This window comes from Antechinus flavipes, chromosome 5, assembly GCF_016432865.1.
Source record: "Antechinus flavipes isolate AdamAnt ecotype Samford, QLD, Australia chromosome 5, AdamAnt_v2, whole genome shotgun sequence".
Classification (NCBI taxonomy): domain Eukaryota; kingdom Metazoa; phylum Chordata; class Mammalia; order Dasyuromorphia; family Dasyuridae; genus Antechinus; species Antechinus flavipes.
Window position 1 is genome coordinate 225457424 of NC_067402.1, and position 71635 is coordinate 225529058.

General features: G+C 44.5%; 2 protein-coding genes across 6 annotated transcripts in view; both read right to left on the reverse strand.

Annotated features, from left to right (window-relative positions):
- The window catches only part of ATG101 (autophagy related 101), an 11529-nt gene extending 2458 nt beyond the window's left edge, over positions 1-9071 (reverse strand). The window contains exons 1-2 of one of the 2 annotated variants that reach the window (XM_052000359.1): positions 8963-9071; positions 1198-1498 (exon numbers count right to left, since the gene is read on the reverse strand). In XM_052000359.1, the coding sequence (XP_051856319.1) occupies positions 1198-1498; positions 8963-9018 (357 nt within the window). In that variant the 5' untranslated portion in view covers positions 9019-9071. Of the gene's footprint in view, positions 1-1197; positions 1499-8535; positions 8894-8962 lie in introns of those variants that run through there. The other variant, XM_052000360.1, reaches the window with a different exon arrangement.
- Positions 9072-16145: 7074 nt separating this feature from the next.
- NR4A1 (nuclear receptor subfamily 4 group A member 1) lies at positions 16146-45044 on the reverse strand. Of its 4 annotated transcripts, none has more exons than XM_051963731.1 (8): positions 44822-45044; positions 40799-40922; positions 21296-22173; positions 20081-20210; positions 19365-19516; positions 19055-19257; positions 18551-18729; positions 16146-17065 (listed from the first exon to the last, which is right to left on the reverse strand). In XM_051963731.1, the coding sequence occupies exons 3-8, from the start codon at positions 22169-22171 to the stop codon at positions 16806-16808; spliced, it is 1800 nt and encodes a 599-aa protein (XP_051819691.1). In that variant the 5' UTR covers positions 22172-22173; positions 40799-40922; positions 44822-45044; the 3' UTR covers positions 16146-16805. The 4 variants fall into 4 exon arrangements, with proteins under 4 accessions (XP_051819691.1, XP_051819689.1, XP_051819690.1 ...); XM_051963729.1 differs by having other exon boundaries at positions 44798-45044; XM_051963730.1 differs by lacking the exons at positions 40799-40922; positions 44822-45044 and adding an exon at positions 38298-38523.
- Between the last annotated feature and the right edge of the window lie 26591 nt (positions 45045-71635).

The window sequence follows — 71635 nt, forward strand, 5'->3', positions numbered from 1 at the left end:
GTTTTCTCACCTTTCAGGTGACTATATATGATTCTATCCCAAGACCCCAAGATGCTGAATCCAAACGGGCAAATGGCCAAGGGAATCATTTTAGCCTGGCAGAGTGAGAAGGGAAGGGCTTAAAGAGTCAGAAGTCCTGGCTTCCAACTGTGGTGATAGGACCACAGGCCAGCAGCTTCCCATCTCTGACCTTAGGTTTTCTTGTGTGGAAAATGAAGATGACAATCCTCTGCAATGGATGAGGCTGTAGCAGGGAAGTGCTTTACAAACTGACAAGTGTTCTATTAACTCTGAGATGTCACTGGGATTGCTCAACTACCACCCAGGACACAGTGAGAATGCCTATTCTTGGCATGCCTAGAAATTGTTCTTCCCCTTATGAAGCCCACTCTTCTTGCACGCTGTGTAACAGGAGGAAAGGGGAAGTGAGTATTCAACTTGTCATGAAGAGATGATGACAACAGCTGTAGAGGAGGCAGGTGATTAGGGACAGAGTGGCTCTGATCTCTAACCCCACTGAGCCTCAAGGAGTAACAAGAAAGCTGAAGGGCCAAGCAGAAGTACCCTCAGGACTGAATCCTACATGCTGATGGACCAGGAAACTGAAGTAATCAGCAATAGTAATAGCCTCCAGCTCCCACTGTGGCTTCGTGACCCCTATGGGCCACAATTTTCCATCTTAAAAATGAGGATATTCATTCTGGACCCTCCTTTTCTAGAGATGAAGATGTTTTGCTTCGGTTTGGTTTGGTTTGGCTTGGCTTGGTGGGAAAGGGGAAGGAAGGGATGCAAAAGTGAGGCAATCAAGGCTAAGTAAATTGCCCAGGGTCATACAGCTAATAAGTGTCTGAGGCTAGATTTAAACTCATGCTCTACTGACTCCAGGGCTGGTGCTCATTCCCCTACATTACCTAGCTGCCCTTACATGTAAGTTTTAAAGAATAGATTTAGATTGGGAAAGAAATGGTTACAAACTCCACAGGAAGAGCAAAGAGCACTTGGTATAAGGAACTTGCAACCTGCCAACATTAGGACCATCAAAGGATAGAAATGGATCTTTTTTGAACAGAAAAATGAAGGTGCAGTCCAGCCATCGGAACCCAAATGGACATGGGATGTTGCAGTCAGCTGGGAGGATAGGGCTGAGAACTAATTAATCTAGAGAGGAAATATCTTTCTCTTTCGCTGCCTTCCTACCTTGAACTCCCCAACGACTTTTCGTAGGGCCCGGTCCAGCTCTTCAGAGGAGACCCGCACGTAGGTGAAGTCAATGAAGTCACAGTCGATGTCCTGGGTGCCTACGGTGCCAATGGAGTAGGTGCCCTCCTTCTTGTAGTGGAACTTGCCAGTGCTCCGATGCAGAAGCACGGTGTGCAACACGGCCAGCAGGGCCTCCTCCACCTGCCGCCCCTCCACGGACACCTCCAGGACCTCGGCCCGGCAGTTCATCCCCCGGCCGCTGGCTGCTCCCACCAACCTGGCAGGGGGCTGGCTGGCTCTGGGAGGGGATGGGAGAGGGAGAGAAATCACAGCCAAACACAATGAGGACTCCAAGTTGCTACCCACCTCTTCCCTGACTGCCCCAACTACCCCCAACCCATTCCCACTCATTCATTCACAACTACTGTGGCCCTCACTGGCTTCATCTCATCTGGCCACCAATCAATCCTTTGCATACACATTTAAATGGATCCACTCCAATCCAATATGTGTTTATTAAGCAAAGAAAGTTGTAATAGGCCTAGAGATCTAAGGCAAAAATGAGAAGCAGTCCCTGCTCCTGTTGTTCAATGATTGCTGACCCTTGGGACCCCATTTGGTTAAGATACTGGAGTAGTTTGCCATTTCCTTCTCCAACTTGGTTTACTAATGAAGAAACTGAGGTAAACAAGGTGAAGGTAAACAGGCAAGTGAGTTGCCTTGGGTCATACAGCTAATAAGTATCGGGGTGAGATTTGAATGCAGGAAAGAAGAGCCTTTCTGACTCCAGGCCCAGAACTCAATCCACTGCACCAGCCAGCTACCTTCCAAGAGCTTACAATCTACAAAGGGAGTGTCTACATAACATGAGGATAACTAGAAGGATGAAGACAGGCTACCCTATCAACAACACAGGAGCTGAGAAGGGAGGCGATCGGGCCCTCCTTCATGTGGGTATCCCCCCAAGCAGCACAAAGTCAAACCAAACCACATTCTTCCCTCTGGACCAGACTCATCCCCATCGGTCCAGAAATCCTCCTCAGAGGAGTCACTTAGTGTGTAGAAGCCTTCTTTTACTAACCTGAGGCCCTAATAGTTTGTCTTTTAATCTTGCCATAGGACCAGTCCCTCTTTTCTAATCACTCAAGCCCCTGATATTGCATCTCTCCACCACCCTCTGGGTCTCCTGATTTATGACTGATTTATATCCTTCAGAAGGAGAGGCAGTAGGCTACCTATTAACTCCTGTCATCAACTTCTTATCAGTCTGAGTTTTTGAATTAATCCAGTTCCAGATCCATGGTTTTGGAACTGCACAGCCAGAGTGAACCTTCAGAGATTCTAGGAAGCTGTTTTTCAAGCCCCACATGCCCAGCCCTGGGCAGCTTCTTCCCTGCTACTGATCCACCAGCTTGATCTGCCTCAACTCAGTGGCCAAAAATAAGGAAAACCTATCCTCCTCTAGTTTCTAAATTCCCAATAAAAGATAAATCTTCCAATTGCACATGTTTAACATATTATATTGGATTACTTGCCGTCCAGAGGAGGAAGTAGAGGGAGGGAAAAATTAGGAATACAAAATTTTACAAGGATGAATGTTGAATATTATCCATGCATATTTTTTAAAATAAAAAGCTTTAATTAAACAAAAAGAAATCTTCCTAATCTAGGCATTGCAGCAGGGAGAAAACAGTGGCTAAGAAGTCAGAAGACATGAATTCAAATCCAACATACCTCTGTAACTGTGGACAAATTCATGATCCTCGAAGGCTAAATTTGTTCAGGACTAAAATAAGGAGACAGGACAGGATTGTCTCTACCATTTTTTCCAACTCTAACTCCTATGAAATCTATAATCCATTTGAGCAGGGACCAGATCTTAAATATCTCCCCCCAATTCACTACAAAAGAACTGGAATTGAATGTTTGCTAAATGAATGGTGGTGAATATGTATGCACATGAAAACTTCTTAATCCAAGATTTGAAAGCTCTTCCTCAGATTTTTCTGGGCACTTCCTCACCTCCCACATTCACCTCATCTTCCCTTCTCCCCTTTTAGTAATCCAAGTAACAAAAGAGCAGGGGGATCATCCTCACACCCAGCCCTCATCAACACCCAGTAAGCCTTTTATTTCTCCCTGACTGACACTATTCCCTTCGGGCCACAGTGTATTTCCAAATCATCTCTTCTTTCAGGTCTCCTAACTCTGATGTTGGCTTCTCTGTAGAGAGCATGGCCTTAAGCCGTTTATAATGACCTACCTCTCCCCCCTACTCCGCTAGAGAAGCCTTCAAATTCCTCCATCTCTGAAGAAGAATAGCCTTCACCAAGGCAATCTCCTGGACTTTTGACCTTGATCCTATCTCCCTTGGCAGCCCCTACCTCAATCACTCTCCTATTACCTTTAATCTATCCTAATTACCTTCCTTGGTTCCTATAAACCTGCCTAAACATTTTCCATTTTAAAAAAACATTCACTGGACCCAACCTTGCCATCAAACTACCTGCCTACATTTCCTCTCCTGGACAGCCAAACTCCTAGAAAAAGCTGTCATTCACACTCACTATCTTCATTTCTTTTTCACTAACTCCATCCTGATCAAGTTTCTGACAGCAAGACTTCATTGAAATTATTCACTCCATGGAGATACTCCTCATCTTCATTGGAAATTGAGAGGCTGCCCATCAATTGGGAAATGGCTGAACAAGTTATGATATGGAATACTATTGTGCATAAGAAAGGATGAGCAGAGCACTCTCAGAAAAACCTGGAAAAACTTACACGAACTGATACAAAGTAACCACAATATTATAGAATAATCAGCTGTGAATGACTTTGCTATTCTCAGCAATATACAATGACCCAAGACAATTCTGAAGGACTTTGAATGAAAAATGCTATCCATCCCCAGAGAAACAACTCATAGTATCTAAATACAGGTTGAAGCATGTTTTTTTTATTTTATTTTTCTTCATCTTGTTGGGTTTGGAGAGCTTTTTTTTGTTGCTGGGCTTTTTTTTTTTGGGGGGGGGGTGTCTATATTTTCTTTCTTTCACATATATGGAAATGTTTTAATGAATACACACATATAATAACCTCACCTTCTCAATGTGGGGGGGTAGGGTAGAAAGAAAGGGAGAGAATCTGAATCTTAAAGTTTTAAAAATAAATGTTAAAAACCATTTTTACAATTGAAAAATAAAACACTAGATAAGTAATTTATGTTATCACCAAAAAAAAAAAAAAAAAAAAGGAAAAGATAATCCTTACCATTTTTCCCTCTCAGGAAAAACACACACACACACCCCCAAAAAAAAAATCTAAATAAGCCCTCATCATCTTCACCTTCTGGACCTCTCTGCTAGGACTTTGCCCACCTTTTCTCTTTTCTCTCTGGATACTCTCTCATGGTTTGAATCATCACTGTTATGCAACACTGACATATTTTTATCTTTTCCCCAAAACTTACCCTCTTCTGAATTTCCCTATTTTTATCAAGATCACAACCCATCTTTCCAGATACCCGATTGGAAATCTGGGCATCATCTTGAACTCATCCTTACTCTTCCCTTACTTCATTCATTGATTAATCCTTTCCATTTCCACAACATTTGTCCCTTTTTCTCTACTCCCCTAGCCCCTTAGCTTCTTTTAACCTGAACTACAGAAATAACCTAATTGCTCTCTTTGCTTCAAATTTCTTCCCATTTCAATCATCCTCCAAAGAGACAAAATGATTTTCCTAAAGCATGAATCTGACCATGGAACACTACTTCCCCACTCCCATTAATTCCAATGGTTCTCTCTCACTTTAAAGTTAAAACATAAACTCTTCCAAATGTCTCCATAAACTGACCCCAAACTCTCTTTCCGTCCTTCCTGCGCTCTATAGGAGCTGTTCAACTAGTCTGCTTCTCAACACATGGAGCTCCTTTTTTACCTTCCCTCCTCAGTTCAAATATTACCAGAGGCCATTCCTGATTAGATCTCGAGCAGGGTCTCCTCCCTCCGTATTCCCGTTCCTTCCCTTCCGGTTAACCCATATTTATTTTGTATATTCTAGTTTTTGTGACCTCCCCTGTAAACTCCCTGAGGGCAAGACTATTCCGAGATTGTATTGGAATCCCCACAACTAGCAAACAGGAAAGAGTAGGCACGAGACCACATTGGCTAATTAACTCCTCCAGGATGCTCAGCTCGGCTCTCGGTTTTTCTGCACTATCCCCTCTGGATTCTCCTCCCCATCTCACCTACTAACTTCGGTGTCCATCCAGGCTAGGAACCCTTTATCCCTCTTTCTCCACATACTCACTCTTATCAGTTCCCATAGATTTAATTCTACTTAGATGACTAATCAATAAGTACTTTGTTAAGCAACTACTTAACAGGCCCAGTCACAATTACAAATAACAAAACAATCCGACTCAGGAGGAGCTGATACCCAGCCTTCTCTCCAGAGCTCCAGTGCCAGCATCACACAAATGCTTAGTGGACATAAACGCTCATCTCACATTTGATGTGGCCACAAGAGAAATCTGGATTCCTTCTCTGTTCCTCTCTCACCCACATTTCTCTACTCCGTTTCTATCATGAGGATCTTCTGGTCATCCTTCACTCCTCTTCTTCCTCTCTCACCTCTCATTCCACCAGTCCCGCAGGTCCCATCTGACTTTTTCCAATACAAGATGATGCATTTCCCACCTTCCTGCCTTGGCAGAAGCTAGCTCAGGAGGCACCTACTCTTCCCTCTTTAGAATGTAAGCTCCCTGACTGCAAGGACAGTCTCCTGGTCTCCATATTCTGGCTACCTTCCCTAGTTCCCTAAACTCAGGATAGCAGAAAGAGACCTTACATTTCTGGAACTAGCCTAATGGGTGTGTCTCTCTCAATTTTATTCACAATATAAAAAGCTGAGACCTGAAAATATTAAGTGACCTGTTCAAAGTCAAACAGGTAATAGATGGGATTTGAATTCAGGCTTTGAGATAAGGGCTCCTTCCCAAGAATCAGACATTCCACAAAGGCTAAGGAAATTAATTGCCTTATTCCTTTTACCTCATCTAAGCTGTGCCCTACGCCCTCCTAAATCTTTTTTCTCAAAAACCTGCTCCACCAAAAAAAAAAAAAATCTTCCTCTCTAAAGCCCATCTATTTCGATTAGGAAATCCTGGATCCCTCCCTAGACTTCCAAAAGGATTAACCCCTCAGGGTGAGTCCCAAAGTCTGGTTAATTCAATATTTGATTTCCAGAGAAAGCACTACTGAAATTGTCCAGGGGAAAAGGAATAGGTAATCTCATCAAAGATCAGTGACAAGATAATGGTCTCTGCATCATCCACCTTTCCCCACTGGCCTAATCCTAGACCACTCAGTTGTAAATTTATCTAAATCTTGAACCTTTCCAGAATCTCCTTACATTTTCACGTTGATCTGGAGCAAGCTGACTACCCTATCAGATCATAGATCATCCAAATCCCTCTAGCTTTAGTAGAAGAATTTATGTTATTTCACAACAATCTCAATCTAAGACAAAATATAAATGATTTAGTCAACACCCAGGTTTCCCAGTAACTATTCTGACATTAGGTCTGGTGCTGATCATTAGCAAAAACAGGAAGTTCAAATCTTTCCCTTACATGCTAGGGAGTTTGTCAGACTCCTCTTTCTTAATCATTGCATTGATCCCTTCTTCCTCTGCTCAGCAATCCATCAGTAGGTTTGAGTGCATGGATCAAATTCAGACTTGGAGATAATCTCCAAGGACATTTTTCTCACCACTCCCAATGTTTAACCTGCATCTTCATTTCTTCCAAGGAAAAAAACTCTCTTCAGCTACCTCATCTTTCCTGTCACATAAAATTTCACATAGATTTTTTTTATCCCAACCTAAGAATACTTGTTTTTTTTCAATCCTTTTTCTCTTTAGCCCAGTCCCAGTTCTGATCCTTCTTCTTAAACAAAGCTCTCTATTTCTACAAGCAAACCTCCTCTAACCACATCCTTTTAAGCTAGAGCTCCAGCCATCAGGGTTACTCATCTCTGAATTCTATCTGTCCACTCCAATTAGGAACTCCTAAATCCTTCCTCTATATCCCTCTACCCTGTTCTCCAACACACACAGCCCAAACAAACAAAAAACAAAAAAATAGTACTCTCTATAGAAAAAGAGAAGGGATTTAAAAAGTTCCATGCCCAAAATTAGGCATGGGACCCCCTGAGCTCAGGCTAGGCTCTCCAGGATCTGAACAGCACTAAGGACACCTCAGTCATGGGGATAGGTATGGTAGCACATCCCTGATGAATCTCTTGAGCTCAGAAGCTCTGAGCTGCAGTGAGTTAAGTCAAACTGGGTGCCGGAATTAAGCCCAGGACCAATATGGTGAGCCCCCCAAAAGGAAGGGGTAGGAAACCAAACTAGCTATAGAGGGGCAGAACTAAATAGCCCAAAGTCAGAAGCACAGTGGGCCAAAGATTCCATGCTTTGCTCATCAGTGCAACTGCAACCAGGAGTGATTGGTGCCCTTCCACCCTAGTTGAGATATAAAAAAGAGGAAAAAAAAACGGGCAGGGGGTAACCGTTACTCTGGGAAAAGGCGTCCTCAAGGGCACCAATTACGTTGAGAGTCTACCAGGATCCTAGCAGAGTAAAGTCCTAGTTACTAGAGTTGGAATCGCCCTCTCTCAATTTGCTCACTGCAAAATCACCGAGTGAAGGGCCATCTAAAGAGGTCATACTCTGGGGCCCCACTCCGAATTCAAGCCCACTTCCACTTCTACAGCCCTCAGGCCTCCTCACCATGGACAACGTCAATTTGCACCTCCAGCTCCCCGGCTGACCCCAAGGCAAGAGCTCTGCAAACACGCAGCAATCGGGGCCGCTTCCCCCCGCGGAACCCTGACCGGGAATCGTGACTTCGTGTGCCACGAACACCTGCCAGGAAACAAAGGTCCCTGCCCCCGGGGATGCCAGAGGTCTGATAGCATAAAAAGATTCGGTTTGTTTGCTGCCGTCACTCATTAAACATTTATTAAAGCGCCTAGTGTGCGCCAGGCCCCGGACTAAGCCACGAAAATGCCAACGTCTGTTGCTAGCACAAACAGTGGAAACATCAACATTTGGATGCATATTTTGGGGAAATAAAACAATAGCATGACTCCAGAGGCCGAGCTGGGAGGGAGCACGTCCCGTCCGAGCCCTCGACTCCCTCCCGTTTCACAGATGAGTAAGCTGAGGCCCAAAAGGGCTTCTCCGGCCCGGGCAGACGGCTCGAGCCCTTGCACCGGGCCGGGGCGCTGCCCGCCCCCAGAGGTGAATTCGGGGGCCCTCCCTACCTGGTCCCAGACTCCGGGGCAGGGGCGGTTGGGGCGGCGGGTGGCCAGGGGCTGAAGACACCTCAGCTCAGTCGGTGCATCCTCAGCCCCGGGCGCTCTCCGAGAAGGCGCCGGCGGGACCGCCGCGGGGAGCGTCCGGCGGGAGGGTGTCGAGTCCGGACTCTCCCCGATCGTTGGCCCCGCACTCAGAGGGACGCCGGCGGGATGGTTGCGGGGGCTGCCCGCTCTTCTGCCCCCTCGCCCGGAGCCCGGACGCTCGCCCGCGTCCCGAGGCCCCCTTACCCCGGGCCCCGCCCAGCCCAGGCCAGCCCGGCCCGGGGGTCCCACCACGCGGGGGCCCCGCACCGGGGGAGCGGCGCAGGCGCACTGAGCCCGGGGGCCGGGGCAGCAGAACCCCCACCAGCCTAGGCCCAAGAACCGCACTCACCGCTTCGGACGAGACCATCCACTACCCTGGGGGGAGGAGCCTGAGGACTCTACCATCCGCCCCCAGAGTCAGAGGTCTGAGTTCGGCCTGTTCCATCGTGCGCTCTCTTCCCGGGGGAGCGATGGAAGAAGAGCCACATGTCTCAAGTTAGCCTAAACATTATAAAAGATTTCCTTCATAACTGATTATTACTATATTATTTATTATGTAAGCTTCTTCTTTGGGAGTGAAAGATGTTCCTTTCTTTGTCATTCATCTCTTTCAGAGATTGAATCCCTACAAAATCCACCCCCTCTTTTGTCCGGCTTCATTCCCTCCCCACCATCGAGATGCTGTTGTGCTTTGGAAAGACCAGTCCAACTTCCGGCATAGAGAGATGACGCTCGGAGGGACAGAAGGACAAGGAGAACTCTCCGTCGCCCTCTGGCTTGGAGGAGTCACTGGAGTCTTAATAAGGCAGCTTTGAAACGTGGCTTTAGATCCTAGCATAATTATATCCTCGGACTGAAGAAGGTCCGAAAGTGAGCCTGGCTCTTGTCTGAGGGAGGACCGAGAGTAACTCTAGGGATAAGCTGTTCCCCGTGGGGGAATAACCCGGGAATGATTGGGAAAGGATCTGCACTGTTCCCTTAGCCCCGCCTTTCGGCGTGCTGTGTGACATCGGTTTGGTTCCTAAACCTCTCTGAGCCCCATCGCTCGAACCCTCCCGAGATAAAGAAGACTAGGTCGCTGCTGGAACGGATAACGTGTTTATGAGAAGCCACGGCCGCAGCCCTACCTGATCGAGCTCTGCGACTTTGAGCAAAGTCATTTTTTTCCAGAGCCTCAGTTTCCCCACTTGTAAAAATAAACAAAATCCTCACCCTGCCTACTTTTATCAGGCTCCTCTCAGGAAATGGAGATAAAAGCATCTTGGGATTTTAGGCGATCCAGTTGAAAGGGACCTGAGTACTTAATAAATGATTCTTGATTGATCCATTATAGAATGAATCCTATATTGTCTTCCTCTCCCTTGCGTTTCCCCTCTCCCAAGCCCACACTGTATCCTGCCCCCAATTGATGTTTGCAGGCTCCGATCTTAAATTCTCCTTTAGGACGTGGGGTTCCTCTGCTTCGGTTTTGATCTTCCCAGTCCCCAACACGTAGTAGGGCTGTTCATGGATAACTGATGGGATGGGGGATGGATAATTCTAGATACTTATTCCAGAAGGAACGTTTTTTCTTCGCAGTCGTCACGTCTGTCAGATCCAGCTCCTCCGGGAAGTTTTCTCAGATTCCCGCACACGACCCCTCCCCAATCCCCCCTTATTTATCCAGCTTTCCCCGGCCCGTCGCTGTGTCCGGGCATTCGGGGTGGGGTGAAGGGAGAGGAACAGGGCCGCCGAGTAGGGCGGGGTGGGGAGGAGGGTCTGGGACAACGCGCTGAGGGCTTTGATTCTCCTCCAACTGAGAGGAGGAAGGAAGGAGATAGTGAGAGAGGAAGGAGCTGGAGCTAAGGGAAAAGAGCCAGGTTGCGGGTATCTGGAACCGGCTCGACCAGCCTCGGGAGGGCTGGAGAAAAGGCTGGGATGAACCCCGGGAGGTCTGGATGTGAGCAAGCCAAGTTCTCCCCCCCTCCCCACACACACAGCCTCCTTTCTGCCCCAACTCTTATCTGCTTTTTCTTTTTCTCCCTAATCTCTGCACCAGAGCCCCCCTTCTCCAGCCTGCTTTCCCTGAATTCTAGAGAAGAGTTTCCCCTTCCCTAGTAACGGGGTGGTCTTGTCCACCCAGTTCAAGTTCAATATGGAATGTCAGACAAACTTCAGGGGTCCTCAAACTTTTTAAATAGGGGCCAGTTCACTGTCCCTCAGACTGTTGGAGGGCCGGACTATAGTAAAAACAAAAGCTTTGTTTTGTGGGCCTTTAAATAAAGACACTTCACAGCCCTGGGGAAGGGGGATAATCGTCCTCAGCTGCCGCATCTGGCCCGCGGGCCGGAGTTTGAGGACCCCTGCTAGGTTTGCTGCTGATCCAAAGCCCTCCCCCCACAACCCCGCCTCCTCCCCTACCTCTGAGGGCCCTGTCCCAGGTGCTCAAAGCGTGGTGCAGGAGCTTCTATGAAGGAGAAAAGGGGAGGGAAGCAACACTCAGTACGTGGACAGGGAGATAAAAAGACAGAAAAGGAACAGGACGGATGGAGCCTTGAAATGGGGAGTGGTGGGGCTGAAAGGGGGTTACTTAGTCAAGGAAGTGTTGGAGGAGGGGAGGGGATAAGGAAGGAAGGGAGGGACTGGCCTGGGGAGAGGGGAAGGGGACGAGGAGGGCAGAGGAGCTCAGGGCATCTCAGGCAGGAGGGAAAAGAGAGCGAGGGAGGAAGGAGCGGGCGCCTTTGCCAGGATGGAGCCCAGAAGCTAATTGCAGGAAAGGGATGGGGAAGTGGGATTGGAGGAGCCTTGAAGAGCAGACTGAAAAGCTGCATTTCACGGCAGCAGACACGATGGAAGTGATCCCCATCCCTCCCCTCCCAGGCGGGCCTGATCCCCGAGTCCAATCCCTCGGAACCCTTGGGTCTGCCCTGGAATCCTCCCCCCGGCTGACCCCATCCATGGCGTCAGTGACCCCGATTCCGGCAGGGTCAGTGACTCAGTGCTCAGCAGCAAAAGCGTGGGGTGGGGAGCAGGAGTGATGTCAGGCCCCGGTGCTGCTGAGTTAGCCAGAACCCCGTTCCTGGGGTCACCGTACTCTGGGGAGCCCTGCTCCGTGCACTCGGTGCAGCGGGCACTGGCCCTGTGTGCGGGGGCGGCCTCCGGAGAGTCTTTTACTCGGGAACACTCCGCCCCCCCTCCTTCTGATGTCACTGAGCTGCCCGCCCGCCCCCCCCCAGCCCCCCCAACAGCAGAGGAAATGGTGAGGCAGGGAAGGGAGCAAGAGAGCGTGAGAAACTGACGCCCAGCCCGCAGCGCTTGGGGCCACCCCGGTAACTGGGCCAGGCCCAGGGGGCGGGCCGGGGGAGGGGGGTCGCGGGGCCGGGGGAGGGGCCGGGGCCAGAGAAGGGCCTGTGTCCAGGCTTCCGGACGTTCTCTACCTCTCCCCACTGGGCAGGGGTGTCTGACCTGCCTCTTTTGGGGGAGGAAGGAGCCCAGGAGGACCGGTAGGGTCTGGAGTACTCTCAACATTTTCCCGTTCTTCTTCATGAAACCCTTGACCAGAATCAGGGGGTGCGATCTGGTTTGTGGACTCACCAACCTTCCCCAGGCCCCGGGATCCCCCATGGGCACTTCTTCCTTCAGAAATAGAGTGGCAGTCAGCACCTCTACCTTCTTGACACAGTCCTGGACACTGTTTTCTGCTAACACAGCATGTCTCCCAGGGCCCTACCTACGCTGACCCCAGCCCAAATGCCATCTCCTCACCCCCAACGGCCCAGCTTAATTTATGGTCTTGGGAGGGCGGTGGGCCTGGCAGTGCCAGCAGCCGGCAGCTGACCTTGCAGCAGGGAACTTATCTCTTATTCCCTCCAAGCACACACACACACACAGTCTCTCTGTGTCCCTCCCTCCCTGTCTCTGTCTCTCTCTCTCTCTGTCTCTGTCTCTCTCTGTCTCTCTCTCTGTCTCTGTCTCTCTCTCTGTGTCTCTCCCTCCCTGTCTCTCTCTCTCTCCCTCTCTCTGTCTCTGTCTCTCTCTCTCCCTCTCTCTGTCTCTGTCTCTCTCTCTCTCTTTCTCTGTCTCTCTCTTCTCTCTCTCTCTCTGTCTCTCTCTCTGTCTCTCTTCTCTCTCTCTCTCTCTCTCTCTCTCTCTCTCCTCTCCTCTCCCTCTCTCTCTGTCTCTCTCTCTCTCTCTCTCTGTCTCTCTGTCTCTCTCTCTGTCTCTCTCTCCTCTCCTCTCCCTCTCTCTCTGTCTCTCTCTCTCTCCTCTCCTCTCCCTCTCTCTGTCTCTCTCTCTCTCTCTCTCTTTCTCTGTCTCTCTCTTTCTCTGTCTCTCTGTCTCTCTTCTCTCTCTCTCTCTCTCTCTCTTCTCTCTCTCTGTCTCTCTCTCTGTCTTTCTTCTCTCTCTCTCTCTCTTTCTCTGTCTCTCTCTTCTCTCTCTCTCTCTGTCTCTCTCTCTCTGTCTCTCTCTCTCTCCTCTCTCTCTGTCTCTCTCTCTCTCTCTCTCTCTCTCTCTCTCTCTCTCTCCTCTCCTCTCTCTCTCTCTCTCTCTCTCTCTCTCTCTTTTTCTGTCTCTCCCCCTCTCACACACACAGACACACACCAGGAAAACCAGATTTCAAATACAACCTCGGACATTACTAGCTGTGTAATCCTGGACAAATCACTTAATCTACCTTAGTTTCCTCAACTGTACAACAGAGAATAATACTAGAACCTCCTTTACAGAGTTGTTTAGAAGAATCAAATGAGATAATATTTGCAAAGTGTTTGGCACATAGTGGATGCTTAATAAATGCTTATTTCCTTCTCTTTCCCTCTCTGTGTCTAAAGGTCAAAATTTTTAATCTCCAATGTTTCTTCAAAGCTCTAAATTCTATGGCCCTCAGCATATGTACTAGAATACCCATTTTATAGATGAAAAACTGAGGCCCGGATTAATTTGCCCTAGAACATAAAGGAGGTAAGAGGTAGATCTGGGATTTGAACCCGGACCCTTTGATTGCAGACCCAGAAGCCCTTTCCTGTACATCCTTGTACCATAAAGTCTCTCATCCATCACCAACCATCTGGGAAGTACCTCCTACAGTTAGGTCCATAGACTGACAAGAGTCAAAAGGGAAAACTAGTCGATGAGCGCTTCCAGTATTTGCAGAGTATGGACAAGACGACTTCCCTTTAGCTCTGGGAGGGAGCGTCCTGGCAGCAGGCGGGCTCTGTCCCTTCTGCAGGCGTTTGTTAACCCCGAGCTCTGTAAGCACTGCGCTGAGCGTCAACCTGAGAAGGAAGCTGGGATTCCAAAAGGAAAGCGAGTCCTAAACAAGAAAACGCCTTAAAAAGGGAAGTTACAGAAGTGGTACATGGAGTGCTTGCTCATGTTCCCATCCCTCAGGTTGGGCCCAGCCTCCTCCGGGGGAGGAGGACTCCCCTGTGGCCACCCTCCTCGTCAGGACTCTTTCCTCCAGGCTCAGAAGTCTGAGAAGCCCGCCTGGGATCCCGGCCTCACAGGCGGCCCAAAGACCCCGTCCCAGCCTTGCCCACTCTGAGCCCCTCCTGTTATTGCCCCGGGGCCCATACCACACCCTGCTTGGCACCTCCTGGGCAGAGCGGCTCCGGGCACGCTGCCTGGCGTGGGTGGGAGCGGGGCCCCAGAGCTTTAGGGGGAACAAATGGGGGGGGTGAGTGGGGGTGGGTTTCCTGGGTCCCTGGGACCAGTGGAGACAAACAGCCACCATTGAAGGCTTGGAAAATCCCGCCTGGGATTCCGATCTCTCCCCACGTCACCAGTCCTTTGACTATTGTCCCTGTAGGAAACAGGCCGATGGGGACAGAACAGCTATTGTGTGGAGGGCCCCACCACTCAATGCCCTGTTGTTCCCCCTCCCAGGCCAGGATGGAGACTCCAAGGCCCGTTCTTCCAGTTGCTGAGTGGAAAAGAAAGGAAAAGGCCCTGGGGGATGTTGGGGCCTTGAAATGGGAAGAGGGAACAGAGGGCAGGGCTCGGAGAACCACTTGCTCCCAGAGATGGGAACAGCTAGGAATCCGTGCAGGCGGTCCAGCTCCCCGAGCTTTCTAGCCGTCTCCCGGCCTAACTTAGGCAGAGGCTTATGGAAATCTCCAAGTACTGAAGAGAAGGGCTCACACATCCACATTTTAGGACTCCTGCATAATGTATTATCCCCATCTCAGAGAGGGGACGTGCCTTTCAGAGCAGCTTCAGATGCAGAATTGGACCCGGGGTCTCCCAACTGCAAAATTAGCACGTTTCCCCGCTGTTTTCTCATTTTCCTGAGGATCTTCAGAGACATTGGGAAGGAGACCTCCCTCCTGATCCCCAATCTGTCTGACCTAAGGCAGGGAGAGGAGCGTTTTGTAGTTTTAAGAGTGGAAGACGAGTTCCAGGTGCGAATGGTCCTCAACGACCCCGTCACTTACTATCTCTGAGTGGGCAAGTCACTTCCCTCAACTACAACTTCATTTCCTTCTCTGTAGAATGAGATGTCTTTCCGGCTCTACCAAGCAATGGCCAGCAGGGAAACGGGCAGCAAAAACTCTGAAGCTGCCTGTGGAAGAGAAACTCATCGTAACCTTGTCCGGCCCAAGACAGGACAGGACGCTTGGGGGAGAGTTCCTCTAAAACAGGACCCTTGGACCTTGGCAGTGAAAGCACCGGCATTTCTCTGGCCCCATGGCTCACTGACTGACGCAGTTAAGGAGCCACTACTCCATCTCTTCTATTCTAAACAGGGTTTTTTCCACCACCCAGACCTTTCTCTACCAGAGAATCTGAAGGAAAATGGACAGTTATCTTTTTCCATCAAAGTCCACTGTAGTTTTTTCCTCTGTCTTAACCTGGGAGGTGTGGAGCCCAACTTCTTAAATTGTGGTTTGTAACCTTGTAACTCAATGTGGGGGTGGAAAAATCATGATTTTAATCAGTGAATGTTTGATTTGTATACCTGTCTTCTGATAGGCCCAGAATTACATAATTTCTAGAGCAAAAAAGTGGAACAAGTTGAAGAAGCCTTAGTCTAGAATATGAATGGGTTGGTATTGTGTTCCTGATCAATTCTTACTTGCAGTGTCATTTTGGGTACATCACCACCTCTTAGGACCCGTTTTCTTTCCTGAAAAAATGGAAGGACTGAACTAGATGACCTAGAAGGGCCAAGATTCTTCTCCAAACCCACTCTCAGGGCTCACTCTCTTGGAACTGTTCTCACCAGAGGGCCAGGGACTCAGAATAGCCTTTCCTTGTCTTCTCTCCCTTCCCAGTGCACTGCTTTGTGTCTTATAGAATAAGAAGATAACCTTTCCTTCTCTTCCCTGCCTTCCCAGTTCATTGCTTTGCATTTTGCAGTACCAACAGCCCTAGATAGATTTCTCTCACTCAGGATGTCGAGTTCAGCCCCTGGCCCACATCACAGAGTTCACATGAGGACCAAAGAACTTGTATAAAGTACTTTGTAGACCATACTCAGATATTAACTATGTTGTTATTGCAACTACCTAATTTTTTTTGAGGTGGGGAAGGGCATGCATGCAAAGTCTCAATTTCAGCTACAAGTCTATTTTTTTTATTCAATATATTAAATATATTAATCAGAAAAGTCACATACTATAAATCCAGAAAAATACACAAATATAAACGTCAGAATCTGTCCTATGTCTTTTTTTTCCTAGAGTGACAGACAATTTATGTACAGGGAGGGGGGAAGACAGGGAGAGTAGAGGGGGTACTGGAGGGCATACTCAGAGTCTGGATTTAAACTGTTATGTTCCCTCCATCTCATCCCTCTGCAAATGCTGCTCCATCCAATCAATTCCTCCCATCCCTCCTTGTCCAGGCCTCTCTCTCCCTTATGTACAACAGCAGCTTTTTGCCTATTTACAACGTGCTCATTAAAAAGATTTATTATACAAAAAAATTAAAGCAAGAGGCTATGGCCAGTTTTTTTTCTTTTTCTTTTTTGGGAAGAGGGGGAGGGAGGGAGGAAAGCTGGAGGGAAAAGCCTTCCCCCCAACTCAACATCTCCCGTTAAGGCTTAGAGACACTTCTCCCCCCTCCCCTGGAGTGACCTGTAGTACACCCCAGCCCAAGGCAAAGGGGGGTAAAAGGGGTTGGAAAGGAATATTTTGAGGAGAGTGTTGGAGCTATAGCCTGAAGGCACGTGGGGTGCGTGGGGGAAGAGGGGGAAAGGGGAAGTGTAAGTTTCAGAAGGGCAGAGTATCCATGAAGATCTTGTCCACAATGGCAGGGGGTGGCACCAGGTCCTCCAGTTTGAGGTAGAAGATTCGCTGCAGACCTTGGGTACACAGGGTCCGGAGTTCAGGCAGCTTTCCCAGGAGGCGAGACAGGCAGCTGGGGGACTGGGGCTCCCCAGATATGGATGATGACACGTGTTCCTTCAGACAGCCTGCGATTTGGTTCTGCAGCTCTTCCACCTTTCGAGGCTCCTGCAGCCCGTGGCGGTCTGTAGGGCAGAGAGAAGGGCGACTGAGCTACCCAGCCAGGCCATGATGGATATTCTATTTTACCCAAGTTGGGATCTAGGACTCCTAGGTCCCAGGAGGTGTTTCTGTACCTCCTTTGAACAGGGCTTCTTAAACCTTTCCTAGTTGCAACTCCTTTTTGGTTGAGAAATTTTTATGTGACCTCAGGTATATACAATAGATATACAAATCACACAGCTACTGATAACAAACCATAATTTCACAACCCCCATATTGTTACGAGATCCCATATAAAGCCACAAGCCACACTTTAAGAAACTGAGCTTTAGAATTTATACTGTTGACCAATATGAAGTGTGTTTTGTATGACTTCATACATATTATCAATATCAAATTGCTTGCCTTTCAAAGAAAGAGAAAATTTGGGTTTCAAATACTTTTTAAAGAATGTTAAATTTTTTTTATATGTAACTGAGAAATATTTAATAAAATAAATATCAGTTGTGTGATCTTGCACAAGTCAATTAACCTTGTATGCCTCAGTTTCCTCATTTATAAAATGAGTTAGAAAAGGAAATGGCAAACCATTTCAGTATCTTTGCCAAGAAAACCCCAAGATGAGTTAAGAAGAGTTAGATATGACTGAAAATGACTAAAAAAAAAAAAAAAAAAAAGACTGCCTTGTTGAGTCTCCGAGTATGTACCCTCCACAGGGCAAACTGGCTTCCTTCTTGGGAACTCCCTCCAACCCATAACCAACATCTCATCACAACCTCCTTCCCCTCAAACTTAATCTGCTCTCAGCTTCTGTGTCCTACTCAATGGTCTCAACACATGCCCAGCTCCATTGTAACCTGCAACACCTCCTAGGGCAGCCAGAACAAGATTAAAATTAAAATATAATTGGAAACCAACAAAAATTTTAAAAATAGAACATAGCTGCTCTTAACCTGTAGTTTTCTAAGCAGCTATATGAGGGGCAGTCAGATGGTGCAGTGGATAGAGCACCACACCTGAGTTCAAATCCAGCCTCAAACACTTAACAACTACCTGTGTCATCCTAGGGAAGTCACTTAACCCCAATCGCCTTGTTAAAAAACAAAACAAAACAAACAAACAAAAAACCTAAAACCAAGTGGCTGTGTGATTGTCTGGGATCCGTGTCCACTTTTATTTGAGTTTCACACTGCTGCTTTACCTCTTCCAAGAACTTCTCCCTTACTACCCGAGGCCCTTGAATTCATGCAGCAGCCATCCTACCCTCACTTTGCCTTGTATTGTGATTTGTCAGTTCAGGCTGACTGGTCCTGCCCCTCCCCAAACCTGATCCCAAGCTCCCTAAGGCAGGGAAGGGACCGGCCCCTGGCTGGGAGCTTGGTTACAAAGTCAGGGGCCCAGTTACAGTGTCCAGTGCATTAGCGACACCGAGGGCCTGGCTCTAGGGAGAGTAAAAGCAGTTATCTCCCACCTTCAGGCAGATGGTGCTCTCTCTGTACCCCACTTACCAGTGATGATGACAAGGGCGGCAAGGCAGGAGAAGGCCGGGACGTCAATGACCATGCTGTGCAGGGACCGAGAGAAGGCCAAGATACTGTCGATCCAGTCCCCAAAGCCCCGGACGCACTGCAGCCGATGAAGCACCAGCCCTGTGCAAAAGATCAGCTTCCCTTCTCCGGGCTTGGACCTGCATGTGGCCGTTGGGTCAAGGGGGAAGGAGAATGTGAGGACGCTGTGGTGGGCAATGAGGATCCCCTTCCCTCCATACAGATCCACAAAAGGGAATGGGGCAAATGAATAGGGGCAAACTCCTTCTATATCTGGGGGCTAGGCTCGAAGGGGAAAAGGGGGATTAGGACACAGGAGAGAGGGAGGAGGAGGAAGTAGCCCTGACCGAAAAGGGGAAAAGTGGAAGCCAGCCAATGCAAACACAGACAGTGCTTCCTGATGAGAGCTACAGCTTAGGGCTTTGGGCTCTGGGGGACCGAGGGGAGTACTGGAGGCAGGACTACCTATAGGCCAGGCGGAGGATGAAGAGTTCCAAGAAGGCAGACTCCAACAGCAGGTCCTGGTCAGCCGGGGGAAGGTCCAAAAAGCCAGGGATTTTCTCTGCCCACTTTCGAATCACATCCATGGAGCCAGACAGCAGATCATAAAACTGTTGCACATCTCCAGGGTCCTCCTTCCCAAACTGGGGCAGTGCTAACTCCTGGAACTGAAGGGGAATCGGTGTCTTTAGAGAAAGGACGAGCTCTCCTCCCCCCGAGGGCATCACGCTTGGAGAAGAGGGGCCGGGGCGGCTGCCAGGACCCACTGACTCACCTTGGAGTAGTCCAATTTGGCAGTGCTGGGCACAGAGTCGATGTGTGCTCGAACAAGGGAGGTGAGGAGGTTCACGGGAGAAGAGTCCGGAGTCTGCTTGGGTTTGGAGGGGAGGCGACCCCGGCGTCCTTTCAAACTGTCTGTTCGGACCACTAGAGAGAGCAGGTCAGAGATAAGCAAACAGGGCTTGAGTGGGGGAGTAATGGGGAGCTGCAAGCCTTCTCACCCAGTCCGGATCCAACCTGGGGTGAAGGCCATGACCCCAAGAAGAGTTTTATTAGGTCCCCAAGCTGAGAACAAATTCCCTTGGAAAGAGACATCAGTGACCTTATGCCAAGGATCCTGGACACTCTTTCAGAGTCGGATGAAACCTATGGTCCTTCTGAGTCATACTTTTAAATGCATAAAACAGGATTTCAAAAAAACCCAAATATATTGGGAAACAATTATCAAAAAAATTTTTTTTGATCCTTGCAAAGACCTCCTATGTGAGAAGAAAACATGCAAAGGCTTCTGCCTGGAGAAGCCCACCTCAGTCTCCCAGTCCCCAGCAATCGCTCCCCCTCTTTCTTTCTTCTACCTGGCCCCACCCCACTGCCTGTCCACCTTGACTGTGACCCTCTACTTCCTTCAGATCCTTCCTCTTTCTCCCTGTTGGTCCCCATGCTGCAGTCAGGCCCAGCCCAGCCCTCCTCAGCCCGGGGCCCACCACCCACCTTCCTTCACCATGCCCACAGCCAGACACTTCTGGAAACGGCAGAACTGGCACCGGTTTCGCCGCCTCTTGTCCACGGGACAGTCCTTGTTGGCCAGGCACACGTACTTGGCGTTTTTCTGCACCGTTCGCTGCGGGAGGGAGTGGGGCAGAGGAGGAACAAGCTGTCAAGCCTCAGAGTTGGAGGAGGGAAGAGACTGGATGGGAGGGGGGTGCCTTCCAAGATCCTGCCGCTGCCTGGACAAAAGCGGCTTCTGTTCACAGCTATTTTTCTAACATTTGGGGCGGCTGGGGAAGTGGGGAGGAGTAGGAGAGTTGGGTCTTGGGGGGAATGGGGAGGTTTCAGATTTCACCAAGAAGCCAGCCCAAGGACACAAAGAAGGGGGAAGGAGGGCTCCCCAGATCCTGCACCTGTACTTTTCAATCTGTCTGTTTCTGCCAGTCCTTCCCCCTGAGGAATACATGAGGACTGGGGAGGGGCAGGAGCAAGGGAAGCAGGAGAGGGAATGGGGCACAAACCCAGCACTGGGACAAGAAAACAGTCTGTTCCAGAGTCCTATTCCCCACCACCCTCCCAGACCTCTTCCCAGCTCCTTTCATCCCCTGCCAGGAACATGACTGCCCGGGGCTTCTGCTCTCCCCCATCCCCATGGGGATGTTTAGGGTGGGGGGTGCTGCAGGGTAGAGAATTCAGAAGCAGACATTCTGGAGTCTTGTATCCCTTCCCCACTCAGGAACTCGGGAGGAGCTCCGTCTCAGTCCCCTGCACGGAGGACTCCTGGGGGACTGCATAACCCTTCCAGGGTCCCAGAATCTAACCCTACTTCTTCACCCAAAGGAATTCTAGGCTCAGAGGATTTGAGAATAAGGCAGGAACTTTCAAGAACATCTAGCCCAAGCCCCTCCTCTTACAGATGAGGAAACAGAAAACAGAGAGGCCAAGGGATCTCCCCATTATTATACTGGTATAAATCCCCACAAGCACAGCTGGGATTTAAGCCAAACGTGGCGCCCCAGACATCACAATCCTTTTCCAGAAGGAGAAAACAAAAGGTGTGAGGGAGCAGGGCTGGCACTGCCCTTCAGAGAAGACCCAAAGTGTTCCCAATCTTAGTCTCCTCCCGCCGTCTGCCATGGCCGTGGCCAAGGAGGAGAGTCAGGGCTAAGAAGGAGGCACGAGAGGACAGAGGGAACCCAGCAGCAAACTGACAGTTACCTTGAAGAAGCCTTTGCAGCCCTCACAGGTCCGAACACCGTAGTGCTGACACGAGGCGTTGTCCCCACAGACAGCACATCGGCCTTCCGTCCCCCCAGGGACTCCGGCCCGAGCCTTGGCTGGTGACAAGGGCCCGTCCAAGTGGGGAGAGCCAGGGGCCAGGGCAGAAAAGACAGCCTGTCCGTAGCCTTCGCCCTCCCCGAGCCGGTGAGCAGGCTGGGGCGGGAGCAGCTTCAGGGGGCCGGGGGACAGGGTCGGGCTTGGGGCGGCAGGGGGACTGAAGGAAAAGAAGGCGGGAGGCTGGGGGCGACCCTTGGGCAGTTGCTCTGTCCATGCACGAAGACTGTCATAAGTCTGACTCGGGGAGAAGGGGCCAAAGGAGCTCCCATCCCAGGGAGAGAGCTGCGGGGGCTGGAAACCAGGGGTGGATGGGGATGGGGCAGAGCAGGGACTGCCATAGTAGTCTGAACCACTGGAGGAGAGGGTCTCATCCAGCTGGTTGCTGAAAGAGCCGGGGTAGCAGCCGTAGATTTGAAAGTCCTCAAACTTGAATGAAGAGGAGGCTGGGGAGGTGGCTGACGATGATGATGTGGAAGAAGAGGAGGAGGATGTGGAAGAGGAGGAGGAAGAGGAGGAGGAGGCAGGTTGGGTAGTCCCTGGTAGCTGGTAGAGGAAAGTGTCAAACTCGCCCGTGTAGCTATCCATGAAGGTGCTGAAGCTGGGCAGGGCAGTGGGAGCTGTGGGAGGCACTTCCGGGCCAGCCAGGTCCATGGTGATCTTGGTGAAGCCAGATTGGATCAAGGGGTCAACGGCAAAATGGTCACGAGGTCCTGGACTCTGAGTTGATGTCCCATACTGGGCTGGAAGACAGGGCATCTCTGTAGCAGGGAAAGGAGAAAGGAGAAGAGATCCTCATTTCCTACATGCCCAACTCCTCAGGTCCAGCTTCCAGAGGAGAAAGGCTGAAATATTTACTGCCCACAACTCCTGAATCCCTGGGGTCTTATAGGCTGGCTTCTAGAATTGGAGAGATGAGCTCTGTATAAATATCCCCATGTAGCCAGGGCAAGAATGAGTGTATTGGGGGATGGGGGGGTGGGGGGTGTAGGTTGGAAACATCCAGCCCATACCCTAGTCTGGTTGAAAAGTGACAGAGCCCTAAAGAACAGTCCCATATAAAACCCTTTTCTGTTGAAGGAAAAGGGATGCAATAAAGGAGGGAATCATTTTAGGGGCTGAAGGCCTTCACTCAACAATGATTCCTTCCCTTTTCCCTGAAAGACCTCTCCCCAACTTATATAGGTATAGAGCGACTCTCTATATAGAGAGTGCACAAAACCCTTCACATTCGCTCCAGGGCCCAGAGCAACAACTAAACCCCCTCAATGTTGGGCTCCCCCAAGAGACAGGTCATCCTCAAGTCCCAGGCCCAGGTCCAGCCCCAGGAGAGAGCAAGCTGATCAGGTAACACCCCAGCTCAAAGACCTTTAAAGGTCGAAGGCCTGCTGGAGGAGAGCTCACTCAGACAGGAAAGCCGAGGAGAGGAAGACAGCAGTCTATGGGATCCCAAGAAGAGACAGTTCTTGGGAGGGATTCCAAGGCTGCCTCCAAAGACATTTTTCCTTGTTATTTTTTTTTCAGTGTCATTTCCAAAGCCAGTAGGGTGCTCAGGTACCCTGGGGAGGGGAGAGGGGGAGGGAAAGAGGAGGGAAGACAAGGAAGAAGACTCTGGGCCTGGGCCAATAAGCTCATCATGTTTCACTCTAAATCAGTGTCTGGCCCAGGAATCCCACAGGAGAGGGGATGGGCAAAATGCCATTTTATCTTTCCTTCACCAGAAACTCAGAAAGCCCCTAAGGGACAGCAGGAAGAGCTCCAGAAGTTTTAAAGCCTACAAACGATGGATGATTGGGATTGGGGAGTAACAGGGGCCTGACCCAGAGGGGGAGGAACAAAATAGGAGGAAAGCTGAGGTTCAAAATCTCCTGCTATCTCCTACTAACCTACCAACCTCCTCTGTGACCTTGATTGTTATGTACTACCCATCCCTCTGGGCTCCATTTTCCTCATGTGTAAAATTCGGTGGGGGCTGTTTAAATGTTCTTCTCTAGGGAGATGAGGAAGTGGGGTACAACTTGCAGGAAAGAACATGACCTGAGCAATTCAGGGACACAGGGCTCCCTAGCCTCAGGCAGAGAAATATCTTCAGATGTCCTTGTGCCAGGAGGGGCGGGGATGCCAACCCCCCCAACAGCCAGCACTTGCCAAGGGAACAAGGAACCCTCCTGCTCCGCCCTGTCCATTATCTTGGTGGGCACACAGCACAAAGGGTAGGATTAATGGGGTGGGAGCAGGAGGAGTTGGGAGTGGCCCTGCCCCTGCCTGAAGTCATTCACACAATCCAAGGACAACAAGCCCCTTATAAATCTCTGCCAGGTCCTTTCTGGATGCTACTGAAGTTTTAAGTAGCATGGGGGGAAAGGGGGAAGGAAGGAAGGTGATTCAAGCAAAGGAGAGGGGTTGCATCCCCACCCAAGTAAAGCTAGGATTTCATCCTCCCCTCCCAAAATGAAGTTGGAGGGCTGCATTTCCCCCTATTGCAAAGTGAGGCTGGGAGGGATAGGATTTTATTCTCCCTTCTCCCCCACCCCAAAAGTAAGCTTGAAGGGAATCTATAAGGAAAGGTGGGAGAGAAGATAGGGGGAGTTATATGTGAGAGAGGGAGCAGAGACCACTCAGTTCCACATCCTGATCAATAATCAACCCTTCTAACCAGTGCCTCCAAAATGCCCCCCACCCATCATTATTAGTTTTCTAATTGCCTCTGGCTCCTGAGATCTGGAGAGAATCATTTACAATGAGATACTAGAGTTGACAGCTGATGCCCACCCCACCCCCAAACGCTGTACTCACGGTTCCCCCCAGACAGGATACACACACCAAAAATTGGTGGGGGGAGGGGGAGGGAGAGGAGAGGAGGGGCAAGGGTGGAGGAAGGGGAAGGCTAGAGAATCCGGCTTAAGGCAGGTGTTGGCAACAGTGTAGGCTGCACCTGTTCCTGAAAACCAGCCCCGAGCTGCACCCCACCTGTGAGATCCAGCCTCCTGAAGGAGGGGAGGGGAGAGGAAAATGAGGGCTACCTAGGAGGAGGAGCATCCGCCGGCAATCGGTTCGGCCACCGAGTCTGGGTTTGGTAAATCCAAACGCTGAATCCCACTCTCCAGAGCAGATGTTTGCGTGTGGGGTGTACACTTGGGGGGGGGGGGGTGCTAAACCCTGTCCAGCTCTCCCAGCCGCGCTCCTCCCGAGCTTTCAGAGACAGTTCACACAGACTTTAAATGCCAGTTTTGCCTCCCTCCTTCCTCTCCCCCTCAGTCCAATAACCCCGTTGATCGTTGCGCCCGGACGCAAAAAAAACGAAGGGAGTCTGCAGTTCAGCCGTTGGCCTCAGTTCCCCGCTCTCCTCCTCCTCCCCACGTCCCTCCCGCATCACCCCGGTGCTCTCCGACTGTGTCTGACACTGGTTTCCTCCCTCACTACTGAGGTCTCGGCTACGTGCACAAGAAAACAGTCTCCTGCCTGTTTGCAAAATTAAGACGGCAGGTTCACGAAGGCGACAAGGGTCACTGGAGGGGAAATGGCGAGGGGCACTGTATGAGGGGAAGCCCTGGACGCCCAGCAGCCGGAGTCCGATCATGCCGCGTGAAACTCATTAGGGTCGGGGGCCCCCACGGACGGTGCTGCCCCGCACACTGCTTGCCAGAGGGCTGCCCTCCAGTCCCCAATGCCCCAAACTCGGGGACGTGAAGCGGTTTCAACTGAATAAACAAAATGCTTCTCGAGTCCCAAGGGCTGAGGACCTCGAGGGTCAAAAGCAGTTTCCAGTAGGGGAATGTTTCATCACCCCGAGGTAGCTTCCAAGGCAATAAATCCATCCCCGGCTGTCCCACCTCAGCACAAGACACACCTCGCCGGACCCAAGTCCCGATCCTGCCTCAAGCAGCGGGCTCCGTTCCCTCTCGCCCCCCTCGGGAAAGCCCAGACAGACGCCATCCTCGGCCCCAGCACGCGACCAGGCACCCTCTCCGGCCATCGCCACACACCCCACCCTGGCACCCCACGCACCCATACACACCCCCATCCTCACAGCGCTGCAGACCTCTGGGGCCAGTTACCTACCCAGGGGACTTCCGTCCTGCAGCTACTCCTTCTCCAGCCCAAAGCTGCCGGCCGCGGCCAGGGCAAAAGCCCGGATTTGCAACCTGGGTCGCGCGGCCCCGATGCTTCCCCCCAGAACTCTGCAGCCTCCGCCACTGGGGCTCTCCTAGCGAGCCAGACCCTCCTCTTAAGGACTCCGTGACGCACGGAGAGGGGCGGGGGCGCCACTGACGCACGCGGCCCGGGAGCTCTCCTGGCCATACAAGGGCGCGGGGGGCGGCGCGGTTCCGGCGAGAGGGAAGGCCGGGGGAGCGCTGGGAGGGGGAGCCCGAATGGGCGGGGCGCGCGGGCCTGGAATGTCTGCGCGCGTGACGCACTCGGGGTTCCATTGACGCAAGGAGCGGGGATTGTTTGATCTATAAATAGCCTCCGCTCGCCCGCCGAGCCGGCTAAAAATAGCCTCGGCTCGGCTACCCCCTCTCCTCTGCACCGCTCGAGAAGGGTCCGGAGGGGAGGGGAGGGGCGGGCCAGGGCAAAGGGGCTCCCCTAAGCCCAGGCTCCCTCTTCTCTGAGATGCTCCGTTCCTAGGGGTTACCCCGGTGGTGCCCCTTCTCTCTTTGAACTTGGCCGGCCAGGTCTGAAGATGGAAGGAAAGTGGAGGCGGGTCCGGGGAGACCGTTGCGGTCGGATACCCTCCCCCCCTCCCCCGCGAGGGGCAGCCCGCTGCTTTGGAAAGCATGGACCCCGTCTGACTAGGGGGCCCCAAGTCTTCCGGCTCAGCTCCAACCCCTGCGGCTGCAATCGGGGAGAGAAGGGACCCGGGGGGGGGGGGCTGAGGGGTAGTGCAGGGGCAGCGCGGCGCGGTCCGTTAGGGGCAGCCCTGGACAGAAGAGGCCGCCCATGGGAAGGAACTTCAGGGGTGGGACGGACCCGCCCTCCAAAAGGCTCCTCGGGTATCCCCGGGCACCACCACTCCCTCCCCCGCCAACTTTCTGCCGGACTTAACCATGCTTACCCTCGGGCCAAATAAGATGTGTTAGTTTGGAATGGAGGCCGAGATTACCTATATCTAGCCCGTCCCTCTCACTAAACAGAAGAGGAAAGAGACTAGCCCACCGTCACCCACGACTGGCCTCCAGGGAGTGCCCTTGGCAGCTGCACCGAGCTCCCCCCAATCATCTCACCCCCATGCCTGCAAGGAGAAACCCCTCACCCAGCCAGGCACTTCTGGGCATAGTTGTGTTCCCCATCACGACCGCCACCATTTCACCCACAGCCTCCTTTAACCGGGTTAAAACAGTCCCGTGGCCAGAAGAATGGGATATGAGGGAGAATAAAAATAGTCGACATTTCATACAGCCTTTAAGGTTTGCAAAATGTTTTACACACATACAGGGACTGTATATATTCTCATTTGAGCCTCCCCATTTTGCAAAGGGAAAACTGAGGCTTGGAGATATCAAAGTGATTTGCTCAAAGTGGGGGAAGTGAAGAGATTAAAACTTTGAATTCAGGCCTCTAGAGCCTCCAAATTCAGCCTTCTTTCCATTACACTATATGGAACAACTTAACACTGATACCAAACTGCTTAAGAGTTAGGGCCTCTTGGGGATGCCTTGTCTAACCTTAGAATGGGGCTCACAGGTTAGAGCTAGAAGGGAGTGAAGGCTAGCATTTAGAATGCCAGTTAAGTTTCAAAAAATACTCTGCAGGCTGTTCTCTCATTTGTTCCCCCAAGGCTTGGGGTTCAAGTGTGTGGGAGTGAGAAAAGAAAGGAGGGAGGTTATGAAGTAACACAAGACCATGCTAGACAGCCAGGACTCCAGAATGACCAGGCCCCAAACTGTACTCTGCCCAGCATGGAGAATCCAGTGCCAGAGGAAACAATTAGGGAAATAGAACAGGAAGGAACCCTCCCATTAAATCCATTTATTTAGAAAGAGAAAAAAAAAAAAAACTGGCCAAGGCAAGAAGTCAGAGTGATGTCTGTCTCTCTGTCTTTCTCTCTCTCTCTCTCTCTCTCTCTCTCTCTCTCTCTCTCTCTCTCTCTCTCTCTCTCTCTCTCTCTCACACACACACACACACGCACACACACACACACACTGATCACTCATGATAACTTTTCAAACCACTTTCAAGTTCTTTCCTTTCCTTTACATTGCCACCCCTCCTTTCTATCATAATAGAAGCTCGGATTCCTGAATCCTTATGAATCCACAACTCCCAGGCCAGGGGTCTCTCCTCAGCTATATCTCTACCTGGATGATACCAATACTTAACCCTCAACATGTACAAAAAAAAAAAAAAAACAACCCTTTCCCCAAAAAATAACTACAAGCAAGAAACTCAGAAGTCCTCTTGGAGAAAACAAAGAACAATGACAACCTATCATCAAATTCTGTCTCTTTTGCTACCACTCCAGTCCAGGCAGACCTATACATTTACGGCCACCATTAATCCATTCTGTATGCTGTTGCCAAACTAAAAGATGTCCTTAAAACACAATTTTCACTATTTCATTAATGAGGAATCTATTCCTATCTTCACTCCATCGGAATTTTACAGGTGGGAGCTCATAGATAATTGTGTATTATTACCCCACTTAGTCTCAGGAGAGAGAAAAGGACTGGTCCAAAGTCACTCAACTGGCAAATGGCAAGAATCCAAGTCATTGGATTTGTGTCAAAAGTTCTTTCCATAATTCGATGCCATAATGGATTTTTCCCCTCTTAATGCCTGAGATAGGTCCCACTGAATGCTTGGAAATCATGTGGAATGAAACTGAACATGCCCTTTGCTCCTCTCACTTCAGGGCCCAATATAAATTATATAAAACCCTGGAAACTGAGCTCCTACACAAGGCAGGGGATGGAGGGAGCTCCTAAAACAGTTCACAAATACATATCTCCACAGATGGGTAAGAATCCAATCCTAGCCTGAATTCTCCCCACTTTGCCCTAGACACTCCTGAGGCTCTCCATTCTAAAACAGGACTTTAGAAAATAGAAACTCATTTTAATATTAAAACAAAATGCAAAGAAAACAGGAAGGTCAGCTTTTGACATCTCTCCATCCCAATCATCACAAGATAGATTTCTAGCCAAATAAAAATAACTTGTCAATGCTGCAGCTTCTGCTTATACACTTTGGGCTCCCCTTTAACAGAGGAAACAGAAAGTTGGTGGCAGGGCTGTATGTGTTTCCTGGGCAAGCATATTTCCATTTTCCAATTTCCAATAAACACTTACCAAGCACTTCTTATGCACAAGACTAGGGCCAGCATAGAATAGTGGAGAGAAGACTGGCTTTGGAGTTACAATCCTAGGGATCAAGTCCAACCTGTGTGACCCCAGGCAAACCACTCAATCTTTCTGTACTGGTCCCAGGCAACATTACTAGGTGGCTGAAGTGAATGGAATGCAGGGCATTTAATCGGGAAGATCCATCTTCCTGAGTCCAAATCTGGTTTCAGAGACTTACTAGCTGTGTGATCCTAGGCAAATCATTTAACCCTGTTTGTCTCAATTTCTTCTTCTGTAAAATGAGCTGGAGAAGGAAATGGTAAACTACTCCAGTGTCTTTGCCAACAAAATTCTAGCTGGGGTCAGGCATAACTGAAATAACTGAGCAAGAAGCAGCGTAGCTCTGTTCTGTTCATCTGCTCTGGTAGGGTGGAAGTTTCCTTCTGGGATCTCCCTTCATCAATGAAAGCATAAATCTGTACCTCCCTCCCTCCACCATTGCACAATGTAATATGCTGTTTGCTGGGCATATAATACAAAATAAAATTCCACTGAATAAACTTCCATTGAAGAACTTATACTCTACTAGAAAAATAAACTACGTACACGAAAGGTATAGAGAGGATAATTTGGCAGATCAGGAGAGGCTTCCCGGAAGAGAAAATGGCATCTGAACTGAGCATTGAAGAAAATGAAGATTCTGAGAGACAGCTATGGAGAACCAGTGTATTTCAGGAATCAGAGAGTGATTTTTTCTTTTTTTCTTTTTATTTATTTATTAAAGCTTTTTATTTACAAAACATATGCATGGGAAATTTTTCCACACTGATCTTTGCAAAGCCTCTGTTCCAAATTATCCCATTCTTCCCCCCACCCTCTCCTCTAGTTAGCAGGTAGTCCAATACATGTTAAATGTTACAATATATGTTAAATCCAATATATATATATATATACATATATATATATATATACATACACATATTTATACAATTATCTTGCTGCACAAGAAAAATCTGATCGAGAAGGGAAAAAAGCTGGGAAATAAAGTGCAAGCAAACAACAAAAGAAAGAGTGAGAATGCTATGTTGTGATCCACATTCAGCTCACCTCTCTCTGGATGTAGATGGCTCTCTTCATCACTGAACAATTGGAATTGGTTTGAATCATCTCATTGATGAAGAGAGCCACATCCATCATAATTGATCATCCTATAGTCTTGTTTCTGCTGTATTTAATGATCAAAGAGTGATTTGTAAGAAAGCATGGAAGCATGAAGAGTATCAGACTAGGGAAGAATAGCTAGAGAGACAGTGTTCTGGAATCTGGAATATAGTAAGGTATGGAGAAGAACCTCAAAAAATAGGTGGCTAAGTGTTGTATTGAATAATGGTCTGGACTTTGAAGGCAAAAAGACTAGATTTCAAAATACATTTCCAATACTAGCTGTGTCAGAAAAAGTCATTTAACCACCTTTATTTCTTTATCTGTAAAATGAGTTAATAATAATATTAACCCATTTTACAATGGGTAAATAGATTGTTGTGAAGATCAAATGAGATAATACATGGAAAGCACTTTTCAAACCATAAAGTGATATATAAAGGTTAGCTATTAACAGGCCAAGAGGTTTGTATGTTATCTTATTATAAGTTGTAAATAATCACATAAGTTTTTTGAATAAGAAGTGGCACAAACCTGTGCTTTGGGAGATGATTTTGGCAACTCTATGGTAGATGGATTGGGAAAAGAAGAGACTAGAAACAAAAAAAAAACCCATGAGGAGGATTTTTTTTAATCATTTACTCCCTCTCCACACCTTTTCTGCTCCCCCTTTATGGACTGTCTTTCCTCACTAGAATGTAAGCTCCTTGAGGGATTTCTTCCTACTTTTGTCTCTGTATTCTCAGAGCTTAAATGATACATATCTCAATAAATGTTTAAGTAACTAACTACAGTAGTCCCATCAAGAAGGGATGAGGGCCTAAATTAATCCAATTGTTATATGATAGAGAAAAGGGGATGGATTCAAAAGATGCTGTACAGATGGATTCCAGAAAACTTAACAACTAATTAGGAAATATGGGGTGTAAGAAAAAAGGGAGGTACATTGTCAGTAATGATTTTGAGGCTGTTAATCTGGCTGCCCAGAAAGATGATGGTACTTTCAATAGAAATAAGGAAATTGTGTAGAAAACACAGCTTTCAAAATGTTTATAAGATATCTAGGCAAAGAGGCATTTAACTCACTTAACTCAAGGACCAACAACTTGTTACCCCTTCTACATCACAACTATACCTATCACAGGCTCAATAGATTGTGGGTCAGCATAAGAAATTAAATGGGAATTGGGGATGCTTTGCAGATGCCACAGATGCTATGCCAAGGACAGTAGACAATACAGAAAAGTTTAAAAATTCAGAAATGCATAAAATATATGTATATTATTGCACAATATCAATAACCTATAAATGAAAAAGAAAAAATTCAGACCAAAGAAGGAAGAGCCAAAAAATTTAACATGGATTTTCCAAAATGAGGGGATGCCGTGCCCCTAACCTCTTAAATGTGGAAGGAGTAAGTGTATACTGGAAATAGTGCCCTGAATCCAAGCAGAGAGGCCCAACTATACCTTCAACCTTTTGGAATTCTCTCAAATTCAAAAACTGTCTATAGATTTATTCATTCAGTTCTACCACATGGTGAAAGGCTGGAGAAATGGAATCCTTCAAAGGGCCTCATGACTACCCTGTCACCCCTGGCTAGCTGGTACTAGAGCCAAGCCATGCATCCCCAAGCATCCAGACTCAAGAATCACAGGATTTCTAGCTTAAGGATTTTTGAATTATAATTTTTTAAATATAGCCTAATCTTCTCATTTTGCAGTTGGTCCAAGAGGCAGAATTATGGATTCTCATAGTTGGAAAGGACCTTGGAAGCCAACCTGTACCTTAACTTCCCGAATCCCTTTTACCCATATTCCAGAAAACTATTCTTCTAACCTTTGCATATACAAAGTCTATATAGTCTATATAGCAAACCCACTATTACCAGATGTAGTCCATTTCATTGTGAAGAATTATAATGTCTAGAAATATTCCCTTACACAAAGCCTAAATCACAACTTCCAAGCCAAACAAAAAAGGCCAATCCCCTTTCCACATGGCAGCCCTTCAAATAGTTGAAGAAACTAATCATATTTCCTCCCAAGTTTCTTCTTTTTTTGGATTAAACATCCTTGATTCTTTAAACCAATCTTCACATGGCACACTGTTGGGATACATCCATTCTCCTAGTCACTCTATGGATTCACTGTAACTTATTAATACCCTTCCTTAATTAATATGCACTCAATAAAATTCAGCCAAAACAAAACACATTACTCCAAATATGGTTTGATCAAAATAAAACATTTTAAAAGTAGTGGTCTCCTCAGTGCTGGACAGCAAATCCCTGGTAATGGACTCAAAAGCTCCATTGGCTGTTCTGGTTGCCATATCACACTATGTACTTATCTTGAGTTTGTAGTTCATTAAAAATCTCCATCACTTTTATCTATCTCTCCCCATTCTTGTATTTATGAAATTGATTTTTTAAAATGGCACTTAGGACTTTACATTTCTACCTACTGAATTTCATTGTTTCACATGAAATTATATTATAAAGGCAGCCCTCTAAGATAATATAGGTGGGTATGGTGGATAGGGTGCACGTAGGGTTAAGTGATTTGCCCAAAGTGTCACAGTTAGTAAAAATGTCTGAGACCAAATTTGAACTCAGGTCTAAGATTTAGATAAATGAACTTGACAGTATTTAAAAAAAAAAAAAAGATGGGGAATAAAAAGGGGAAGGTTTGTTTGGCTTGACTTGTTCTTGATGAAGCCATGCTCAGCAGTATACATATACCCTAGGAGATAAAGTCTATTATTATCCCCATTTTATGATTGAGGAAACAAATCAAGTGACTTGCCCAGAATCACACTGCTAAGAAATAGAATGCATTTGGGTTTTCAGCCCATCTCTAGAATACTGATACCATATACAAAAGGCCAGTGGGGGTCTGCTCTAGGTGACAGCTTCAGGGGGACTGGCATTTACACATAAATTTTTTCTTCCAAACTCAAGGTTTCCTGATTCCAAATCAAGCATTATCTAGCTATAATAATAATCTATATGTATTATGTATAATATATAACAACTATCATTTTTGCAGTCCTTTAAGGTTTGCAAATGCATTGCAAATATTAACTCATTTTAGATTGCATACATGTGGAGAAGAGATAAGGGAGAGGGAGGGGAAAAATTTTTTGGAACGCTAAAGTTTAGAAAAACAAATGCTGAAAACTATCTTTACATGTAATTGAAAAAACAAAATACTATTATGCTACAAAAATATTAACTCCTTTAATCCTCACAATAATTCTATATACACACACTCTCTACCCCCCAGATATACTCTCCATTTCTCAATGCCTTACTTCCTTACCATCATCCACATCCAACCCCATGCCCAATCAATTGTCAGGTGTTGTTTCTGTCTTGTTCTCTGAATTCTGTCCCCTTCTCATGACTGGCACAGTCACTTTTGGTTCCTACAGTATCTTCTCACCTGGAAATAGCCTCCTTAATCCACCTCCTTGCCTCATCTCTCCCTCTTTCAATTGATCCTCTATTTGCCAAAGCAACAAAGTAATTTCCCCCTTACAATTCCTCTACTTGCCAAAGTAACAAAGTAAGCACTGATCACATCTCTCTCATTCATATTCTTTCTCTCTCTCTTTCTGCAATTGGGATTAAGTGCCCACGGTCACACAGCTAGCAAGTGTTAAAGGAATGAGGCCAAATTTGATTTCACCCTCCTGATTCCAGGACTACTGCTCCATGCACTGTACCATCCAGCTGCCTCAGTCATTTCCTTCTCCTACTCAAACTTCAGTAGCTCCTTATTATGATTAGGGGAAAAAACAGAACTTCTTCTGTTTGGCTTTTTACAGCCTCAAACTTACCTGTCTAGCCTTATTATATATTACTTCACACACTTTCCTCTTACTATTTCTCACATGTTCTACTCCATTTTCCAATTCTGTGCCTGTACACCTGGCTGTCTCTCCTGTCTCATCTCCACTTCTCAGAATCTTTAATTTCCTTTAAAGATCAGTTCAATTTCTACCTTTTCTACAAAACCTTACAATCTCACCTCCCTGGATGCTACAGTCCTTCCTTAAAATCTATTTCACATAAACCTACATATTTACACTTTATCTTCCCTGACAGAATGTAAACTCCTTGAAGGGAAGGAGTGTTTTTCTTCTTGTCTTTGACTCTCCAGCACTTAACACTCTACCTCACTAAATAATAAATATGTGTTAACTGAGTAAATGATTGCAAGCCATCTAACACAACTCCAAAGGACCCAAGACAAAAAATGCTTTCTACTTCCAGAGAAAGAACTGATGAACTCTGAATGAAGATTCAAGCAGATTTCTTTTTTGCTTTATTTTTTGTCTTTTTTTTTTGCAACGTAGCCAATATAAAATGATTGTTCATGTATAATCAAATTGCTTGCCTTCTCAAGGAAAGGCAGGAATAAGAGAATTTGAAACTCAAAATTCTTTTTAAAATGATTTTTTAATATATATTGGATTTCTTTTCATCTAAGGGATGGGGTAGGGGGAATGGAGGGAGAAAAAAAAATTTGGAACACAAGATTTTACAAGGGTGAAAACTTGTAAATTATCTATGCAGGTATTTTGAAAATAAAAAGCTTTATTAAAAAAAGAAAGAAATATTACAATATCCATTATGGAAACATAGCCAAAATATTTATCCTAGAATGCTGTATAAAGTACATAGAATTATAATAAAATGAGATATTTGACAACAAATAAAATAAAATGATTGTTGAAAAATGTGTTTTACTTGTCAATGGAAAATATTTAATGAAATAAATAAAAATATATTTGAGAGGAGAGAGAGAGAGAGAGAGAAATCTGGCAGAGGCTTATCAATCAGAACCACCATTTCTCCCAAGATTCTCTGGGATGGGGGTCACACTCTACTGATGTTGGGTCTCAATTCCAAATTCATCATTTTTCTTCTATATTTTCCAGTCACTCTTCTTGAATAGAGAAAATCAAAGCTAGACGAGGTGAATGTTTTCCTTTCTTTCTGTCATGTTATTATTCTATCCACCAACAATCCAAATCCTTCTTTTTGACAACGGTTTTACAGATAAAACCTCCTTCTTTATAGTCTTCACCTTAATGCTCCTGACATTATTCTCTCCTACTGCCAAATGTGCCTGGTGTGTGTGTGTTCATCTTTCCCCTTTCTTCCTGGCACCCATCTTTTAAAAATATGAGTTGGTTGAACAGTTCCTTATGTATCTAAATCAATTTTCTTACACAATCTGCTCTTTTTCAAAAAAAAAAAAATTATTGCACTTCATTGAGAGTTTCCTATGCTTCACAGGATAACTTCCGGTAAAATTTTAGGCTGTAAAAAATTCATAGCAACACTCCTTTATGATAACAAAAAACTAGAGGGAAAAAGCAGATGCCCATCAACCAGAGAAAGGCTGAAAAAATATGGCATATGGATATAGAGGAATATTATAAGAAATGACGCAAATGAGGAATTCAGAGAAGTGTAGGCTGATTTGTAGGAACCAATATAGAGAAAAACAGGCAGAATTAAGACAACAAATAGACACAATGACTATAACAATGAAAATGAAAATAGCACTAAGAGAAAACCAAACTGTGAGTAAAAGAAAAACCACAGAAGGTCCCAGAGAACAGATAAGTAAACCTATTTTTCTCCTCATAATAGAGATAGGGAACTAAAAGGTCAGAATGTTGTATAAACTTTCAGATGGAGTCACTTTCTCAGATGATTTTACTTAATTATTACTCTTTGTCAATCTCTGGATTGTTTTGTGTTTTGAGATTTCCTGTCAATTCATTTCAATTAACATTTAATAAGCACCCACTGCATAAAAAGCACTGTAGTAGAGAGTGGAAGGGTTATAAAGTTCAGATAGTTCATCACTACCCTTAGGGGATTTATAGATGAAGAAAGGAATATGATATTCAAATAACTATACCACCAAATAACCCATGGTAAATTCACAAGAAAAAAAAAATCAAGAAACAACTCCAAGGCTAAACCCTACTATTCAAGATCTCCCATAATATGGTCCCTTATTATTGCTTCAGTCTCAGACAAATTGGTTTTGACCTTGAAACATATGACCGTGCAACAATATCCTTTTCACTATGGTCTTATTAAGATAATTATTTAGATACTTTACTTTTATTTGTTAAAATTTCTGATTCAAAATTTAAATAAATAAATACTGGGTAAGCATCAGCTGTGCACTGAATACTGGGCTAAGCAGAGAGAGATGCAACATTTGAGTACAACATAGTTCCTTCCTTCATGGAGCCTATAGTCTAACAGAAGTAAATGTGCCCAACACAAATAATTGTAATGAATAATTCCCTTGGCTTCCTCGTCTTTGAAATGAGATTAGGCCCCTAGTTACCATTTTTATAGGGGTGCTATAAGAAGCAAAGGCACTAACAAGTTTAAAAAAAAAAAAAAAAAAAAAACCTGTACTGAAGAGAGGTACTATTAATTCTGGCTGCTGGGTCAAGCTGACACTAGGGAACAAAGACAGCAGGGGTCAGGATCTCAGGCTGGAAACAGAGACAGGTGTGTCCTCAGCTCTCTCCTAGGCCACTGAATCTGTCTAGCCTCATATTCTTTTTTTTCTTTTTCTGCCTTTCAATTTTTAAATTTGTGCTTCTTTTTCAAATTACTGTCATTTCTCACTGAATCTCTGGCCTCACAGAAATCTCTCTGATCACAAATTCGTATATTTAAGCAAAGAAATCTGAAAATGTATATCTTGTTTCCTACCTCTAGATTGCCTCATCCATGCCAAGAGACAGGAGTTATTCTTTACAATCAATCTTCTGAAGTCACAATTGGTCATTGCAATATTGCAATTGGTCAGCATATTAAAGTCTTTCACAGTTGTTTTCCTTTACTGTGGCATTCATTAGTCAATGGGTATCTACTTTTTACCACAAAAAGATTCTACATAAATATTTCTACATATAGGAGGTCATGTTTTACATGACTGCCCTGTAGAATCTATACTGGATTGTTTACCATCTCAAGGAAGGGGCAAGGGAGGAAGGGATAGAATTTGGAACTCAAAACTTAAAAAAAAAAAAATGTATATATGGGGCCTTTGCCTCTGTCTACAACTTTCTTGGGATATATCAAATGACATATATGCAAAATATTTTGCAAACCTAGAAGCACTATAATAAATGCTAGCTATCATTATCATGGTCATCATAATCATCATCGTTATATCTGGCCCCACTTTCTACCAGAACTAGAAATTAATAACTTTATCTCTTTCTTTCCTTTCCTTAGAGCTGAAAATAAGAAATGGCTGGTGCCTATAAATATTTCCAGTTTTAGACAAGACTTCAGTAAGAACTTCCAGAGTTGAAAGTAAAGAAACATATAGCTAAAGGGATTCTCCTTCCTTAGGTACCTTAAAGGTTAAGAATTCTGTCTATCCACACTGACCCCACCTTTTTCTCCATCTGTCTGGCCAGAAATTTGGCTTGGCTCCTGGAACAATTCTTGCCCTATCCCTCATGCCAGGGTCTCACGCCACCTTGCAGACCCTCTGCCAAATTCCTAGGTCTCTCCCTCTGCCCCCTCACCAAGGCCACCACCCAGAGGAGGTGGGCAAGATTTCAATTCCCAAAATAAAAACCTTCTGATAGCAAGACACAGCCGGAAAGACTGAGGCATTTTCCTATTGTTAAAGTATTTTTAGACCCAGGCTCTGGATTTGTTTAGAGACTCACGTTCAGAAGAGGGAAAAAAGGGGGGAGGGAGGAAGAGAAGGAGAGGGAGCGAGAGAGAGAAGCATACGTAAAGAACTCTACTTAATTCCATGTCAGAGCTGAACCCCTGGCCCTGCTCCCAGGCCCACTGCTACTCCAGGGAATGTTTTTGTGGTGAGGAGATTGGCATTTTTTCAGCTTTTGCTCCAAGGGCACAAGCAACTAAGGGGAAAGGCAGATGCAGGAACCAGTTAGAAGACCATGGTTGTATGTACTAAAGGGTACATGAGAGGGCTGAAAACTCTAACTGACCCCCAAAAGCCCAGGGGACTTTGAGACTGAAAGTGATTTGTTAAATAAAACATTGGCTAACAGCAAGTCTGAGGTTTTCCAAAGGTCCTAAACTGCCCTTTACCAAACCCAAGAACAGGGGAAACTGTTTCACTGATTGAAACTCTCTAGGAGAGAACCCAGAGCCTAAGTCAGCATTTTCCAGCTCTAAATGTGGGACGTTCATGCAGAGGGCTAACCTGCATCCCTTTTACTATGGTCCTAATATACTCCTTCTCGTTTGGTCCTCAGTGGAAACTAACAAGGACTGCATCCCAGCACTCAGTCTCTCCCTTTCTGCCCATCCTCTCTTACTTGTACGCTCACGGCTACTGCAGGGATCAGATGGGAAGAAATGACAAATCCTGTGTTTACATCTCTCTAACCCCACAACTCACCAGCCTCCTCCTAGTGGTCTGCTTCTGGCTTAGAGATCCTCAGAATCAACAAGCAGGAAAGATCTGTGAGACGAAAGGGGGGAGGTGGAAAGTGCCTCTCTGGTGTCTGGGAGAGGCAGGTGGAAAACTAGAGGAAAGGGAGTGGCTGGGCGTCCTCCAGCCCAAGGCAGGTGAATGGGGGTGCCTGGGATGTGAAGAGGTCAGGATCCTGAGGCTATTTCTAAGCCAGAGTGTCCTAGTCTGTTTATATAGCAGAAACCTGAGCTGAGTTCTCCGGGAAAGGAGGCGGAGAGGACAGGAGAGAGAGCCAACGTGGGGTCGCTCTTGGTTAAGAGTCTGAATTTGGCTCAGGTCAGCAAGAGCCCAAAATACTCAGCTGACAGGGTAGCCGGGTGGCCCCTGCATGAGCAGGCGCTTGGGCCAGGGCCCAGTCCCTAACAGACAGGTGCCCACGTCACAAGACCAGAAGCTTTGGGGACTCACGGGGCCTGGGGTTGGCAGGCTCAGCGGGGTGGCCCTGGCACTCCCTTAGGCACTGGAGGTGGGGGAGGAAAGGAGGAAGGGAAAGAGTATTCCACGCCACCACAGCTCAGACCAGAGGATAAACACACAGATCTGGAGAAATTGCTTTTTTATCCCCAAAAAGCAGACTAGCTGGAGAAGTTTGGTACAGGGACTAGGGAGGAGAGAGAACTAGGGATGTAGGGATAATAAAGTGGGAACCAGACCCACCGTTCTCATCTTCCCATGTTCTCTTGGGCACACTTCCAGGCCAGGCCCCCCAGGCTGCAAACACCTGCCCCGATCTGATGATCATAATCCCCCTTCCCCTAACTCTTGCCAAAGTATGAAGTACATTCAAGTGGGCTAATAGAGCAGAAGCTGCTGCCTGAGGCCAAGGGGACAGCCTTCCCAGAGTCACCTTCCCCAAACTGGGAAGCTCTACATGGCAAGAATCTTTTCCCCATCTCCCTGAAACTGAAAACAGCCTAACCTCCTCCCCCTTCCCCAAGTCTTCCTCTCTACTATGTATAGCTTCCTGAATGAAACCAATCAGCCATCCAGGAATATGCAACAGCAATGAGCTGGGGAGAAGGGACCCCTGAATTCCCGCTCCCCCAGATCTGGGGCCAGAGATGTCCTAGAGGCAAAAGACAAGCAGCTTTGGATGGTAAAAAGGGAGCGAGGGGGCTGGGTGGCACAACCCCAGTGAGGATGAATCCTAACTGTATGGCTATTCCCTAATTTGACTCTTCTGAATTAATGAGACTTGGATAGTCTTGCCTGCCAACTTTGGCCCTGACAGATCCACTCTCTAGTCCAAACCCCAAACTGGGGGCCTTAGAGTATTATAAGCCTAGGGAAACCCAGCAGCCAAGTATCTCCTTCCCTAGAAACCCCAACCCTGGACTGGGAGTCAAGAAGACAAATTACTAATGTTTACCTGGAGGTTTCAATGATCCATACTTTTGCAACATCGTTGACTGAGCCCAAGAAAAGCCCTCCTTTCTTCCCTCCAGTCTATCACTCACATCCATTTTACAGACAAGGAAACTGAGGCCCAGGGAAATGACTCACCTTGCCTTAAGGTTATACAGATTGTAAAGTGGCCCCTACTCAAATTGGAATCCAGGTTCTCTGATCCTCCAGGGCTTTCCCCACTCTACCCTCCTCTCCTAGCACTAAAATTCTATGCTTCTATGACGGATGGAAACTTGGACCAGTCATGGAATCATAGAAGTTCAGTGCCACTAACCAGATGTATGGCTTTGGGTTAAGCAATTCACCTTTCTGAAACTCAGTTTCCTCATCTGTAAAATGAAAGACTTGGACTAAATAAGGCCTCGAGTCCCTTCCAAAGCTAATATCACAGCATTGGAAATCATATGATTTTTCCCAATGGTTCCAGAATAGTGTAGACCGGAATGGGGAGTGTCTTTTGGGGCCCCCAAAACAGCTTGAATAGTTCCCTCCCTTCCAGAAACAAGGCTGCACTTCCCATCTCCACAGGCTTAAAGCTCCTGCTCGTTCTCCCCCCAGCCCCTGTGCCAAGTATTCTGCACTGCCCTGCCCCTCACCCCAGGCACGTGCCACCACAGGGTAACAGCTGTTGCTATCCCTTCTCACTCTGCCCTACCCCAGCGCCGGGAACGACTAATTCCCCACTCTCTTCTGACTCCTTCCTCCGGCTTCCCCTGCGCCACCCCCACGCTCCCTCTCCCACTGCCATTGTCTTTTTTCCTACTGAGGTGATCATAATTTCCTGATAGGGCTTTCTTCTTCCATTCTCCAAGTCACACCCACACCTCGGCGTGGCCCACAAAGGCACTGGTGGTTGCTTCTGCACAGCCTACTGCTGCCTCCCTCCAACTTCGGACCTTGAACGAGGGTCCCCTGATGCCTCTACTGGGGACAGGTTCCTCTCACAAGCAAAACCACCTAAAGATTGGAGAGACAAGGGAGGAGAGAGAAAGATGGCAGAACCACCCATGGGAACTTACCCCACAGCCAGGCAGATTAGGTTGGATTCAGGACATTCTTGAGGCATTCCAGGCCTGGTGAGGAGGGATTGAGAAGCCGGGAGACATGGAGTGGGGGGCCCTGGCCTGGGGCCACCATGGCCGCCTGTGGAGAGAGAACAAGAGTGAGAGGGAGACAGGGCTCCAGCTGGTTGCAATCACCAGAGGCCCAGCCAGGAAACAGGCATGAGTGGGAGCTTGGCAAACAGCAGGAACAGACGTAGAAGCCCAGGAGTAGGGGGGCAGTGGGCGGGCAGGGAGAAAGGAGGGAAGGCTTGAGGTCAGCTCACGGGGACCTCCCTGGGCCATGTGTTAGCACCCACATAGATCATGCTCCTGCAACCCTAAACTCTGCAAAGGACCTTGTGGCAGACCCAGTGACAACAAAACAAAGTAAATTCAAGGTGTTCATCCCCAACGCAGGCCCTTGTGACTACTTCAAGAACTCTCCTGGGGTGCTCAGGGCCGGGAGCCAGAACCCTCCCTCTGCACAGCAGCTTGAATGACCAGAGCTGGTGTGGAGATGGGGATGCAGAGGGCAAAGGGTGGGGGGGGGGGGTGAAGATTGGGCCAGGGATCCGGAGCTTAACCTCCAGAGGTTTGGGAGAACAGGCGTGGGAGCTGGGCTGAGGACAAGCTCAAAAGGCCTCTTTCCTCCTGAAAACCAAGCATGGCTCCAGAAATCTGCCCCTCCCTGATCTACCCCCAGCAGACTGCAAGGAAACTTTACCACCTCAAAGAATATGCCAAGAATAGAGGCTCAGATTACAGAGAGGCTCCCCATCAAAGCAGAAGGGGCAGAGAGGACTCCAGAATCCCTGACTTCCATACCCAGCCCCTGGAAGGAGACTGATCCTCAGAAGGTAGCATCCTACTATTAATCAGGCAAGAATCCTGCAAGCTACCAAAATGTGGCCAGGGCTGGAGATGAGGGAGGTGTGGCAGGAATCAGAAGGAAAAGCCTTGGAAACAACAGCAACATTGCTCGATTCAACCCAAAATGTCCTAAACTATCTCCATTTTATAACCAATATTCCTTCTTCCAAGTCAGTGCAATTTTTCCTAGACCTAAGCTTGTGGGTGGGGGCTGGACAGCAGCCAAAAGTCTGGTTCTGGCCAGTTATCTCAACTAACTGCCTTCCTTTCCCAGTCCTAAGATCTGGGCTGAAGAAAGGGAAACAGATACTCAGATATTTCCATGACAAGGGGGAAGGGGGAACAAAGTGGGACCTGTGAAGTTGATGGGCATTGAGGCACATGCCAAGGGGCCTAGGGATGGGATGAGAAGCAGCTCTGCTCTATTAGCTACCTCAGAGGTAAAGGATCCCAGCCCTCTCAGCTGAAAAAACAATGCACCCAGTGCTCCAAGGACAAGAGAAGCATCTTTAATCACCTTTAAGGTGCAGTGCCCTCACCTTCTCAACTCCCAGGAGTTTTTGGACAGCTGCCAGGCTGAAAGCCTGGATTTTTTTTAATGGATGAATTTTCACCATATCTACAGATCATTAAAGAAATGTTTGATGATCCAAGGAAGTGGAAATTACAAAAGACCAAGTATGAGGCCAGACTCAATCCAATGTAATTTTTGATTGTATTATTAAACTAACAGAAGAGGGAGATGCAGTAGATACAGTCTACCTAGATTAAAAAAAAAAAAAACTAATAAACTGTTTCATATGCTTCTTATATAGAAGATGAAGTTCTATGGTGGAGATTAAAGCAAATGGACACTTTGGACAATCAGACTGGATAGTCGTTCTTAGGTGCTAAAGGTCAAAAGCGAGAGAAGGTCTCCAGTGATTGATGCCTCTTAACAATTTTATCAATGATTTGGATAAAGGAACAAATTTCCAGATGACAAAACTGGGAAGACCAGATAACATAGCTGATCCTGATCTAGAATCAAGATCCAAAATGTTGTTGCCAGGCTATAATTAGGCTAAACTGAAAGTGAAGGGCACTAGAAATAAATGTAAAGTTTTTCACTTAGTATCAAAAATATCAGCTTCACAAGTAAAAGATGAGGGAGGCATAGATGTATAGTAATAGTCTAAACAAAGATCAGGGCACTCCAAGCTCAAGATGAGAAAATAGTGTGAAGGACAGTCAAAAACGCTAAAATAATCTCGGGTTCATTAAGACGGGCATGGGAGGCAATGATACCATTTTACTCTGCCTAGGTCAAACCTCTTTTGAGTTCTGGATACTGGAAAGTATCCAAAAGAAGACAACCATGATAGTGAAAGGCCTTGAGTCCATGGCATAGGAGGATACGTGGAAGGAAGTGCCATGATTAATCTGGAGAAGAAAAGACTGGAAAAGAAGGAATGAAAGAGGGAGCCAGGGATTGGGTCTTCAAGTATGTGAACACCATCTTTGCCTGATTTCATAGCCCAAGGCCAATGGCAATAGACAAAAGTTACAATTTGTAAAGAAACTAATTTAGACTCAATATTGGGACAAACTTCTTAAATAGAACTGTCCAAAAGTGGAAGGACCTGTTTTAATAAGAGCTGGGTCTTGGAAGTCTTCTTTTCATATATAGGCTGCACCAGACAGCCCTTTCTACCTGTCAACTTCTAGCTGTCATGCATCTACATCATCATCATCATTATCATCACCATCACCATCATCATCATTATGTTCCAGACTCGATTCCCAACCTAGGACCCTGGGCTTCCAGTTGGCAAGCACTCATACCCACCAGAATACTTCCCATCCTTGTAGCAAAATGGTATATTCTTCCCACCCCAACTTTCTAACTCTAGCTCTGAGAATAGTAATCAAATCTACACTACTATCCTCAAAAGGATGCGTCAATCACTTGCCTCTAGGACACCCATGAACGTCCCTGTGACTCTTCCATCAAAAACTCTTTTCCAGCAACACAATGATATGTGTATTATCTTCCCCTATGAGAACATGAGATCTTTGCTGACAAAGACTGTTTCTTTTTGTATTTGCACACTTAACCAAGGGCCACATGCACCGCAAACCCACAGTGATGAGTAGTTTTTCACTCATTTGGACAGGCAGCGTGGAGGAACTATCTGGAAGCCCTGTCCGGAACCAAGCCCGGCCTCTGCCTTACAGGCTGGGGGACCCTGGACGATTCAGCCTTTCTGAGGAAAATCTTTGAAGTCTAAAGATAGCAGAGAAGGTTGGCAGCCTGTAGGCCCACGGGGGTGGGGGTGGAAATGCCCTTTTCTCCCAAGTTTTGGGAGACAGAGTGGAGGCCACCTACTGTGGATACCTTCTTTGCCAACAGAGCCCTATCCAGGTTACCAAAACTGTCCGTGCTCCTGTCTTCCGGCTCCCCTCTCCTGCAGACCCCAAAATACAATCAGATTTCAAGAAGCTTTTTCCTGTGAGTGTGAGAAGGATCATCTTCATTTTAGATGGGAGGGAACTGAGGCCCAGGGAATGGAGGTTCCCGAAACTAAATTTTTGTCACTTCACTAGGAAATGTGCCTTGGGCACTGCCTGGGTCCCGGAGTGTAACAGTCTCCTTTGGGCCTTCCCCCTGACTACCTGGTACAGAGGATAAAGGGCTGACCTTGGAGTCAGGAAATAAAAATCCCGCCTAAAGTCACTTAACTGCCCTCTCAGCCTCAGCTTCCTCATCTGTAAATAGGAATAGCTTGCTTCACCGAGTTAAGAACCCAATGAGATAACTGCGTAAAACGCCATGCAAACCTGAAAATAATACATAAATGCGGCATATTGTTAATAATAATAGTAATAACAAACACAAGCAGATTTAAGTCCTAAAGAGCTGCCCACTCCCAGACAGCTGCAATCCTCTCTCCCTCCCCCGCTCCCTCCCAAGGAAAGTTCCTGCCCATTCAGCTGCAACCCCACAAGCGCCCCGCCTCCCCTCCCCCCCCGCCCCCGGCCGGTCGTCAAGCCGTTCCACCGTTCGCTCCACCCTCATTTTCCAGGCCGGCTTCCCCAGCCGGTGACCCCCCACCCCCGCCTCACCTGACCCGCTGGGGCTCCCCGCACCTGAGCTCTGTGGGTGCCAAGCCCTGCCCGCGAGGGACGCATCTCATTCTGCAGACCCAGGCCCCCAACTCTGGGCAAATGGGGGGAGGATGCGGGGTCCGCTCCTTCCTCGGGTTCATTCTCCTCCCGCAGGGGCCGCCTCCTTCCTCGCGCCCCACGGTCGCCGTCGGGTCCCACTGCCTCCTCCACCGACTAGCCAGCGAGCCAAAGGAGCCCCCGGCCCGGCTGTTCCGGGACCTCACAGCCGCCCCTCCCCCCGCTCCCCAGCTCGAGCTCCGCGAGAGCGGCTGTTCCGGCAGCCGGTGCACCTCCCACTGCAGGCAGGCGGGGGAGGAGTGACGCGCGCGCCCATTGACGTCTCCGGAATCCCGGCGGCGGCGGTGGCGGCTGCTTGCCTGCCACTGGAGCTTCGCCCGCCTCTATGAGGCTAAAAATAGCCGCGCCCGGGCGGAATAGCCCCGCGCGCCCGGCGCTCCGCCCCCACCAGGGCTACCCCCCGCCGGACGGCCCCCCATGCTGCCCACCTCCCCGCCTTTGCAGGTGGCAGCCTTGGGGCCGGCGGAGGGCGGCCGCTCCATCTTCCCTCTCTCTGAAGGCCGGGAAATTAAGGTGACTTAGGAGCGGCCTCCTGATGAAATACCATTAACTCCTCACAGCTAGCAGCAGGAGTTAGGGTTACTAATACCAGGATTGCTACAGCGAGTATTACCCCGTTTTACAGTCGGGGAAACTGAGGAAAACCAAGTTCTGCGGCTCCTTCCGAGCCCGCGCTCCAGGCACTGCCTCCACCTCGCTGCAGACGGAGGAGAGAAACCGAGGCAGCCGAAGCAGCCTTCGCGGCCAGGTCCCTTTCCCCTTGCTTTCTACACTTCGTTAACATTTCTGTTCTACATACGTTCAGTGTGGCACTGAGACGGGGAGGCAGTGGGTGAAGGAATTAGAACCTCCAGATCGAAAGATGGGCTGAATGCAGCTAGTGCTGGATCTCCAGGCTCGGGACAAATACTGATTAGCTCTGTGACGCCCGGCAGGTCAATTTTCTTACAAATAGCGTGCGGATAATAACACCTACCTCCCAGGTGGTTGTGACTATGAAATTGCAAACCTGAAGACCATATATAAATATTATTACAGTTGCATGGCTTTATCCTTCTCAGGCAATTCTCTAAGATCACATAATTATACACAAATTAAGCATCTACATTAGTGGATGAAATGTCTGTACCAGTGAAGTCACAAGACCAGATAGACATTACCCATCACCTTCTATTACACTTCCCTAGGAAACTGAAGGTCCCTCTTCTCGTCTCTCCCCTTCCCCTCATGGGTGTGCATGTGCCCAGTACCTAGGACAAAACCTGCTGCATGATAATCCCTTTAAAAATGCTCCTTAATTAATCTCTATTTTTTTACTTTCTAAACCTTCACTGATTTCTAATCCTTATCTGTTATGTATCTAATAGTCCAGACATGGACCATTCTTCTCCCCTTGTTTGGTTGAATCTCCACCTCCCTAAATATCTATCCTCCTCCTTCCCTTTCTCTCCTCTCTCTCCTCTCCTATTCTTTGTCCACCTCCTCCCCCCTTCTCTTTTCTCCCCTCCTTCTTTTCCTCTTCCCTACCTCTTCCACTCCTCCCCTTTCTTCCTCCTACTTTTCCTCTTCCTTCCTCTCCCTCCCCTTACCCTCCTCTTCCTCCTGCTGCTGCTTCCCCTCTTTTGTGGCTAAACTCCTCAACAAGACTGCCTACAATGGGTGCCTACATTTTCTTTTTACTTTCTTATTAACTCTCTACAGTCTGGCTTCTAACCTCATCTTTCCAGTGAACCTGTTCTCACCAAAATTACCAGCAATCTCTTAGTTGCCAGATCCAATGGCCTTTTCTCAGTCCTCATCCTTTCTTTGACACCGCTGACCATATTTTCCTTCCTTCCTCTCCAAATTTTCATGACTGTTCTCCTTCCTGGTTTTCCTCCTACCTAACCACCCCCTCTCAGTCTTCTTTGCTTCGGTCTCAATCAGGTAACTGGTGTCCCCAGAGCTCTGTGAGTCACCCTTTTCTCTCATTCTATATATCAGGGCTCAGCAAATTATGGCCCATGGTCTCAAGCTGCACAAAACTAAGTGGAAAACTGGCTTTGGCCCACGTGTCTGAGGTTGCTAACCCATTCTCTATACTATTTTACTTGGTGATCATGTCAGCTCCCAGAGATTCAGTTATCATCTCTATATTGATGATTTTCAAGTCAATCCTTGCACCTGTTTCCTAACACTTGTAGAACCAGATAAAGCTGGGGAGTTTACTGAAAAATTACCAAATGTTAGGGCTAGAAGATAGCTTGGCTATATCACTTTGCCTAGCAGCCTTATTTTCCAGTTGAAGACATCAAAGACCAGATAAGCTAAATGCTTTTTGAAGGGTCACACAGTAAGTAGAAGAAGGAAGTCAAACCAGATAATCTGAGTTGATAAAGCTTGTACACCAAACTTCATCCCTCACCTTAGGCCTCTCCAAATCAGGGATAGGGTCTTGCTTTTAGCCTCATGGTTTTCACCTTTCTTTTTTCCTAAACCTTTTCCAGATCAATGAACCTCTTGAATTTTTTTAGCTTCTAAATCTACTGGACCTCAGAAATTCAGAAATTCACTTCACCAAATCTGTGACTAATTACTTGATTTTCTCTTGCTAGCCCTTTTGTAATTGGATGGATTTGCTTGGCATCTGCTCTCTCTTTCCCTTCTTAGCCCCTATTTCCAAACACTCCAGAACAGAGTGCCTCTCCAGGACTTACTTGCAAGAAAAAAGAACATAACACAAAATCAGAAATAATAGACCAGGATTAGGTAATGAGAAAGAAGGTTGAGTAAGAGATCTATCAGTTCCAGACCAGATGGTCCTATTTAGTTTTTATAAAAGATGTTTTATTCAAAAATTACCATCCAAAATAAAGGTGGTATAAAACCAAAATATAACAAAAGTAAGATAAAAAAACTCATTGAGATGTTTAGTAACTACTTATATTCAAATGAACTAATTTTAATTCATAAAGTATCATAAATTTTCATTCACTCCTGTCAGTACTCTTTGATCAATCATTCTCATTCCCTTTTCCCTTCTCTTTGTATGTTCTTATAGTGCATCCATAACTAACCACATCCTTCTTTTTTTTCACTTTGTATTATTATTTCCTCACTGTGGAGTTCCGTAAACTAATTAATTCATGGGTACAGTCCCTATCCCTCAGCCACATTGGTCTCACCAAGTTCTGTATCCCTGTTATTCCAAAAAGATCTTTACAGGGTCTTAGAAATGTTATGCATAATTTCACATGTGCCTTCTTAAAGTGGTAGAGTGGGGAAGAAGGGAGAGAATCAGGAACTCAGTTTTAAAAACAAATGTAAAAAATTGGTTTACATGTAACTGGTGGTAAAGGAAAAAATAAATATTTTTAAAATATCTTTTGCATGATATTCATGAATGGCACTTGAAATCTTCATCACCTTACAGAGCTATTCAGCTTCCCACGGATCCCCATCAGGAATTTCTCTTGATCTGGAATGTCAGAAGGCAGGAACCTTGTTCTCTCCTTCCTCTAGATCTCCCCCACAGCCTCCATAACAGGATGCTGCCTGGTTCAATCAATATTTTTTTAATCTCCTCCCAGAATTTAATTCCTTGTTGAAATTTTATAAGAACAGATTTTTTTCTTTTCTTTTGATTTTTTTAAATTTCATTGATTTTGACAAGTTTTCATATTTTATTGATATTTTCACAGGAACTTCATTTCAGTATATATCTCTTTCCCTATCCCCTACCCAGAAGGCTAATCTTATAATAACAATTTTTAAAAGAAAGAGAAAAAAGCAATTTAGCCTAATCAACCAGCCCATCAGCTGAATCTGACAGCATATGCAATATTCTACATTCATAGCCTCCCATCTGTGCAAAAAAGGGAGGGAGGTACATTTTCTCAGCTCTTCTCAGGAAGTAAGTTTTGTTGTTATAATTACACAATTTTTAGAAGGGTTTTTTGGTTGTTCTTTCCATTTGCACTGTTGTAATCATGATGCATATTGTTTTCCTGCTTCTATTTAATCTGTTCTGCTTCAGTTCATCTAAGCATTCCCAGATTTGTCTGAATTCTTCATATTTATTTTCTTATGACACAGTAATATCCCATCACTCAATATACATCAGGGTTTTTTTTTTGTTTCTACAAAAAGTATTTCTATGAAGTATGTGTGTGTGTATGTGTATAACATCTTTCTTCCTCTCTTTAATAAATGTCCAGCAGTGAGAACTGAACATTTTTTCACTTCCTTAGCATAATTTTAAGTTGCTTTCAAGAATGGTTAGCTCAATTCACAGTTTCATCAACAGCACACTGCTATGTCTGTCTTTCCAGAGCCCACTAATATTGACTTCTTCCATCTTTTCTCATCTTTGCCAATTATCTGGGTATAAAGTAAAAATCTCATTGTTATTATTAATTGGTATAAAATTGGTTTCTGGCATAAAATATTAAGTATTTAAAGAATAATAAAAATAGATAGCATTTATATAAGCACTTAAAGGGTTTGCAAAGGACTTTACAAATATCTCATTTTATCTTCACAACTCTGGGAGACAGGGACTATTACCACAATGTTATAGATGACAGAAGCACTAAATCATTTGACTAGGATTATACAAGTACAAAGTGACTGAGGGTAGATTTGAACTGAGGTTTTCTTGATTCCAGGGTGCATCAGGATGCACTGCCACCTGGGTGCCTTCCAATTTAAACTATTCTCAAAAATTGAAGAAGATAGCATTAGTAATGAAATAAGGAGAATCGGGAGAACAATGACTAAACTGTTATTAAAAATGATGATCAATGAAATGACCAATCACTACTCTAAAGGCCTGATGATGACACAAGCTTTCCACTTCCTGCCAGAGAGGTAATGAACTCAGAATGCTGAATGAGACATACATTCTCAGACACAGTCAATGTGTCAGTTTGTTTTGCTTTACTATAATTATTTGTTATATAGGAGGGCTTTTTTCTGAAGGAGAAAAAGTATATATAGCATTCTAGTGATATTTTAAAAAGAAATTAATGAAAGGAGATCTCTCTCTCTCTCTCTCTCTCTCTCTCTCTCACACACACACACACACACACACACACACACACACACACATACACTATACAGAAAAGAGTAGAAGGAAATTCAGAAGAGAATAAGCAGGGCAGGGTTGGAACTATCAAATTATAGTTAACATATTTTGTGGAGTGAGTACATTCTAACTTACTATCCCAGAATTCCCCTCTGTAATATTCTCTCTAAAATGTAATGTTCTCTGTTGGGGTTTTCTTGGGGTCTCTGGGAGCAGCCATCATTTCAGGTCAGTAATCACCACACGAATAGCCAGGGGTTAAAGTCCAAATCCTTTATTGTCTCCTTCACCGGGGGATCGGCTAGTTTTTCTGGAGGCCTATCTTCTTGGTTCCCACCTGACTTCTGAATCTCCCGGACTCCAAAGGTTTGTACTTCAGCCTCCAGCTACCGTAAAGGTAGACGATGGAATGAATCTGTCTCAGCCTCCGAGAGCTTCTCTTTATATGCCCCACATGGAGTACAAACCAATCATTACATCACTAGGAAACCATTATTTGTTATAGGATTAAATAAATACTAAACTAGATTTAACCATTGTATCCTCAATTCCACTTAGTACCTTGTATAAGTTCTGGCTCATAACATTATTTGTTGTAGGATTAAATCAATCATACGGAACCATGCTAAATTAGATAATTATTGTCTCTATCAATTCCACTGACTTAGTACCTTGTAAGAATCCTTTGTTTCAAGTTCAGAGTTCTGGCCCATAATACACCTCCCCAGTATGAGGGGAACTTCTAAGGGATTGCCAGTATTTTTTCTACAATGTCATCAACTTGATCTCCCACCAATTGTTTTCCCCCTACTTTTAGCTACCAATAAGCGACTAGCATCTCAGTTCCATTAAACCACTTAATATTGACTTTCACAAAGTGATGTTTACTTTGAAGATATAGTCACAAAGTACAAATTTCCCCACATACAACAACTTAGAGGGCACTCTTTTATACCACTTTTCTTTCTGAGGAAAGTGGGTTCAGAGTTTGGATAGTTATCTACAGAGCTGATCCCACCAAGTTCATATCCAAATGGAACATCACATCTAGACAACTCCTTGTCTCAGCCTCCCCTAAGTTGGGTCCAAAGATCACCTCTTGGTCTTTGGGGCATCGATGTTAAGCTGGCAGCAAACTACCTTCCTCTCCCTCCCTCCACTCCCCTTTCCACCCCCCCATTCTCCCCTCCCCCACCGGGGACTCTTGGATTCTCTAAGCTCACTCTTTTATAGAATGTCTATGCTCCAAAGTCTCTTTAAAGTATTTCTGTTATAGTGTTATACACTTCCTAGTCTTTTCTATATGCCATACTGTCATGGGTTCTCCCTCATCATACTTTAAAAAACAAGCTATACATAATGGAAATTTACAATATCTACAATCCTCTTTTTCTGGTCTCAGTATAAAGAAATATTGATGTTTGATAATGTTTGTCATGTTTAAAATAAAAAATAGAACCTAAAAAAATGAAGCACTACCAAAATATCACTAATGAATATTCATTTAAATAGTTTAAATACAATTCTAGCAAAAATACTACAATAGTAGTATTATTCACCATGATCACATTGGATTTATGCCCCAGATACAAAGATGACTCAACATTAGGAAAAAAACATAATAATAAAAATAAAAACATTCCATATTAATAGATGCAGGGAAGTGTACTTTAAAACACAATACATATATGTGCTTTCTTTTTTAAAGCACAACACATTTATGTACTTTTATAAAGCACACATACAAAACCTACAAAAATATGAGCATAGAAGAATTTTGTAATATGATTTTAAAATATTTACTTAAAACAGAAAGCTATTATTATTTGCCATTGAGAAAGATTAGAAGCTTTTCCTAAAAAGTAAGGAATAAATACCCATTTACCTAAGATCTTGAGAGAGGTTTATGTCATCATCAGGCCTCTGAAGTAGTAATTGGTCATTTCATTGATCTTAATTCTTAAATCTTTAACAGTTTAGTCTTTATTCTCCTGATTCTCCTCATTTTATTGCTAGTGCTTACTTTCTCAATTTTTGAGAATAGTTTGAATTTGAAGGCACCATGAGTTCTCTCTCACAGAGATAGAAGGAAAGGGTTTGAGCATTGTTTTGTATAAAACCCAAATAAATAAATATAAAATTAAAAAATTGGAACTCAGTTTCTATATCTACAACAATGAGGAAGAGTGGCTGGATTAGCTAATCTCTAAAATTTCTTCCATATTTAATCCTATAATGCCATTTAACATTTTCATATTTAACTTCCCCAACTTCCACCAAAGAAACGATAAAGAGGTACAGAATGTTCTCATCTCCTAAAAACCAGAATAATTCATTCTAATGCATGGCTCACCATCTAAGGTAACCCCTTTCATCGAATTCCTTTTGTGTTACCACATCGAGGGGTTAAGTGATAATATCTATTTTTCAGAAAAGAAAAATTAATGATATTCAATGACAAGATCAATATAAGTATACATAAAAGACTTTTATATAGACTGGTTGGTCCAGTGTTCAGCTTGGTAATCTAGGCAATCCTAAAACTCTTTCCTGGCCAAATCTGGATTCACCAGGATTACCTTTATAGGCTAGAGCCCAAGGCAGGAGAACTGAGACAGTGGCAACCCACCTCCCCTACAAGACTGGTTGCTTATGCCTAAGAACCCCTCCAAGCTCATTTGACATGGGTAGCAGCAGCAACAATAGTAGTGGGGCAGCTACAAAGTGCCATAGTGCAGAGTGCTGAGTCTAAAGTCAGGAATACTCATCTTCATGAGTTCAAATCTGGTCTCAGATATTTACTAGCGGTGTGACTCTGTACAAATCATTTAATTTTTCCCTCAGTTTCCTCATATGTAAAATGAGCTGAAAAAGGAAATGACAAACCACTCCAGTATCTTTGCCAAGAAAATCCCAAATGGAGTTACAAAGAATCAGACACAACTAACAGTAATAGTAGCTATTAAGCACCGATTTGTATATAAATGGGTTTGATTTTCAAAAAGTTTTACATATTATCTCATTTAATTCATACAACAGCCCCGTGAGATAGATAACATTATCACTGCTATTTTACAGAAAAGGAAACTGAGGCAAAGAGTAGTCAAGTGACTTGCCCAGGTTGACAGAGTTATTGAGTATCAGAATAGGATTCAAATTCTGGTCTTCTGGACTTCAAGTCTAGCCAGCTCACCTGGTTGCCCTGGGCCCCAGCTAAAACTCTCTCTCAGCCACTGTGGAAACCTTCATCCTGGTGGACTTTTGGTACTATGTTTGAATTTTCACAAAATTACTCACTTAACAAGATCTTTCTTCCTTCCCTCCCCACAAAGGAAGGGAAAAAAAAACAAAACTATACCATTGTCTTAAAATGTTTCCCATCTCAGCATATCTAGATCACATATACTCCCAAACCCCCAAGTTTACAAAAGATAACTACCACAGCAGCTAGGAAGGTTTAGCAAGGCCCAAGAATTTGGGGAGTTATAAGGGCCATGGAAAGAACATGATTTCTAATGTTCCAGATCTATGAGATTTGATTATTCATCTTAGGTGTGTTCACTTTTATATATTTATATATTAAAATATATATGATATATAGACATAGTTGTATGTCTACATACAATTATGTATTCACTTTCATATATAGTCTTATATACAAAAGTATGTTTATATGTATAAAAGACATTAAAATATATTCATTTTATATATTGATATGTGAAAGCATATATAAGATATATATATAAAGTATATATACATTTTCATTTATATAATATGTATTCAGTTTTACCTCTCTCTCTCTTTCACAAGCTCCCTGATCTTGGAGTCAGAAACCCTGGGTACTCATCACGTCTTCAAAGCTTATGATGTGGCTTATGAAATCACCTAAACTCTTAGAATTTTAGTTTCCTCCTCAGTAATAGGAGGCTAAGAACCCTCAACTTGCTCACTTCACAGGACTAAAGTAAGGAAAGCTCTTGGTAAAAGGGAAAGCTTTTTACACACCCACGCCTTCCACCCTTTCTTTGAATACTTTACATTTATATAGCATTTTCCAGTCACAAAGGTCTCTCTCATACACTAACTCACTTGTTCCTCTGTGAGAGATAGACAATGCAAGTATTATTCTCCCCATTTTACAGTGAAGGAAACTGAGACACAAAGAGGTAGACGGCCAGTGTCACGCAGCCCCCCAGGTGAGTGGCAGAGCAGGAAGCAAAACCCAGGGTGCCTGGCTTCTAAACCAGGACTTAATTTGGACCCACATCAGGCTGCTTCCTTAACACATTCTGATTAGAGCATGAGAATACAGTGTCCCAATGGTTTTTCCCCACCTCCTATCCAATCTTTCAGCTCTTGCCTCACTCCTCCCACCCAGAGGGCAAGATCCCCAGATACCCCGAACTTGCAGACAAGTAGAAGTCAAAGGAAGCCACGAAGGAGGGGGGCACTTCCGGGGAAAGCGAAATCGAGAGAGTGGGGATGCGAGTGCTTCTCTCTCTCAGAGTCATCGACTTTTTCTTGCCGGGGGACATCAGCTGGCTCCTGGGAGTATCCAGAGACTCAGGGCCGGCTCCCTAGGGCTCACCATTACGGACTCCAAGGTGCAAGGCACCAGGGGTGATTTTTCTCCCCACTCCTTTGCTGTAGCATCATTTGGATATCAAGAGAAGACATCAGTGTTGGGTTGCCCCCAAGCAACAGTTAAAAGACAGAAATCAGAGGAAATGTGGGTGGGGAAGGGAGAGAGGGAACTCCCTAAAACCAGTGAGCCGCCCACTTGAGGGCACATCTCGGGGGTGAGTCTTAGATGCTCACAGATCCATCAGATGTTTGCTCTAGAAGGCTGCCAAATATTCAATTAGGTCTACTTTTGCACTTTACAAATAAAGAAAAAAGAGACCTTTAACACCTAAACTGGGACGAGAGCCCATTATTTCCTGATTCTTAATCATATTTACTTTCTCCAGTACCATGCTGCCCCTTCACATCCACAGTGAGCCTCCTCCCACCCCCATCTCCTTTCCATACATATACCAGAAACCATCACAATTCCAATTTTACAAGTGAGGACACTGAGACTTTATATATGGCCACAGTGAGCGGGAAAGACTAGGCAGGAAACCTAGCAATCCTGTTGTCTAGTACAGTCTACAAACTCAGCACCTCTGGGGATGATTCCGTGGCACAGATTCACTGTGGACTAATTTGGACATGGAAAGAATGAGGCAGCTAGGTGGCTCCTCAGGTAGCATGCCAACTGCTGAATGTGGAGTCAAGAAGACCTTGAATTCAAATTCTGTCTCAGAAATTTGTCAGCTGTGATCCTGGGAAAGACATTCTGTTTGCCTCAGTTTCTTCATCTAGAAAATGGGGATAATAATAGCACTTGCCTCCCAGGGTGATTATGAGGATCAAATGAGATAATATTTGTGAAGTGCTTAACATAGTGCCTGGCATACAGTCAGTGCTTAATAAATGTCTGTTCCCTTCTTCGACTGCACTCCCCTCCCTCCCCCTTCAATAACTCTGATTGAGTACCACTAGGACAAAACCTGTTCTGGGTACTTCAGAGAACATCAAGGAAGGAAAAAAAAAATGGTGCTACTCTATTCTCTCAATAATTAGGGGCCCTGTCCTGGACCCAGTGTGATGGAGATGGGAACGAGGCACTTTGACTAACAGAAAGCTCTCTCTCTCTCTCTCCCAGACCCACAGTGGAGAGTTACAGATGGCGCGGGCATTTCCTCATGGTTCACGCTCCCTTCGTAGGACTGTAATTGCACAGCTAGGAGACCCTGCCCAGCCCTGGGTCTAGTTATTGCTGACAGGCCAAGGAAATTTCCGTACAGAGGATGAAGCCTACCACCTCGGGTTTTTGTCCTCCCTATTGATTTCCTAGAGATGATAGTTCTTGGTCCTGGAACAAGCTTTGAGGACTTCCATCAGCCTTCAGTCTTTCCCTCTTCACTGCCCCATCTTTATGATTGTCTCTCCATCTTCTGTCACCAGGGCCCTGTTCCAGCACCAGCCCCTCTCTTTCCCCCCTACCTCCACATATGGCAAACCCACAAGAGCCCGGCTGTACTAGAGTCAGCTTAACAGGCTTATGAATCACTGTTAGTTTCAAGGAGGGCCTTGACACTTCAGAACAGCGATGACTACAAATCAGCACTGGTTTCATTGTTCTGGTACTTAAGAAAGCATGAATAATAATAAACTTAAACATGGTTTATATATCCATGGTCCTTTAAGTATGTGAACATATATAAGGGTGATGTGATTTGCTCCATGTTATCCCACCCCAAATAAATGATAAGATTGCCCCCCAAAGTCACGTATTTGTGCACATATACCTCACCCCCACTCCAGAGCCTGGTTATTAACCATGTACCAATAGACTCCTGTATTGCTTGAGCTCAGCAGGGTCCAGTAGAAGTCTCAGGGAATGAAGTCATCATTATTGGATACCTAGTGATAGCATGTTAATAATAACAGTCAAGATAATAATAACAATAATAACCACCAACATGTATGTAGCACTTACCATGTACTAGACACTCTGTACTAGACAGATTTCCAAACATTGTCTTATTTGATCCAAACACTGATCCTGGGAGTTAGATGCTATTAATCTCCATTTTACAGATGAGCAAACTGAGGCAAATAAAAGTAAAGTGGCTTGCCCAGGATCACACAGCTGACTCCAGGTCCAGCCCTCTATCCACTGCGCCACCTAGCTGCCATAATGATAATGATAGTAACTACTGGCATTTTTATAGCACTTTTTAAGATTTGGAGAGTGCTTATAATATTAATAATAATAGCTAATATTTATATAATACCAACTATATGCCAGGCACTATGCTTAATGTTTTACAACATCTCATTCGATCTTCATAACAATTCTGTGAAGTAGGTGCTATATTATTCTCATTTTTACATAGGAAATGGACAGAAGTTAAGTGACTTGCACAGGATCTTACAGCTAATATGTAACTATGACTGCATAAATCTTGACTCCATGTGTAGCACTCTCTCCACTCTGCTGCCTAGCTGTCATAATGATAATGGTAATAATAATTATTATTATGATGATGGTAGTGATGATAACAATTACTGACATTTATATAGCATTTTAAGCTTTGGAAAGTGCTTCACATCCATGATCTAATTTGAGCCCTGCAATTATCCTGCACAAGAGGGCATTTTCTCGGGTCTGTTTTTTAAGGGTGGTAACCCAAAGGAACTGGTCATGAATGCCTTTTGAGCAGGGGCCAGAGTAGAAGTGGCCAACCAGACAGGATTATCCTCGTGCATGTTCCATGATATGGCATTCACTCCAAATACAAATATAGAACAATGGCCATTTTCCAAGGCAATGTTCTAGTGAGAAAAAAGTAATCTATCCACACCATATGAAGAAATAAGATAAGCTCAAAGTAATACAACTCTGAAGTTCTACCTCCTAACCCTCAGACTGACAAAAGTGAAAAAAAATTAGCAAAAATGGCAGTTGTTGGAAGGGCATTGGAGGACAGGCATATTTGGGTATTCTAATGGAACAACAAATTGCTTTTGCCATTCTGGAAAACAGCTGGGAATCATGATTGAAAAGTCACCAAACTACACATCTTCTGATTGATACCACTATTATTCGAGCTATCAGCCTATTCCTCTCTTTCCTTCCACTTGGAGAAAGTTCAGTTTCCATTTCTTTATCATTCACTTACTCCTCAACCTCAAATGAAATAGCTTTCTCCGGTGATCCCTTAATCCAATGTTTTTTCCTCCTGTTCTCATCTTCCACCTCTGTTGTGTTAAACATTCTTAGTTTAAAAAGGCCAAAGTCTTTCCCAGCATTCAGAGACATCTTTGGTCATCCTAACCTATGTTTTGCCACCGGATCCAGATGATTTTAGAAGAGAAAGTGAGGCTGGTGACTTTGCACAGAGCTGCCTCATTTAAATCTAGTCAAGACATCACTTCCTGATATCATTGGTCCTTTTTGAGAATGAAGGACAAACAGCTATAATAACAGTATTTGAGATCACTAACTACACCTTTCTTCTTGGCTGGTCTTTTCTTGACTTCAATGGCATGATACTCTCCAGAGATTCTTCTCTGTTTTGCTGAGTCCATTTTTCCTCTCATCTCTTAAAAATGGGGAATACCCAAGAATTAGCCTCCTTTCTCTCCTCATTCACTTCTGTTGTCGTTACTTTTCCTGCAACTCCAATAATCACTTTTCTGAAGATCTGCCATCATCTGCCACTCTTCCACCTTGACTTCCCCCTTTACTTGGGCTATTCCCCTTTTACTTAGATGAGAAGAGAACCCACAGTATCCTTTGTTCTGGTGATATGGAGGCCTTGCCAAAAAGCACTACTTAAGATCCTCTATCTTTTACCATTTCTCCAACTTTCTATTATGTTTACTTATGTAATTTAAGGATCTCTAGAATTTGTTATTCTTTCTATTGCTGCACCCTTAAGATTTCTAGGCCTTCCCATCTCCTATGTTATTGATTATTTTTTGTATTATCTCCTCCCAAAGAATGTGAATTTCTTAAAAGCTGAATCTGTCTTGAGTTTTCTAGTTGTTTATATAGCCAGTGCTTAGCACAATGACTTGGCAAATAATAAATGTTTGGTAAATTTTTTTTCATTCATTCTTGACTTTCAAATCTATATCTCTACTCTTTCCTCTCTCCCCAGAGCTGTTGGATCCCTCACTGGAAAATCAAACTAAACATGTCCAAGAGTGAATTCATCATCTTCTCTCCAAGATATATCCTAACTCTCAATTTCTGGCTTTGATATTCCCATCTATCAATTGTCAAGTTCTACTGATTTGAATACCACAAACTCTCCCATCTACCCATCCCTTTCTCTCCAATCTTGTTCAGGTTCTCATCTCTCTCTATATATAAACTATTTGACATATTATATATATATATATATATATATATATATATGTGTGTGTGTGTGTGTGTGTGTGTGTGTGTGTGTGTATACATACATGTATATATATATAATATATATACATATATAAACTATTTCACACATAAACTATTTGAGAAACTAGAAAATAATTAATAAAAGGATGGATCATTTGACCATCTTTCATGGACCAGAAATGGTTCATATTTAGACATCCTTGGAAGAGTGGATGCTTCCAATGGGTAGCAATCAATTGGTTAATAATTAATGAGAAGAATGAATAAAATAATGAAAGGTAGACTATTCTAATGGGAAATTAAACTGCTGATTATGCCACTTCCACTTCCAGGCCACCCCCAGTTCTGGGCAATCTAGACAAAAGATTTATTCCACATCCACCCAAGCCTGCATAGAACACAATGGACTTCTCCACTTGGATGCGAAACAAGTTTGAGGAGAAAATTAATCCAATCTCATTATCAGCACTGTCCTTCAGATATGGACTAAATAACCTACAAGGGGCTGGTTTCTGAATGAGGAAATAGGAAGGTAAAAAATCCTGAATCTCTAGAATAGTAATTAATTATTTATATGACAGAAATAATAGTTTTTCTCATCTTTTTGCCCATTATTGCGCATCTCCAAAGGCACAAAAGCTATAACTCCTTTCTTCAAAAATCCTTAGTTCTATACTTATAGAGTATGCTCTATACTTCTATTGCCTAGAAGTGTTTATACTGATTCTGGTATTCAAGGTCCTTTACAATCTGTGTTCAAACTAATTTTTCATCATTTCCTGATACTCCCCAAAATGAATTCTTTACAAAGTCAGACCAGATAACTACTATCCAGTCTATAGGCCTTTTTTTCCTCTGCTTTATATGCTTGAAATGTATTCCCTGACTACTGTCCCCTTCTATTAAAGTCCTTCCCTTTGTCTAAGAATCATCTCAGGCTTAATGAAGCCTTTCTAGAATAATGCTAGTAAAAGTGAGCTCATTCTTATAACTTATAAAATGTTTCAAGAAAAGATGTGCATATGCATTGTCCCTAGAGTCAGAGAGAACTGAGTTCAAATTTCCTAAGGACCTCACCCAGACATTTAGCCACTATGTGACCTTGGACAAGTCACTTTCTGCCTCAGTTTTCTCAAATGAGGATAATAATACTTAACCTCCCAGAGTTGTTGTGAAGATCACATGATATAATATTTGTAAAGTGCTTAATTAGCACTGTGACTGGCATATAGCAGGCACTTAAAAATGCTTATCTCCTTTCCATTCCTTTCCATAATCCCACAAACAATTTCTTGTCATTTTCTGTGAATTTTGGTAACTGTATTAACTATATCTTTACCTGTTACTGATTTTATAGATGAGGAAACGAGGCAAATAGAATTAAGTGACTTGGCCAGCGTCATACGCTAGTTAAGTGTCTGAGAACAAATGTGAATTCAGGGAGATGAGTTTTCCTGACTTCAGGCCCAATACTCTGTGTACTATGGTACCACTTAGCTGCCCCAATCTACCTTCCTTCATCTAGCAGCATAGAGCTTCAGTACCTCAACAGCCTGGATATCATTAGGGGTACTCTTCCTGTCTTAATGGACTCTGTGGTCTCTGAGAGCTATGAGGGCTGAAAAATCCTTCCCACTGCAGGAAGTCAAACAATGAGCACCTTGGGCTATAGGTAGGCTGGTCCTTGAACAACAAACTTGAGAGTTCGTACCCTCCCTCCAGCCTTATTCAAAACCTTTCTAGCTTGATAGACATTTTCAGAACTTATATTCTTCTAGTGTGGCCTTTACAAAACTAGGGTCACCTTCAGTAAAATGAGAGATTAGCATAGGACTTTAGTGACCAGTTTAGTAATTAGTAAGATCTCTTTGGGGTATAATCCCAGTAGTAATACTGCTGGAACAAAGGGTATGCACAGTTTGATAACTTTTTGAGCATAGTTCCAAATTTCTCTCCAGAATGGCTGTATGTATTCACGGATCCACCAACAATGTATCAGTGTCCCAGTTTTCCCACATCCCCTCCAACATTTTTCGTTACCTTCTCCTGTCATCTTAGCCAATCTGACAGGTGTCTAGTGGCATCTCAGAGTTGCATTTCTCTGACCAATAGTGATTTGGAGCACCTTTTCATGTGACTACAAATAATTTCAATTTCTTCATCTGAAAATTATCTATTCATATTCTTTGAGCATTTATCAATTGGAGAATGGCTTGAACTATTATAAATTTGAGTCAATTCTCTATATATTTGAGAAATGAGGCCTTTATCAGATCCTTTGGATGTAAAAATTTTTCCCAGTTTATTGCTTTTTTTGTAATCTTGTCTGCATTAGTTTTGTTTGTATAAAACCTTTTTAACTTAATATAATCAAAATTATCTATTTTGTGATCAATAATGCTCTCTAGTTCTTCTTTGGTCACAAATTCCTTCCTCCTCCACAAATCTGAAAGGTAAACTATCCTATGTTCTTCCAATCTATTTATAATATCATTCTTTATGTCTAGATCATGAATCCATTTTGATCTTATCTTGGTATATGGTGTTAAGTGTGAATCTACTTTCTGCCATACTAGCTTCCAGTTTTCCCAACAATTTTTGTCAAATAGTAAATTCTTATCCCAAAAGCTGGAGTCTTTGGGTTTGTCAAATACTAGATTACTATAGTCATTGACTATTTTGTTCTGTGAACCTAATCTATTTCACTGATCAACTTTTCTGTTTCTTACCCAGTACCAAATGGTTTTGATGACCGCTGCTTTATAATACAGTTTTTAATCTGGTACAGCTAGACCACCTTCATTTGCTTTTCTTTTCATTAATTCCTTTGAAATTCTTGACCTTTTGTTCTTCCAGATGAATTTTGTTGTTATTTTTTCTAGGTCAGTAAAATAGATTCTTGGAGTTTGAGTGGTATAGCACTAAATAAATAGATTAGTTTAGGGAATATTGTCATCTTTATTATATTCACTCGAGTTATCCAAGAGCACTTGATATTTTTCCAATTGCTTAGTTCTGACTTTATTTGTGTGGAAAATGTTTTGTAGTTTTGGTCTTCTAGTTCCTGACCCTCCCTTGGCAGATAGATTCCCAAATATTTTATCCTTTCAGCAGTTTTTTTAAATGAAATTTTACTTTTTATCTCTTGCTGTTGGATTTTGTTAATGATATATAAGAATGCTGATGATTTATGTGGATTTATTTTGTATCCTGCAACTTTGTTAAAGTTGTGGATTACTTCTAATAGTTTTTTTTAGTTTATTCTCTAGGGCTCTCTAAGTATACCATCATATCATCTGCAAAGAGATAATTTGGTTTCCTTATTACCTATTCTTCCCCTTCCTTTTTAAATATTTTTAACATATCCAACTGCTAGAATTCTGCTGAAAAGTCAAAATCAAACTGACTTGTAAACAGTTTTCAAGATTCTTAGAAATAGCCTAGTAATTATAAGCTGATTAAGTACCATTCATTTTTGGGATTAGAGGAAGAACTCAAGGTACTAGAAAGTATCATCTTAAAATGATAGTTATTTAGCCACTCAAATGTAGGACTAAGAACCAACTTCCCCAAATTTTTCTACCATGTCATAAATCTGGACCACTGGGCAACTTTTTGCAAAAATTGGTCGATAATTTTGAGCTGCTATATTCCATGTTTCCCAGTTTTCTACTGCTAAGAGAGCAGAAGCCTGTAAGCTGCCTAATACCAGCTCTATATTACAGTAAATCTGTCAGGAAACTATCATCACATGAAAATCAGGAGTCCATTATATAAGCAGGAAGAAGACATCCATTATATCACTAAAAGAAGGAATATGCAGGGAAAAAATCACACAGGGCACACAGGGCAACTGGATTCATAGTGAGTGAGCCAATTAGTTAACAAGTACTTATTCAGCACCTACTATGTGCACATAGTAAGCACTTGGGATACAAAAAAAAGGAAAAGTCAGTCCCTGCCTCCAAGGAGCTTAGAGGAGAAAACCTGCAAATAAGCTACATACAGTATAAATTGGGAAAAGGATATTTCAGAGGAAAGGCACTAGGATTGCCCTGAAAATGGTTTCCTGCAGAAAGGTAGAACTTTTTAGCTGACATCTGGAGGAAGCTGGGGGAGCTTAAGAAGCAAGGATGAGGAAGGGGAGAATTCCAGACATGGAGCAGACAGCGAAAATGATAGGAGTAGGAAATGTGCCAGGAACAGCTAAAAGACTGGTGTCATTCCATCAAAGAGTGTGTGGAGGCAAGTAAGGTGTGAAAAGACTGGAAAGATAGAAAGAAATCAGATTAGCAAGGCTTTGGAAGTCGAAAGGATTTTGTAATTGATCGTGAAAGAAACGGAATTACTGGAATTGACTGAATAGGGGTGATATAGTTATACTTGCATTTTAAAGAGATCAGTTTTGACATTCAACTGAGTAGAGGTGTGGGGAGACACTTGTAGTGTGGTGAGATTGATGAGCAGATGATTGTAGTCATCCTAGCGTGAGGGGAGGAAGACCTATAGCAAGGTGGTGGCTGTGTCAGAGAAGGAAAGGGAGAATGTAATGAGAACCATTGCAAAGGCAGAAACATCGCCATCTTGTCACTGATTGAAAATAAGGAGTGAGAATGAGCAATCTAGGATGATACCTAAGTTTTGGGCTTGAGTGACTAGGAGGAAGGTGGTACCTTCCACTATAATAGGGAAGCTAGAAAAAGGAGAGTAATGGGGGGAAAAGGGAAAGAGAATCAATTCAGTTTTAAGATTGTAGGCTTTAATATGTCTGTGGGACATTCAGTTTGAGATGTCTAAAAGGCAGGTGGAAATTCAAAACTGAAGTTCAGGAGAGAGGTTAGGGGAGGAAAATGGGAGAAGAAATAAGAATCCTGAAGTGAGTAGAAAAGGGAGTCAGGGATAAGGCAGAAGGAACAACTTGATGTCATAGAGAAGCTAGAACAAAGCATCTGAGCTAGAATTTGGACTAGTTCTTCCCCCCTTAGCTCGCTACCTGTGTGAGAGGTTGAGTCAACCAAGCAAAGCATCAAAATGAAAAGAAGTCAACCAACCTTGGGATTGGAAGGGAAGAAGAGAGGGGCAAAGGGAACAAGAGGAACCAGCATTTATTAATTGACTGCTATATGCCAAGCACTGTGCTGAGTGATTTACAAATATCATCTCATTTGGTATTTGCAACAAACTGTGGGCAAAGGGCAGGTTTTGGGAAGAGCAAGCACGTCTGTGGCTCTGGCTTATTATGTAGGTCTCATCTGTGAGACCAAATGTGCTATCTCCCCTTTGGTTATTCACTCTTTTTATAAGAACATTACAAGGAATTGACTTAGAGCAAAAAGAATGGGAGTCCCATCTAACTGAGGAGAGAGAGACCATCTCTTCTCTCCCTATGTCCTCTAGCTGGGTCCTGTCTGCAAAAGCTCTCCTGGTAGGCAGGGGCAGCTCAGATTAAGTGGATCTTGTGTTCTGACTGCTGTTGCCAGGCAACATTGCTTCTACTAATGTTCTTGATGGAGGTGCCAATTCTGGTTACCAATTACAAAGCACCATTTGCCCTAAAGGAACCAGGGCTTTTTCAGGGAGCAAGAGTAGGGGAGTTCCCAGACCCAGCTCCTGATGAGAAAGAACAGTGGAAGGGGTGTTTACACAAACACACACACACACAGAGCATCCCCCACTCAGACCTGATTAGAATAAATCCTAGAAGTGTAGACTTAGAGTTGAAACAAGTCTTCTAATTGTAACCACGTTATTTTACAGATGAGCAAGAAGTGAACTTATGTGCCCAATGTTTCATAGGTTGTAAGCCTATAGGAGAGTCGAGATTCACTCATTACCTGATTCCAAAACCAACTCTCTTTCTTCTGTAACCATGCTGGGTAAAGGGTACAACGTGGGCTTGACACTTCTCGGGCACCAATCCTCAATAGATATGATTCTTCCCCTTCCCCAACCCCGGCTGTTCTTCTGATGCACCCTAACATAATAGTAAGAACAATTCTATAAACACGGGAACCTTGCGGAGAGCACCTCTGCCTGCATTGAGAGTCAAGGTGTCTGCACCCAAGGGCCACATGTGACGTTTACTAGCTGGGTAACCCTAAGTGACCTAGCCTTTAAGCCTCAATTTTATAATCTCTGAAATGCAAGTAATAATACTCCTGTTACCAGCCTCACCTTCACCTGGTTATTGGGAAGAAAGTCTTAAAGCATTGTAGAATGTGAGTTCTTATTATTTTAATTAATGGATTCCTGTGAAAGTTGGACCCAAGATTGGGTTGCCTGAAGCTGGCCAAGGGTCAGCGTCACCTCCAGTTCACCAGTCTGCTCAGGTGCCCCAAAGACTAGCAGCTGGTGGCTGGCCTGTAACAGCCAGGAAGGGGGCTTCAGCCCGTGGACACTGAAGGAGGCAGTGCTCTCAGAGAGGGAGCAAAGGGAAAGCCAAGGATGGGACAGGAAGGATGTACCTCCTGCCTTTCTCCCCTCACATGTCTGAGGACTCTTCTCTTGCACCTGAGAATGCATTCTGACTTCCTTCTTCACCTGTTGCATCTGTGGAAACGGGATTGCCTGGGCTGGTAACATCGGGCATTTGATACCCTTCGATGTAGGGGAAACATCCCTGGACTCTTCCTGGGGGTTTATGTATTGCACACAGATGTCTCTGAATGTGTCTATCTGCAGAAGTCTTTGTGGCTCTGTGAGCCAGCGAATGCCTGTGGAGTGAGGGAGTGTGTGTGTGTGGTGTGTCCTTGTAGCCAGACACCTTGTGCTCCTTTTGGCTCTTCTGGCCCTGGGAGTCAGCAGAAGGCTGGGGAAAGTAGCCAAAGGGACTTCCCACTGTGCCTGAGGCTAAACTGGGGACAGAAGCTCAGAGTCTTGCCCGTCTCCTACTCTTCCCGATTGCACACACACACACACGCATAGGTACGCACACAGGCACACATCTTTTGAGTGTCAAAGAAATAGAAGTCAGGAATCTTAGGTCTCAGGCCTGACTCTGCTATCAACCAACTTCCAGACCTTAGATAAGTCCTTTCGGAGGCAGCCTGGGGTGCAGGGGAGGCCTCTGCTACTTGGAACCAGAAAGACGTAATTTCATATCTTGCCTTAGACACTTCTTACAAGTATCAGTCCTGACAGGTCATTTAACCTCTCTGTGGTCCAGTTTCCTCATCTGTAAAATGGCACCTACCTCACAGGGTTATTGGTGAGCATCAACGAAGAAAACATGTTTTAGGAACCTTAAGCATCATAGAAATGCTAGCCCTTATTATTGTTCCTTAGAACTGTGGATCTAAAATAGGACATGACCTTAGAGAAAATCTGGTCCTAGTCCTTCATTTTGTCATTCTCTTGCCCAATTAGATGAACTGATGCTAAGTGAAGTGAGTAGAACCAGGAGAACACAGCAACAAGAAGGTTGTGTGATGATCAACTCTGATGGACTAGGATCTTTTTAACAATGAGCTGATTCAGGCCAACTCCGATAGACTTTTGATGGACAGAACAATCTGCATTCTGAGAGAAAACTATGGGAACTGAATGTAGATCACAACATAGTGTTTTCACCTTTTTTGTTGCTGATGTTGTTTGCTTGCTTGTTTTTTTTCTCATACCTTTTTGATCTGATTTTTCTTGTGCAGCATGATAAAGATTGAAATATGTTTAGAAGAGTAGCATGTGTTTAACCTATATTGGATTGCTTACTGTCTAAGGAAATGGAGGGAGAAAAATTTGGAACACAAGGTTTTGCAAGAGTGAATATTGAAAACTATCTTTGCATGTATTTTTAAAAATAAAAAGCTATTATTATTATTTTAAAAAGAAAGAAAGAGAGAAAAGAAAAGAAAGAAATTGAGGGTCAGAATTTAAGTGCTTTGTCCAGGGGCTTGAACACAAATCCAGACTTGCTAGTCAGGGATTTGATTCCCTGGCTATTTGGTGGGGTGCCATTATACATGCACTGAATATCAGTGAAATGGAGAGATTGGACTAAGTCATTTCGAAAATCTTTTCGAGCTCTAAGTCCTAGGATGCTAAGACCCAGGAGACCAAAGGTCCTGGGTCTCTACCTGAAGAGATTCCCAAACATGAGATAGTCTTTATCTCTCCTCCTGATTCTCTGCCTCTGGGGAAGCCTTTTGGAGAAACAGGAGGAGTTGGGAGGAGTTGGGGGTGGGGGGAGGAGGCTGCCGCATTTAGTCTTGTCCTTGTGAGTGCAAGGAGCTGCAGAGAACTCAGACCATAAATGTCCAGACTAAGAGTCATTTTGGAACCCGCCTGGAGCACATGAGAGTGAGGAGGCTAACCCCCTCTTGCCTCCCCCACACCCTCACTGCCCAGGCAATGCCATCTCCTAGGGGAGTGAGGAAACCTGAGCTGGGCAACCTCACCTTGGGAACGGCTGGCCAGTCAGCTGATACTGCCCAGAGACCATTCATCATATGCCCTGCCCCCATCCCAGCTGGAGCTATTTTAAGTCCTGGGTACAGGACAGCTTATGTAACAGGCTGACTCCCAGGGCACTAGGTGTGGCAGAGTAAAGAGAGTCAGGACCCTACTGGAAGAGACTAAATTTCCTTCAAACTCTCCTTAGTCACCCTGGACCAGCCCACATGGGGCTCTGGGAATAGGCTCCCCTGGGCTTCTGGGTCTGGAAATCATCTGGAGCAATGCAAAGAGCATTGAATGTGGAGGGAGAAAACTCATCTCCTATTGCTGATTCAGCTACTTACTAGTAGTGTAACCCCTTTGGATCTCAGTTTCCTCATTTGTAAAATTAAGAAGTTAGATGAAATCCAGAATTCTTAGCTTTTTCTGTGTCACGGACCCCTCTGGCAATCAAGTGAAACCATACACCCCTTCTTAGAATAATGTTTTTAAATGCATAAAATTAAACATTTATTATATTTCACCCACAAACATAATATTATATAATACTATAAATGAAACTAATTATATTGAAATAATTACTTTAAGAAAAAAATTCTGTTTAAAGTTCATAGGCTAAGAATTCCTGAAGATGGTTTCTAAGGGTCCTTCCAGCTGTGGGAGGGAGATGGCAAGAGAGTTCTCTTCAACTGAGTGTGCTTAGGGGCTGCTTTTGATCAGATCATTCTGTCCTCTAGTCAACCAAAGATTTTATCTTTGATTTTTTTAGGTGGAAAACTAAATTTCCCAAATATGAATTTGTTCATTCACTGCCATCTATTCTTTAGGGTATAAACAACCTTGTCTCTCATTCATTTACCAAGTCTTTATTAAGTCCCTACAGCATGGTAAGTGCTATGGATACAAAGACAAGCATGAAATGCTCCCTGCCCTCAAGGAGTTTACATTCTACTAGGAAAGGACAAGGTTTCCACAGGTAAGTCACTGAAAAACATACAAGTCATTTTTCGGGGAGAGGGAGATCACTAAATCAAAAAGGATCAGGTAAGGTATTCAAGAAACCTTGAAGGCAGCCAGGGGATCTTCTGAGGCAGAGGTAGGGGGAGAGTGTGTGCCAGGCGTGGGGGCAATGCCAAGCATGGGGAACAGACAGCCTATGCAAATGAACCTAGGGGCAAGAAATGTCATAACCAGTGCACGGCAAGGAGACTTTGTGGGTACAAGCCAAAGTGCATGAAGGAGAGAAAGGGGAAATCAATCTAGAAAGATAAGTGAGAACCAGGTAGTGAAGGGCAGCCACCACAAGACTTTGTCCTTTATCCTACAGCACAAAGGAGCAGTTAAAGCTTCTTAAGCAAATACTCACAGGATCAAAGCTTTGTTTTAGGAAACACACCAGCTTTGACTGGTGTGGGAGAGTTTGCTGAGAAGGGAGAAAAGGGGACCAATTTGGAGACTTTTGCAGGAGAAAGGGGGATGTGAGGCGGGTGATGGCTGGTTAAGTAGTGAGAAGAGAGAAAAATATTACAAACGGGGTGGAAGCAGAACCAACAGAATCTGATGAGTGATAGAAAGTAAAGGGCAAAAGAGAAAGAATCAGAGATTGAGCTTGCCAACGTGCTGAACCTAACTGACTGAAAGGATGGTAGTGTCCTTAACAGATACAGAGAAGTGAGGAAGATGGTGAGTTTGAACAGTGAATCATTCGCCCATAGCATTTTACGTTTAACACCTTTTCTGACACAACTCTGAAGTAGATAGTGTATCACCTCCATTTTACAGATGAGGAAACTGAGCATGGTAATGTATTTGTCTAAGTTCATGTAGCTAGTAAATGGCAGACAGGATTTGAACCTGCCACCCAATCCCAATGTCAGTGCTCATTGCCATTTTGTTTCTCATCTACTTGTTGATCTTTCAAAACTATTTCGGAGAGAGAAGTCAGGGACCTTATCTCTAAGATCTTTCTCTAAGGTTAACCTTCCCTGAATCTCTAGGGTATGTGCTTCCATACTTATCCCTTCTTTCTCCATCAAGTCATACAACTTCAGAGCATGAAGCCAACTTGGAGAGTATATAATTCAACTCTCTTTTTAAAGTATAAGGAGGGGACAGCTAAGTGGCACAAAGGATAGAGCACCTATTCTGGAGTCAGGAGGGCCTGATTTCAAATTTGACTTCAGACACTAGCTGTGTGAACCTTAATCCTAACTGTCTCATTTTAAAATTGATTATCCAATAAGTTGGTGGGAAAAACAGGGCCAGAATACTTAGGCCTCCTGGTTCCCAATACAATCATGTTTCTTCTGCCACACACAAGAGATTTCCAACTCTTTCTCTTCTTTCTTATCCTATTGTTCCCTTTACTTGTGTAGGTGGGAAATTTATTAAGAACTTACTATGTGCAGGCATTGGGCTTAAATGCTTTATAAATTTTTTTTGGTTTTCCACTCCTTTTGTTTTATAAAATTTTATTGAGATTTATCCTTTTTCCACCCTCATTTTCCCACTTAATAATATTTTATTTTTTTCAAAAACATGTAAAGATTGTTTTCAATATTTACATTTTAATAATATTTTATTTTTCCAAATACATGCAAAGATAATTTTCAGCATTCCTTGTATTCCAAATTTTTCTCTTTCTTCCCTTCACATGACAACAAACAATTGGAGAGGTTAAACATGTGCAATTCTTCTAAAAAATGTTTCCATATTCATTATGCTGCACAAGAAAAATCAGATCAAAGTGGGAAAAACATGAGAAAGGAAAAAAGTAAACAAACAAACAACAACAACAACAACAAAAGGTGAAATTACTATGCTTTGATCCACATTCAGTCTCCATAGTTCTCTCTCTGGATTTGAATGGCATTGAATCATTACATTGTTGAAAAGAGCCAAGTCCATTACAATTGATCATCATATAATCTTCTAGTTTCTGTGAACAATGTTCTCTTGATTTTGTTCACTTCACTTAGCATCAGTTTATATAAGTCTTTCCATACTTTTCTGAAATCAATTGGCTCATCATTTATTACAGAATAATAATATTCTATTCCATTCATAATCCATTTATTCAGCCACTCCCCAACTGATGGGCATTCACATAATTTCTAGTTCTTTGCCACTACAAAAAGGATGCTAAAATATTTTTGCACATCTGCATCCTTTTCCTTTTTATATGATCTTTTTGGGATACAAATCCATAGAGTTTATGCACACTTTTATAGCCCTTTGGGCATAGTTCCAAATTGCTCTTCAGAATGGTTGAATCATTTCACAATTCCATCAACAAAGCATCATTAATACATCAACAATGCCAGCCAAACCTCTCCTTTTACAAAGGAGCAAATTGAAGTCCAGAAAGAAGTCTCTCAGTCCATCCATTCTATTCTGGATTCTACTTCTTGGCAAGCCAAAATCTCTTTTCTTTATAATTTCTTCCATTGGCAGAATTTTGTCCTCTGAGGGAAAAAAAATCTAATCCCATTTTCATGCAACAGCCTTTCAAATCCAATATCTTTCCCTTCCCAAATTTTCTTTCCTATAGATTAAACATCTCCTATTCCTTCAACAAAAACTGAACATAATATCAGGGGATGCTTGATGCCAACTCAAACAAGATTTTGAAAGCCAATTGTTAAATTTCCAGCATGAGCATTTACACCTCAGAAATCACTAAGCACTACATATTGATTTATTGTCTAGATTTCAGAACATGTTAATGATTTAGAGGAAGGTAAAAGTGTGTCCTGAAAAAAATTCCCAGAGGAAAAAAACATGTACCAGAATATTCTGACACTAGTGCAGAATTGTACAGAGCTGCCCCTTTCTTTGGTTTGTATTAATATGCCTTAAGATTGAACTAGCTTTTTTGGATATTAGATTAAATTTGCTATTTTTAACAAACTAACTCGCCAAAGTTAGTTTGGGACCCAGAGATTTGAGTGTGTAGTAGTATAGTAATGACAACCTCCAGACATTCCTGAGAAGGAAGCATTTGGGATAGAGGAGGAGAGTACTTGAAACTCTGATTCCGTTTTTCCCTTCCCTTAATCAAAGAAGGGCCTTGTGAACTTCTGAGGGTCAGAAAATTCAGACTTTTTCTTGAGAATCCTAGCAGAGTGCTAAGAACAGCAGCAGCTAAATGATGTCAAGGTCTATCTTTGCTCTAGATTCTGTATATACTGGTTGAAAAGTGGGAAGAAATTTTATAGCTACTATATCACCACACAATATATCAATTTTTAAGAGCTATTTAATCCAACTGACTATTATATCAACTGACAATCATGGAGAAAAG

Bases quoted from the DNA above. Each gene is read 5' to 3' on its own strand.
- NR4A1 (XM_051963731.1), bottom strand. From the start codon at position 22,171: ATGCCCTGTCTTCCAGCCCAGTATGGGACATCAACTCAGAGTCCAGGA. The intron at 19,517-20,080 runs GTGGGTGGTGGG...TGCTCTCTCTAG, and splicing joins TGTGGGCATGGTGAAGGAAG to TGGTCCGAACAGACAGTTTG. The intron at 17,066-18,550 runs GTAAGTGGGGTA...TCTGCCCTACAG, and splicing joins CGCCCTTGTCATCATCACTG to ACCGCCACGGGCTGCAGGAG.